The 72,089-nt window shown below is 41.5% G+C and overlaps 1 protein-coding gene and 1 long non-coding RNA gene across 2 annotated transcripts; one reads left to right on the top strand and one right to left on the bottom strand.

The window, feature by feature from the left end:
- Positions 1-26,915: 26,915 nt before the first annotated feature.
- Positions 26,916-30,211, bottom strand: LOC131190324 (uncharacterized). Its single transcript, XR_009153290.1, has 3 exons — positions 30,136-30,211; positions 29,923-29,984; positions 26,916-28,146 (listed from the first exon to the last, which is right to left on the bottom strand). It is a non-coding gene; the product is annotated as an uncharacterized LOC131190324 (long non-coding RNA).
- A 7,604-nt stretch (positions 30,212-37,815) lies between these two features.
- Positions 37,816-41,466, top strand: IRF2BPL (interferon regulatory factor 2 binding protein like). The gene has a single exon (XM_058162423.1). The coding sequence runs from the start codon at positions 38,528-38,530 to the stop codon at positions 40,679-40,681; it is 2,154 nt and encodes a 717-aa protein (XP_058018406.1). The 5' UTR covers positions 37,816-38,527; the 3' UTR covers positions 40,682-41,466.
- The last annotated feature ends 30,623 nt before the right edge of the window (positions 41,467-72,089 follow it).

Raw genomic sequence — 72,089 nt, 5'->3', positions numbered from 1 at the left:
AAACATCACGTGACAAAAGTAAACTTGTTTGTTCATTAAACAATGATAAACCAGAACTACAATTTTAATTAATTGTTAAGATTCTTACACACAGAGAAATGATCGGCTACATAAATGCAGTCATTCATTTATACAGTCATTCTGTCAAAAAAGAAATGACACAATAAACCTCTGCGGATATAAAACTTTGCAAACCAGACCTGGGACTTGATAGAATAAAACAACCAGGGGTCAAATCTAAAAATTTTCCCTACCGGTTCTGTGGGCGTGGCTTTATTGGTGGGCATGGCTTGGTGGTCAGATGACTGGGTGGGCATGGCCAATAACAATAAATAATAAAAATAATAAACAAAGTATAAAAAACCAATAAGAGGTACCAAAAACCAACTTTCACACTTTACACACACACAACACAACACAACTGACTCACACACAATGTAAAAGCAGCTGCACTTCACACTTCACATAGCCACAAAAAGCTCAAAAACCAACTTTCACACTTTACACACACACAACACAACTGACACACACACACACACACACAATATCACACACAGCTTTCTGAGATTTTGTGTGTTTGTGTAGTTAGAGTGAAACACTACAGAAACACACCAAATCTCAGAAAGCTGCACCAATATTTTATTTTATTATTAAGATTTGTGGACTTCAATTCCCAGAGTTCCTCAGCCAGCAAAGCCAGCCAGCATTAATCACTCAGTGATGAAATAGATTAGCTAAGTTAGATTAGTTCTGTCTGGTGCTGAAAATGAAACTGGGGCTTTCTGGCTGGGAAAAAAGCCATGAGGTCGATCAGTAATCAGGTAAGTGTCTTAGACTCTCTTAAAAGGAGGTTTTCTACATGTTTTCTACAGAAAACATGTTTTTTAAGGTTCTGCTGATGAGGAACTCAGGTGAGATCCCCAGAGTAGCCTTTAATTTTTTTTTAAGTTTAAAGGCTCTGCCAATCTCAGCTGAGGGGCGGGATCCTCAAAGGCTTTTTTTTTAGTTTTAAAGGCATGTTTCGGCTGAAGCAAAACCTTCTTTTAAAAGTAAAAAAAACCCCTCTGCTGATGGTGGGGCTCAGCAGAGGCAGGGTGGGCGGGGCCAGGGATTTTTGCTACCGGTCCTCCGAACCAGCAGCCACCATCGCTACCAGATTGCGCGAGCTGGTCCGATCCAGGAGCATTTCACCCCTGAAAACAACTGACTACTTACAAAACAGATTTGTAATTGTGCCCTTTCCTAAATGTTCAGTTTGTTAAACTTCAATATTTACTAAAAAAAAATGTACTGAGATAAAATAATATTGATTGCCATATTCATTCTTTGATTCATGAGTAACAATTGTAAATGCATTTAGCTTCTGTGTGTAGGTATGTGTGAAATAATTATATTTTCTACTGGATTGCACTATTTATTGTAAATGTAATCAATTGACCAGAAATGAATAAACAAAGGGGTATAAGTGGAGAATCTTCTGAAACAAGAACAAGATATAATGTATTTTTCGGAGTATAAGATGCACTTCCTTCCCCTAAAACTGGGTGGAAATGTCTGTGTGTCTTATACACTGAATGTTGCTAAAGCTCCACCCACCCACTGGCCCCCATCCTTTGGCCGTTTTTGGCCTCTACATGCTCCATTTTAGATCCTAGCTGTGAGAATCACCACAGTACATTGCCGCCAATCGCCACCTCTGCGCATTGAGTTTTTGGGTTCCGCATGTTGCATTTTTAGGCTCCGCATGTTGTATTTTCAGCCTCCACACACTCCATTTTAGACCCATTCCAAGCTACGGGGATTGCTACAGCACATCGCCACCAATCGCCACCTCCATGTGGAAGCCAAAAATGGGATATGCGGAGGCTGAAAATGCAAAACATGGAGGCGGCGATCAACCGTGATGTGCTGTGGTGATCCCAGCAGCCTGGAAGGGGTCTAAAACAGAGCGTGCAGAGGCCAAAATGTGACACATGGAGGCCAAAAACACAACGCACAAAGACCAAAAACACAATGCGCGGAGGCCAAAAATGCAACGCATGGAGGTGGCAATGGGCTGTGGCGATCCCTGTAGCCTGGAACAGCTGATTGGTGGTATTCCAGGAGGCCAATCCAACCACGAATCAGCTGCTTGTGCTGAATCAGGCTGTAATAACGTGCTGAAGCTGATGAGGCTGTTTGCTGAAAGGACGCTAGCCAGATGAATACCGATGGATGCTGGTAGGCAGAGGCAGAATTTTTTTCTTGTTTTCCTTCCCAAAACCTAATATGCATCTTATACTCCGAAAAATGCTGTATACTTTTTAAAAAATCCAAGAAACTAACAGATGGGTCTCAAATAAAATCTGTGTGTCAGAACTAGTGATTCTAAACATAGTAAATACAATTCATTGTTTGCTTCATAAATATTAGACAACTATGAACCACTGCCCAATCTCCCTTTCAGGGGAAGGGCTGTGGAAAAACGGATAGCTCTTCAGATAAGAGAAGTGGTTTATCTGGATTCTTTTCAGTCTGGATTCTGACCATGGGGCAGAAACTGCATTAGTCACACTGCTGGATAATCTGAAGTGGGACCTGAATGGGAGGGAAAATATGCTTTTGCTATATCATTGAACCTGATGTCTGTCTGGGTCACCTGCATGGGTTGGGAATCCACAGCACTGTTTTACAGTGGTTCCACTTCTTAGATAATTTCAATTGGTGCAGAGAGGGAGAAGATCTGCTTGTTGGCCACTCAGTGTATGGTGTTATAAGGTTCTCCTATATGTCTCTTGCTGTTTATCATTTACATCACATTACGTCACTGGGAATGTCATTTATAGCTTTGTGTTTTGTTGACACATACCTTGGCTTTTGAAATCTCAGTACAAGTTCGACATAACATTTGGTATTCTGTATTCCTAGCTATGTTTCACAGCTGAATACAACTGCAGCACAAATCTAGACTTCCATCATTCTTGGAAGACAGTGGACCATCATGGGCAAAGGACATCTCCAAAGTTCAATGTTCTGCAAAGACCCACTCCCCAGAATAAATCTTTGATATCCGTAGCCAGTCGTTATGCTGAAATATCTCTGTTAATTTATTCAAAGAGGGGTTTTTTTCTCATTCATTTTTTAAAAGTCAAATGTAAATATAAGAAAAAGACTGTTCAACGGACAATGAAAATGAAGAAATGCCAATTGATGCTTGATGGCAGAAAAAATGGGATGTAAATAAAATAAAAGATTGTTTTATAAAATATGTGAGGAGAGAACATTTGGGAAAATATCACAGAAAGCAGAAGCAGCCAGGTAAGTCATGAGAAATAAAACTATCAATCTGAAATCAGCTTTGATTAGATCAGCTGACGGCTAAAAAAATAATGTGCAAAACTCCCGTTTCAAGTGCTTTCTGTGAGCAAAATCCAAAGTGATCAAATAGTCCTTAGTCTCTTCATAGTTGCTGTCCTCATGTCCTGCTTACATGTAAACCTACATCTAATTTTTGAAAAGGGGATATTGGCCTTTGTAGGTTTTTGGTTTGACACAGAAAAGACTTCCTTTCTTCAGGGAATGCACTTGCTGGAACTGCTTCTTTTCTACAATAAGAAAAGCAAAATAAGCTTATAAAATAAAATAGATTTACCTTCCTACGTGCATAGTTCACCATCTTTATTTCTCCTTCTCTTAAATCAGTACACACATAATGACAGGCTGCATGTAATCTGTGCAGCTCCTAAATTATTTGCTAAATTAGTTAATGTTTTAGAAACACCCTGGAATGGATGTTGGGTTGGATACTGAAGTTTCGCTGGGGATTTCAGATAGGGTCCCTGTCTTTTTCATACTACTTAATTGCTGCTTCTATGATAGACATCAACAAAAGCAAGCCCATGGATGAGAAGAATTCCATTATTTTTTAATGTTTCTTATATACAAGGCTGTCTCTTCTTAACACTTCATGGTTGATCATGGGCCATTTATTCTAAAAAGCTTGATCTCACTCTTCATTTGAATGACCGAAAGCACAGCAACCTAAACAATGGTTAATGGGATTTATGATGAGTGGATAGTAGAACTGTCAATCAAAACAGAATAATGTACCTTCTCCCCAGTTCATATTCTGGAAAGGGGAGGAAATTGAGAAAAAAAATGGATTTGAGAGCTGTGGCTGGATGGATCTGGATCTGATTCTGACAGAAATCAAAGAAAGCCTTTATCTCTCAGAATTACAGGTTTATGAGCATATATTTAATACAAGAGAGCTCAAGGATTAACAGACTATAAATACTTTGCAATATTAAGGGAACTTGTTTATAACACATTTTAAATTATTGAATAAAAGCCAGTATGTTTCCTTATTTAAAAGTGCACAAAATGACTTTTGCTGCTCTATACCTTCCACCCAGTCACATTATTATGTACACCAGGGGTGGGGAGCGATGGCCCTTTTATGACTTGTGAACTTCATCCTGAGCCAGCCATCATTTTCCCGCCTCTGACACAAAGGAGAAAAAAATAATAATTTCTAAACCGGAAAAAGGGTTGGTGCTAGCAGCAAAGCCAATAATTTCCAGAGATATCCCTGGGGTCCTGAGAGTATGCTTTAATTTTGAAGGAAAAAAAGACGATAAGAAAATGGTGCCTTCAGCAGAGAGAGTAAGCAACACATAAATCCCAAAATGACAGTGTACCATTCCGAATACAACTCAGCAGATTTTATTTATTTTTTTTGGTCATGCAACTGATAGATGGGACCAGAGGATGTCTTCCTTTTGCTCTCCAGGACCACTAAGCACTCTTTCTATCCGGAAAAACAGAAAAGAACATCTTGCAATTGTTCTTCTTTTCTTCTTTTCAAATGGGTAGTTTTATTTATTTGTATTCTTGCTCCACAAAAGATTCCAGGTGGCTTGCACCCATAAGACATTAAAACCATACAATGAAACAACCCCTATAAATAACATAACAACCAGTTTGATCAATCACCAGCCAAACGCCCCTGCCTCACATAACAGGAGCAGGGTAATTACTGCCTTGTTGAGGGGAATATATTGATCTTGGGCAGGCAAGCTGTTCCACAGCTGAGAAGCTCTCCATATGAATGCCATCCCATTTATATCCCGTGGCAGACCACAAGAAATGTTCCTGGAAGAAATGAAGACCGAAATTTAAAGGTCTTAATAGGTGCATCCAGTATCTTAAACTGGGCCCTGGAAACCCTCCAATTCCTTGGCTAGCACAACAATGATGAGGGGGTCCTTGGTGCTCTCTGAGCTTGCTTGTTTTCTTGCAGATCTTTCATTACTCAAACTAGGTAACATCATCAGCACTGATGACGTTATTTAGTTTGGGTAATGAAATGGCACCAAGGACCCTCATTTCAACCCTGAGCTACAAAAATTCTCCCTTATTAGTAAAACAATGATGATTGGGTAGTGGAACTCACAGTCCAAAAATGTCTGGAAGACATCTGGTTGGAAAAAGTTGTCATAATACTGAAAAGCAACAGGTTAGGGCACAATGTAGATAAAATTAGTGGACGTCAGGCTCAGGGCTGTGGATTTTATTTCTCTCCCCCTCCCCAACAATAATGTAATGTCATAATGTTCATGAGCAATTTCTAATGGATGCTGAATACAACTTGACTTCCTTATTTTACCTATAAAAAGATTTTCTTGAAATAAAGGAATTTTATTTTCAAAATTTGTCTTTGCCTTTATAGCCCTCTTTCAAGTACAGACAGCTCACATTACCTGAAAAACAGGCTTTGTTACCTTTCATTTAAACCATGGAGAAAGAATGCTAGAAACTACTGCTTTCAATTGTACACAGGTAATCCTTGATTTTCAACCATTAATTTAGTGGTTGTTCAAAGTTACAATGGCCCTGAAAAGTGTGACTTACAACCAGTCCTCATACTTATGATCATCATAGCACCCTATGGGCATGTACCAAACTTTAGGTACTTGGCAAGTGGCAGATATTTATGATGGTTACAGAATCCTAGGTTCACATGATCACCATTTGCTCAGTTGGTTTCCAACAAGCAAAGTCAGTGGGAGAAGCTGGATTCACTTAACACCCATTTAACACCTATGACAAAAAAGGACATAAAATCGGTTGCTATACTTAACAATTGCCTTGCTTAGCAATGGAAATTCTGGTCTCAATTCTGGTTGTAAGTCAAGGACTATAGGTTCACATTTCAAAGCAAACATAATGGTTAGTATTCTTGTATTGTCATTTTAAGTTTTTTTCTTAATTGGCTTTACTAATTAATTGCTCAGGGGCATTTATTTGCTTTGTATTTGTTTTCATACCTGCATATCTAGCGGTGTCAACAGTAATGGACTAAATAAAATAATGGTGTATATAAGGTAAGTTCCTATGGCCCTTAATAAATGCCACTGCCTCTGGTCACCAATTATAGGGGACTAGATATGGATTATGACTAAAATATGCAAGATGCAGTAATTTTTAAAAGACACAGGACAGCGGGAGAAAATAAAACATTATTTCTAATTGGTCAGTGTGTTTCAAAATGTCTTTTTGCTTGTTAGTATGATGACTTTCTTTTGACAAATGAAGGTCCTTGCTCTGTTCAAACAAAATTCAAAGGCAGCAGACAGCAGAATGAACAAGATAAGGATATGAATAAGCTCCAACTTTCTCTGAACAGATTACACACAGGAAGTTTTCCAGCATATGTAGAAAACATGATCTTATGCATCTTGCTCCTAATTTTATTTATTTTTATTATTCCAATGGAATAATTCTTTGTTTATTCTTCCTTATATATTGTGCCCTTCATCTAAGGTTCTTCATTAGGCTGGTATGTGACATGCCTCCACAGGGTGTTTTTCCCTTATTAAGTCTAAGTGGTAACAGCAAAGGTAATCTAAAAATATGTTTCAAATTGCGTATCAGTACAGTAACAGGCACACACTTCAGCTTGAAAAAATTGCTTTTATGAGGCTTGCCTGTACTACTTTCCAAGGGTGATATTTTAATATAGCAGGAATTTAATAGTACTGCGTAAAATTATTTCTTTCTATTCTGCTTAGAAACCGGGAAGAGTAAGAGCAAGAGAAATTCCCCATGCTACAATATAAATTCATATTTTATGACATACATTTTAGTCTTAGTCAAGGATTGTGTATAACTTTTTTTTAGACAGACACAAGGTATATGGTAGGTTACCAGACTTAGCTTTGCCTAAATCACCTGCAGCATTTCTTGCTGATAATAAGAACAGTAGCAATCTGTTAGGGCACATTTAAGACAGTATACTGATTTAATAATTATAATTAATTTAGAATTTAAGAACACACTCGTCACTAGATTCCCATGTATATGATTCAGCTTTATAGCTGGGAGCAATGGAAGCCTTCCTAGGAAAACAACTTTCTTTCTGATACTCCAGTGCTCAATGTGGAAAATGACAGGAATATTCAGTACAGGTTAATCTGATCTCATAGTGATTTTTTCTTAGCTGTGTAAACTAGCAGGGACTGGCATGAGCTGCCTTATGCATGCTTAAAGGACACCAAAGTGGAAAAGCTAATCTATGTACATATGCTTTAAAATAGCCTTTTCTATTTCTGCATTAGAATCATGTGGCTACTATCTTCAAACTATGCATTTTGTTTTAGTTTAATAAAATAATTATATCCAGAGTGTTCTTGCAAAATGATTTTATGCAATAAATATGTACTTCTTATTAGTCATCTGTTCCACACTGTCCACAGGTGGCCCTTACTTTGTCTGGCTATTACAAACCCCAACCATTCATTTATATGTAGGAAAATAGGCTCAGAAAATGGCTTCTGTCTAGGAAAACAATGTGGTTTTTATGAATATTTCTGGATTTCTTTTGACTACTTCCTATGCTCCCTATGTTTTTATTTAATTCTGCACATCTCTCACTAAATGAAAGCTATTCCCAAACTTCTATTCTTTCCTTTTCTAAATATTTAAAAAGGTTTTAGTTTTTGGTGGTTATACATACTTCTTGGGGGGGGGAAATCTCCTTCTGGCTTCCAGGGAAATAACAATGGCCTGAAGACAGCTCAGTAACAATGGAGCCACTGACCATGACAGAATGAGAATCTGGTGAATGGATTAGAACCTTGGAATTTTTCTCTGGAGCAAGGAGAAGACTAGGATTGCCCACAAGCACTCCATTCAGTGGTTCCCTGCAAGGAGATTGAAAGACAGCAGTCTCTGGCAGGTTTTAGAGTACTAGGAGAGAGGGAAAGCTGTGTCTGCCCATATGATGGTTTGAAGCTATAATGGACAGTGGTTTCGCATACTTTCTTAATCACATCTGCAAGTTGTTCGTTAATGGATTTTTGGGTATAAGAACCTGTGGAAAGGCAGATTTTATTACACCAGTTGAATTTTCTTCTATCCTTGATAAAAGAAGTTTCATGCAAGTTTAAGGACTTAAAAACAATTTTTTCCAAAAGTATTTTTTTTAAAAAAATATTAAAAAAACAGCAAAAGTTATAACATCAATTTTGCATCATGGACAGCGGTCCCTAATCTTTTGATACCAGGCACTAGTTTTGTGGAAGACAATTATTCCATAGACCAGGAGTGGGGGGAATGTTTTGGTTTCAGTTGCTTGCACACCGTAGACCTCCAGCTGTGCACTCTGGCTGCTAACAAACCATGGACCAGTACCGGTCCATGGTCCAGGGCAGGGGTGGGTTCTACTTACCTTTACCACCTGTTCGCATCATGCCCATGCTCTTCTGCGCATATGCAGAAGAGTTTTGATAACATTTGGGTCAGTGGGTGGAGCCTCCTGCTGGTTTTACTACCAGTTCTATAGAACCGGTCTGAACCGGGGGCAACCCACCACTGGTCCAGGGGTTGGGGACCCTTTGATTAGAGGATGCAGAGCAGATCCTTGTGGCACCCAACTCATACCACTTTTAAATATAATGAGGAATCACTGATGAGCTCTCTCAAAGTATTATTTTGAGTCAGCTGTTTTTAGAATTTACCCCACACATGACAATGCATTTTCCTACACGAATGCAAACACACTTATGAGCTTAGCACTGAAAGATTCAGGGATGAGTAGCAGAACTTATCTATATATCCCTGAGTATGTACTTTCTCCCCATCCTGACTCAGCAGGAAAGAATATTACTCTGAAGAAAGAATACTGCTCCCTCCCCACAATTCATCTTACCATACTCCCAGAACAAGATCAACAGAGTTGCTGCTTTCAAATATCACACAGTTTTCAAAGCGCTAATTGACAGATCCCTTTGTGATGTGCTCTGGAACCTTTTCAGGTATTAAAGTCAGGCTGACTGGTAATTATCTGGATCTTTCTGTTTCACTTTTAGCAGATAAGAATGATATCTGCTCTTCTACAGTCATCTGGCGCTCCACTATTTCTCCAGGAATTAACCAGAGATATTTCAAAACACCTTTGGAAAGGTTAACAGCTAGGTTCCTTCAGTATCCTAAAATGCAATTAATCTTCTTGTGGATTCATTCATTCAACTCATCAAAATAAATAACTATTCCTTGACCATATTTCCATCAGTCTCAGGCTTTCGTCTTATTCTTTCATCCTGTTCGGTTACAGTTTCCTGGTGGAATACACACATTACAAGCTTGATGGACATTACCTTACAGATGACCCCCACCCTGTTAAAGACCTTGGAGTTCTCATGTCAAATGATCTAAGTGCCAAAGCCCACTGCAACTACATCGCAAAAAAGGCTTTAAGAGTTGTAAACCTAATCTTGCGTAGCTTCTTCTCCAAAAACACTACACTACTAACCAGAGCATATAAAACATTTGCTAGACCAATTCTTGAATACAGCTCGACTGTCTGGAACCCATACCACATTTCAGACATCAGTACAATTGAACATGTCCAGAAATATTTTACAAGAAGAGTTCTCCACTCCTCTGAATACAACAAAATACCTTATGCCACCAGACTTGAAATCCTGGGCTTAGAAAATTTAGAACTACGCCACCTTCGACATGACCTGATCATAGATAAAATCATCTATTACAATGTCCTTCCTGTCAAAGACTACTTCAGCTTCAATTGCAACAATACACGAGCACACAATAGATTTAAGCTTAATGTTAACCGCTCCAATCTTGATTGCAGAAAATATGACTTCAGTAATAGAGTTGTTAATGCTTGGAGTTAACTACCTGACTCTGTGGTCTCTTCCCAAAATCAACCAAAAACTGTCTACTATTGATCTCACCCAGTGGTGGGATTCAGCCAGTTCGCACCACTTCGGGAGAACCGGTTGTTAACTTTCTGAGCAGTTTGTCAAACTGGTTGTTGGAAGAAATCATTAGGGCAGAGAACCGGTTGTTAAATTACTTGAATCCCACCACTGATCTCACCCCATTTCTAAGAGGTCTGTAAGGGGCATGCATAAGAGCACAAGCGTGCCTACCGTTCCTGTCCTATTGTTTCCTTTTGTTATATCCAATTAATATAGTTATTACATACCCATACTTATATATATGCTTATATATTGTATAGTTATTACAAAAATAAATAAAAAAAAATAAAAAAAATCTGTCAAAATAAGAGCTGAGTGGTTCTGCATGTTCTTTGTTATCTAGCATTCTCTATTGAGCAGCTTTATACTTATTCTTTTCTTTTTATTCTGAATATATCTACTAAATAATTGCTTTTTATTATTCTTAGGATTTTTGATAAATTCAACTCATTCTAAGTTTTTGTTTTCTTGACACTAACACAATCATTCCGGGCTATCTGTCTGTACTTTTCCTTGAGCCATGTGACTTGACTCTCTTTCCATTTCCTGCATGTGTCCTTTGTTGTTGTCCTATTCAGGACAACTATTTACTAATCTTTATATAAATAAATGTCCATGACCCTTATATTACTGTGATATTTACAAATATTCCTGTGATTTGTGTATATAAGGAAAAAATCACTTTACACCTCAGTAATTCTAGATCTAATTTAATAAAATGAAATGACATAAATCAGATGTCAAAACAAACTACTAAAATCACTCCAGAATATATCAGTAAATCCTGATTTGTGTTTTAACCAGCCGTGTCCTGAAATATCTTCTAAAATAAATATTTTTATAGACTTCCCCAATTTCTATGCTCCAAATGTTTTGAATCATTGATCCCATTAGCCATAGCATAGCCATCATCCTCTCAAATTGGCAACAGGTTTTGGGATATTGATGTGCCCACATGCTGTAATTCTGTCTCAGATAGAAAGGGATTACTTAAGTCAATATAAAAATGTTCCCTGAAGATAAAATATAAAATAAAATCAAAAGCCATCAGTGGCTTTTGAATATCTCTGCTAGTGGATAGCCCATCTAACCTTGCTTCTACAATATAAACATTTTAAAGATAGTTGTGTGTTAATAATCACTGATGAAGCTTCCTTCCATGAGCTTGGAACAGAGACATTTTTTTTGTCCTTGCCATTTAGAAAGTTATGCTAGCCTGCTAAATGGAACCAAATAATGTAGCAAAAAGTTGTCAGGAAAATGTCAAGGTTGCATTGTTCCAAGGAGAGGAGACACAGCAGAGATTCCCTTTGTGGCACTGAATCCAGATGGCCTTGCAAAATCCCTAGATACATTACAGGTTTATATTATGTTATGTCGGCTTACAACAATTCATTTAGTGACTGTTTGAAGTTACAATGGCACTAAAAAAGGTGATTTATGACTGTTTTTCACAGTTACAACCATTGAGCATCTCCATGATCATGTGATCAAAATTCATATGCTTGGCAACTGTCTTGACAGTTGCAGTGTCCCAGGCTCATGTGAACATCTTTTACGACCTCCTGACAGGCAAACTCAATAGGGAAGCCAGATTTACTTAACAACCGTGTTACTATCTTAACAATTGCAATGATTCACTTAAAACTTGTGGCAACAAAGGTCGTAACATGGGGCAGAATTCACTTAACAACTGTCTCACTTAGCAGCAGAAATTTTGCGCTCAGTTGTGATTGTAAGTCAAGGACTGTATAGGAATGAAGGCCAAACAAAACAGATGAGAGAAAGAAGACAGAATTATGGGAGTTGAAGTCCAAATGTCTTTTTTTTTTTTTTATAAAAAGTTTTATTTTTACAATCATATCAAATAATTCATCCAATGTACAGTTATATACAATTAGTCGGGCTTGCCCAGTCACCCCCCCCCCTTTTTAACACTCTTCCCTCTTCTACCTTCTTCTACTTTCCAGACCTTCCTCTCCTTCTCTTATCTACATCCTCTCCTCCCTCCACCCTACACCTTCCTTCTCCCTCTTCTACCCCTCTTCCTTCCTCTTCTCCTCTTTCCTACCTCCTACTCTCTCTTTTCTCCCTCCCCACCGTTCTAAAATGGTAACTGGGCAGACCCGACCCTGCATTAATTATATTTATACATCTTCAATAATCCCTGTACATTAACCATCACTCCATCTCTACCAAACCCCCAATTCCCTCCCCTTACCCCCACCCCCACCCCGACTTCCCAGAACAAAATGCAGGGTATCAAAACTAACAATCATAATCTAAAATAATTCCTAAATTATAATCTCTAGTCACACCACACTTAGTCACACTCTCAATTCCCCTCTCCTTCAAAAATATATCTAATACAAAATATTTCCTAAATTTACTCATATGCTATTCGATATTTTTTTATCTGATACTTATTTTGAATATAATCAATCCACATTTTCCATTCTAAAATATATTTTTCTAGTGTATAGTCTTTCAAGTAAGCGGAGATTTTTGTCATCTCTGCCAGATTTGATACTTTGAGTGTCCATTCTTCAATTGTAGGTAATTCTTCTTTCTTCCAATACTGAGCAATCAAAAGTCTTGCGGCTGTTATTAAGTTCAAAATCAATTTAGTCTCTATAGCTGTACAGTCCATAATAATTCCTAGTAGAAAGAACTGCGGAGTAAACTTAATCTTCTTTTTCAAAATATTCTGCATGATCCACCATACTTTAATCCAAAATGCTTTAACTTTTTTACAAGTCCACCATATATGGTAATAAGTGGCATCTTCACAATCGCATCTCCAACATTTAGCCTGTACATTAGGATACATACATGACAACTTTTTGGGGTCTAAATGCCATCTATAAAACATCTTATAAAAATTTTCTCTCATATTTTGCGCTTGTGTAAATTTAACATTCCTCACCCAAATTCTTTCCCAAGTTTCCAACATTATTGGTTGCTGAAAATTTTGTGCCCACTTAATCATACAATCCTTAACTAGTTCGGACTCTGAGTCTATTTCTACTAATACATTATACAACCTCTTAATATGCTGTTGGCCTTGATCTCTCATTTGTTTTAACAAATTATCCTCAGTTTGCTTAACACCTATTTTTTGATCTAAGTCCAAATGTCTTAAAGTAGCTAAGTTTGAGAAACACTGCTGAAGAGTGTGCTGGTTAGAAAATCAAGATGGATAGGTATGAAAATAATCCCAGCATAGCAGAGGTAGGCTTCCCACTCAAATATTAGTTCTACAAATTACAAACTATTCAGTTGTTCACAAGTTTAAGAATATTTCTGCCTTTCCTTTTCAAAACAAATCCAAAATCTGTAGGTGATACATCCCAGATTATCTAAGAAATAGATCTAATGACTTCTGGGTTCTTTTTTCATTTCTGCATAATTCTTGTTGTTTCACTTATATGTGTGTTCTTTTAGAATGAAACAAAATCATTTTAAAGCTACCGGTACATATTTTTCTGCTCTGAATAACAGCTGGAATAGAAAGCAAATGGCCCCTTGGGAAATGCCCCAATCATGTGAGATATTATATACAGACAATTTTGGTTTTTAACCTTTATTTTTTCCTCTCCCCCTTTTCTGACCTATAAAATAATATTTACTGTATTTTTCACACTATAAGACACACTTTCCCTCCCCCAAAATGTAGGTGGAAATGTCTGTGTGTCTTATAGAGCAAATATTGTGGCGGTAGGAGAGGGGGGTTGGTGCGAACGCCGCCTGTCACTGCTGCTGCCGTCCAGCTGGGGAATGCTGGAGCCTTCGCTGTGAGCAGCTGATTGGTGGTTCAGCCTCCCAGAATACCGCTAATCAGCTGTTCTAGGTGGCGGGGATTGCTTCCACCACTGATTGCCACCTTTCTCCACTGCCATCACCACCATTTGCCATCATTCGGCAGCAGCAGCAGCAATCCCAGCCACCTACAACAGCTAATTAGCAGTATTCCAGGAGGCCAATCCAACTGCCAATCACCTGCTTGCCAGCAAAAACTCCAGTGTTTCCTGGCAGTGGCAGCAGCTCAGCTCAGCTGACTGGTGATGGGCACAACAGAGTGGAGCCCTGACGAGCCATGTGCTGAGGCTGCGATAACATGCTGAAGCTGACCAGGATGTTTGCTGTTTGCTGCAAGGATGCTAGCCAGATGAATACCAGATGGATGCTGGGAAGCAGAGGCAGATTTTTGCTTTTTCTTGTTTTCCTCCTCTAAGGCTAATGAGTGTCTTATGGTCCAGTGCATCTTATAGTGCAAAAAATAAGGTAAATAAATAGTTCAAAGTCTGCATTTATCGTCTTACCTCTCTTTCTAGGTGAATAGACCAAAACCTTGGTCTATTCAAGTTCACCTTAGCAAATGTCTAAAAGAAACCTTGCACAAACAGTTACATTAATACTGTCTAAAATGGGGTGTTTCTTCACCCCCCCTACCCACAACTTTGGAAGAGTTTTTGAATAATCAGGAAATTCCAGGGAGACAGATTATAAAGAGCAGGCCAGAATTGTCATGGCAACCATAGGCAGGGATCCAGAAATCAGGTAACAAAATTACAGTTAAATACAAGCAGCTTCACAAAATCTGAATTGATTGGGAGGGATGTGTATATGTTTTTTTCTTTTTTCAAAAGAAACCAAAAAGTATGCAATTATGAGGAAATGTCTCTTTTGATTCAGCTTCTTGGCCTGAAGAGGAAAGCTTTGAAAGTGAATCTTTCTTTTAGAGCATTGAAATTGTTTTCTCAATTATTGTAGCTAGTATTAATCTTCATATATCCATGTCTCCAATGAAAACTGTAGCAATTTTATGCTCTCGAACATTATCATTTTGCCCTTAAAATTGATTTCAGGAACATTACTCCATGGCAAACTGTGTGTAAACTTTCAGCTTCCTCCTCTTCCTCTTCTCTATTCTATTTTTGAAGAAGTTCCTTACAAGTAATGGACTTGAAAAAGAAGATAGTTGTATGTTCTACACAGCTACCGGTAACAAATTAATATAGTAGACAGTTACTGAATGTTCAATGCTTGGATGCATTCTGCACACAAATGTCATCTTATGTGGGGTCCTTGGTGCTCTTTTAGCTTGGTAGGTTTTTTGTTTTTTTGTTTTTTTGCTTACGTTTCATTACCAAACTAGATAACATCATCAGTGGTAGATAGGAGTAGGGTTTGCTCTTATAGTAGTGGCTTGCTCTGTCAATGTTGGTGACAGAGTTCTTGGTGGTTCCTTGATTTGGCTGTTGTTTACTGTTAGCTTGTTTCCTTGATTGGGGTTTATTTGATTGTTGGTCTAGTGTTAATCTTGGTATCAATCTCTGCTTATGTGGTTGCCATATTCATGCAAGATTTTATTCAAGTGTATTTTGTGCTTGGAAATCAGATCCCTCCAAAACCAAATTGAGTGTACAGTATTAAACAGTGATGAAGAGCTAGAGAAAATATACTTCTGCTCATCTTCACTGCAACAAGGGCACAGTAGAGATTTTGCTTTTGGTTAATCAAAAATAGCCACTCCACCTGTTCTGAATATACATTTGGATTACGATCTTCAGAATTCTGTCATTTTAGTTGGCCTGGTTGCCCAGAAATTTGGGGAGTTTATAGTCCCAACATACCTGGAGAGAAATCAGGTAGAGAAAGGAAGGTTGAAAGGGGTAATTTCATAGAGACTATTTGAAAAGACACTAACAATGCAGTTGTATCAGAGTTGAGCCCATTTGAGATAAATCTATTTTATTTCTGTTCTTAAATTATAAAAAATTATAAACAGAATAATTTTATGCCAAAATGTATCTTAAACTGTATCTCCAGCAATGTTAGAACAGAAGCAAATTTACACGGTCCAAGGAACCAAAGTTCAGCAGGGTTTATTAAATTCCATGAATTAATTAGAGGAGAGGAGAGTCTTGTTTGCTTCTGTATATATCAGCACTTACTAATGGCAGATCTAGAATTGTATTTAAACTGTTATAATCTTTTGACTTCCTATTTATGGCCTCTGTGGACATGGACTCTGACATATGCATATAGGGTAGTATTCTTATTTTATAGGATGCAAGGAGGCTGTTTGCAACTGCTGACATGGATAGGATATTTCTTAATATTGCCTTTCTTCCTGCCTGCTGCTGTTACACCCTCTTTCTTCTCAAGAGACTTGTGCAAGGCCTTGCCCAATTCACTAACACTTGAACTTGCTGCTTCAGGCAAGAAAAGGAAACTGGTACTTTTGATTTTTCTTGATTTTAAATTGTGTTCCATAGAACTCAGGCCAGGATATTCCCCAAATACAAAAATTTGTAGAAATTTAATTAAGTGAAAGGTGCTCTGGATTATTTGAGATTTATTCTTAGGTAAACATATACAAAAATTATTCTTTTCCTGTTAACATATTCCTTGCTATGATTTGTGACCAGAGAATTGGGAAATCTGCTGCATTTCTGAATAGGATATTCCAATAATATGCTGGTTCAGTACAATAATTTTTAATTATTCAGTCTATATCTATCTATCTATCTACCTATCTATCTATCTATCTATCTATCTATCTATCTATATCTATATCTATATCTATATCTATATCTATATCTATATATCTCCATTGGGTTTTAAGAAGCTGCATGAATGATTTTTGATCGTCCCAAAAACCATAGATTACATTTTTAAAAAGCAATCACAGAAAAAAAACAACTCTAACATTTACCCATCCTTTCTTTCAGTTTGTAAAATTAGGAATGTCTCCTTTTCTTTCCAGGCAATGATTTTATTCCAGATTCCACAATTACAGCATGTTCTAGTAGTATTGAAAAACGTTATCTAGTTTGGATAATGAAATGTCTGCAAGAAAACAAGTAAGCTCAAGGGAACACCAAGGACTCCTCAGTATTGAAAAAATATCTAGGCTCCTCCCAGTGAAAGCATATTCATTTAGAAATTCACATAATAAAGAATAGCAATGTAATAGTAATTCAAATAGTAATGATGAGTGAAGTGTGGGAAGCACAATGTTCTGCTGAATTATCCACACATAATTCCTGGGAAACAAAGAAGACAAAACATGCATATTCCAGATGGTTATAAACCAAGCATATAAAGAAAACAGGGTTTATTTTTACATTACATATACATCTTATACTTACATCCATATACATATACAAGTAGACTATTTCTAGGGCTGGGGGAGGATTGTAAAGTATGATTGAGAGCCCCTATGGTCTAGAGGTAAAAGCACCAGACTAGAAAGCAAGAGATTGTGAGTTCAAGCCATGAAAGCCAGCTGTGACTTTGAGTCAGTTACTCTCTCAGCCCAAATCCCCCCCAAGGTTGCTGTTGTGGACGGAAAAAGGAGGGAGATATGTTGGATATATTTGCCACTTTCAATTATTTGTAAAAATAATAAAGGCAAGATACAAACAAATAAGTAATTATTAGGGCTCCAAATAGTGGCCTCCCCAGCAATGCCTGTTTTTGTGATGTATGATAAAAACCTAACTCAAATATTACTGTTTACATCAAAGGGACTATTCTTGCTTGTCATTTACTTCAATACCACACAACTCTGCCAGCCCTTTGATTATAGTCACTGGCCTTATCTTCCCCCTCAGGATGGAACTTGAAATAGCCTTTTTGCTCTTGAAAACAACTCTTTTTTTTCTAGGATTATACTAACAAATCTTGCTGGACCAACAGGATGGCAGGAGAAAAAAATGCTTTGTCACCACCTAGGGGAACATATTGAAGTGTGTTTTGGGTATGTGGGAAGTTTGGTTGGCTCTCTTCCCTCTCTGACCAATTTTTGATTGAAAAGTACAGGTGGTCCTCGACTTATGACCATAGTTGAGGCCAAAATTTTGGTTGCTAAATGAGACATTTGTTGAGTTTTGCCCCATTTTGCAACCTTTCTTGCCATAGTAGTTAAGCGAATCACTGCAGTTGTTATGTTAATGGTTGTTAAGTGAATCTGGCTTCCCCACTGACTTTGTCAGGTCACAGAAGGTGATCACATGACCTTGGGACATTGCAACTGTCATAAATGAGTCAGTTGCCAAGCTTCTGAATTTTGATCATGTGACCATGAGGATGCTGCAACGGTTGTGTGAAAGACAGTCATAAATCACTTTTTTCAGTGCCATTGTAACTTTGGTTATTAAATGAACTGTGGTAAATTGAGGACTGTACTGTACTGCCACAGGAGTGCAGGGCATTGGGCTGAAGAAGAGTTTCTCAACCTTAGTAACTTTTAAGACTTGTGGATTTCAACTCCCAGAATTCCTCAGCCAATATGCTAGGTGGGAAATTCTAGGAGGGACAAGAACAAAGATAATGATTGAATAAATAAGAACCCAACTTATAATGGTAGGAGTGTCTTCTTATTATATTACAGAGCTTTCGACTACTGGGGATGCTCCAGACCTGGGATTCTAACTGATTTACAGTCAGACTTTCAAAAGTCATTAGGATTGATTTTCCCAATGCTTGCAAGCTCTCCACGTGCTCAGAGAAGCCAGTCAGTAAAGTGAAATCAGATGCAGCAAGAAGGGGTTGTGTTGGCCCGAATGAGGCAAGAGGGGGAACTCCCCTCCCCTCCTCCTTCCTCCTTTGCACCAGACAAGGACAAAAAACAACAAAAAAACCTGAGCCAAGGCCTTCCCTTCCCTTCCCTTCCCTTGCAGCCAATACTGGAGGGGGAGATTTGCTGAAGACATTCCTCTGGCTCTTTCCCAGTCGCTTCATTATTATCATTCAAGGGTTAACTTTATAAAAACAGATTTTTTATTTTACCACCGGAGGAAGAAAGGGGGAGGGAGGGGAATGTGTGTGTGTGTGTGAGAGGGAGAGGGAGAGAGAGAGGGAGAGAGAGAGGAGGAAAAAAAATCCAGCACAGCGGCGAGGCTGCAGATCACAAGGCCATGCTGATAGCCTCCGTCGCCATGGCAACAGCAGCGGCATTTATCAGTTCCTTATGAGAACAGGCACAGCAAATCTGCATCGCACATGGCAGCCTTCCAGCCTTTCAAATGAAAAAGCCCTTTGGACGGCGGCCAAGTGGGGAAGGCGCGGAGCTGTCAGGCCTACTTAATGCCGGAGCTTTGGGCGGGGGAGCCCTCGGCTTCCCAGAGTCCTTTGCTTCCGCGACGGGCAGCCTGCCAAGTCCCGAGCGGAAGCTAAAGAAGAAGAGAAGCCAACGACCCCCCCGCTTGCTATTAATTACTGTACCCTGAAAATTCTCCGCGCGCACAAATGCAGGCGCCACCTCAATCCTGCGCTGCTGGTAGAGATTTGCCCGGGCGGGGGAAATAATGCCTGGGAAGGGTCATTTACCAATAATTCCAATCAGTTGCTCCTCTGCAGAGTATACACTTTTATAATAGAGAAATTGGTATGGAGCACACGAAATACATCAGATGTAAAGGGATGCATAGCAAACCAGTACATTAGATGCAAAGGGATATATGCCAAATTAATGTCTATTGACGTTCAGCAATATCCTTTGCTTGTTCTGGCTGGTGGTGTGTTTGTTGAATTGCAGATGGGGCTTTGGCCCCAGTTCAAAGGGGTTAAACCTATTTTATTCAGTTCAAAGTTAGAAATTTGTACAGATGAGAAAGGGCAAAAGCAGCTATTTTCATGTGTTGTCTTGCTCTTCTCGGGATGCATGGTATGTGTGAATTGCTATTCTTTGGGGTTGCAATATAATGTTTTTATGTAGTTTTGTGTAAAGTTGAGCTAAACTTGTGAAGCAATCTTTAAAAATTCACCACCACCACAGATTCCTTTGGTTTCATTTATATTACTTTTTTCAGCTGCATTCCCTGCACTCCCACTATGCTTGACTGTCTGCCTGAGTTCTGTAAAATATTAGATAATACACTTGGTGACTGAACAGGATAATAATAAAATAGAAATTATCCTCAAAAAGGACATTAAGTCTCTGCTTGTCTAAAAATGGCAGGATATTAGAATTAGGGGGCATCTGGGATCATCAACATTGTACAAATATATGCCCTGTGCTACAGATGCAATAGTGGCAAATGTTAAAGAATTTATTGACAAATTGTAGGTGGTGCTAAATGCAGCATCTAAAAGGCCACGGTACTATAGTTGTGCAGTACTTAAGATTCAAAGGCAGAAAAATGGATTGGAGCCCATGACAAGCACTCAAATAGCACTTTTCTACAACCACGGACAATCAAAGAAGGGATAAGGAGAGGAATATAACAAAACATGTTACTATGTTAAGATTTAATTCTGCCACTGAAACACAAGCAATGAAAACATGCTGTGAGATAGTGATACTGATGTTGTCATTTAAGTGTTGTTAGATGTGGATACCTGTGTCTGCAACTCTTTAAAACCACGTATCTTTCACTGAGATTGTGTGGCTGTCCCTACATATTCACTCACACTCTTACAACATGATTGTGGCAACAGATACATTTGATAACAGATACAATAGAATTGTGGATATGACTGAACTATGTGACCATATGTACATATTTTGCCTTTGAATACAAACTACTGCTAATAGGTGATTTTTCCTCAAAAAGTTGGAGCAAGGGAAGAACTAATTGTAGAGAGGATATATTCAGGAATTCAGTTACAACAAAGAATAGACCAGCTATCCAACAGGAAAGCACAAGATGCAGATATAGTAAGTATTAACTTTAAAAGTATTTTAAAGTGAAGAGACAAAGAGCTATTAGCTCTATGTCAACAAACAAAAAACAATACTATAAGCCTACAACTTAAAATTCTGGTGTATATACCAAGGTAAAAAAAAGAAATACCAAGAAATTGAACAGTTTACTAAATGACACTGGTATAATTAATTACATTGATGCTTCATAAGGAGAGTTTTCTATAAGATTTTGCAAAGAAGAATAGTAATAGAAATCCCAAGAAAACAGGCAGGTTTTGAAAAGACAAAGGAACATGGAAACAGATATCAAATATAAGATGCATCTGGACAGAGAGCAAGATAAAGTCATTTACTTTTGTTTTATTGACTACAGAAGGGGTGTCAAACTCAGGGCCAGGTTTAGTGAAGGGGGAAAAAGTCCCAATAAGTCACGAGTTTGACGCCCCTGGACTACAACAAGGCTTTTGGTTATGAAGGTTATGCCTTAATACAGACTCTACTAAAGTTGATGGATATACTACAGCACCTGATTATTATTCTGAGGAATCTTTATAATGAACAAGTACTGTCAGAAATAAGTCCAAGAGTAGTTCAGAATCATGAAAGATGGGTGAAGAATACATAAAATTCCTGTATCTGTTAACTTCTTCAGCAATAATAAAAGAAAAGTTCTGAGATGACAACTGGAATCAAAATTGGTGGTTGAAGCAGTGTTATAGATAACTCCACTTTATTAGCTATAAGTAAAAATAGTGTTAGAAGAGCCTATTATTAAAAATGGAAAGAGAAAAACTTGTTTAATGTAACTATGATGAAAACAGGTAATGTCAATCAGCATGTATAATAAACCCACAGTTAACAGTGTGAATGTGGTAGATGGTTTTGATTTTGGGGGACTAAGAAGCAAAAGAAGATTAGTATGCTGAGTTATTAAGAGGCTAAAACAAATTTATGACAACATGATATTTCTATGAGAAAGATCAGAATAGTGAAAACGGCTTTCTAGTGACATTTAATGAAATTTTAATTACAGATTGGAAATTTATTAAGAATACTATGAACTGCAAGAAGAACTGACCAATTAATGTTGGACCAGATAAACACTATGATCAGGTGATGATCAGCAAGCCAAAGCTCACATATGTGGGCATGTAATGTGAGATAACAATGGATTAGAAAGAATGAATGTTTGGCAAGACTGAGGGAAGCAGAAAAACAGTGAATAAAGTAGATAGATGGTATCGGGGAGATCCACTGGCATGTTCTTAAAAAAGCCATACACTGCCACTAGTTTAAAATATCCTATACAATTGGCAGGAGTTGGGACTAACTTGGTTACAGTTAACCAAACATTAATAAGATCTATTCCAATCTGAACTACAGTAAATTGTAATGATTCAATGATTTCGCGGTTACTTTTCAGCAATAGTTTGGAAGTGGGTGGTTATGGTCTTTTTCTGGGATGTTTTTGATTTTGCTGTATTTTCTGGAAATCTGCCTTTCAAGTCCTAACTCTGTCCAATTTACCCATACTTTTCGGAGTATAAGACATGTTGGTGCATCTTATATACCGAATACAGCCATTTTTGGCCTCCCGAAACTCCTCCCAACGGGTCCCATTTTCATGAAAAACACGCCTGTTTTTCACCTCTCAACCTTCCTGCGCATCACATTTTTGCCCTTCCCAGTCCCCAGGAGCACTCTGCAGACTTCCCAAACCCTCTGCGCGGGTCCATTTTTCACTTCCCAAACCCCCATGTTGCATTTTTGCCATCCCCAGCCCCCAGGAGCACCCTGCAAGCCTCCAAACCCTCTGTGCACCCTGTTTTTCACTCCCAAATCCCCCATGCACCTCATTTTTACCCTCCCCAGCCCCCAGAAACACTCTTCAGGCCTCATTTGCACATCCTGTTTTTGCGAAAAACGGGCCCGTTTTTCGCAAAAATGGGGCACACAGAGGATTTGGGAGGCCTGCAGAGTGCTCCCGGGGGGCCAGGGAAGACAAAAACTTTTTTCCCCTTGTTTTCCTCTTCAAAATCTTAGTGGGTCTTATACTCTGGTGCATCTTATAGTGCGAAAAATATGGTAGCTTAGCCCAGATAAGTTAAGGCCATATCTACTCAGACTAAAGTCTATAAAATATTTAAAAAGGTGATGCACTAAAGGAGAAAATCATAATTGATAGTTACTAAAATACCTAACAGTGGTATGCAAGTAATAATTTATAAAAAATATTTCTCACATAACAAAAGTATAGCATGACTTTCTAAAAGGTAAATGAATGTGCATCAAGTAAAACTCTGGAAAGCTTGCTTTATAATTTGGATGTTGCAATAATGTGGTCAGATGCTATATTAAGCTGGAATTAAACCTCCATGAAGGAATGGATGAGATCTTAGAGGACAAAGCCCTTTACTTATTTTTAAGCATAATTGCTTGTCTAATTCAAAGTACCTCCTGCCAGGTATTTCTCTTGTTTCCCTAAGATATCTCTTAAAAGGGGAGCTATGTAAGTGATGGAGCAAAAATATATGAGCAAGAGATATTCTTCCATGTTTTATGGTACTCTGATGGAAATTCCTGGATAGTATGATATACACGCATAGAACCCTAGGTTTTCATTAATGAAAAACAGAATGTTGCCTTTTAAAAAAATGAAGACAAAACAAGATTTATCAAGTAGATGTCACTTATCAATGTTCTTCTGGGTAGGGTATACAGTATACAGCATAGCAGGAGGAAGTAGGGAGTTTGGTACAAGACAAAAACAGGGCACTTTGGCTACTTGAGTGAAATGTAGAGTTCTTCTGTCATAACTAGGACCAGCCTTCCATCCTTTATAAGGTAGATAAAATGAGGACCCAGATTGTTGGGGGCAATAAGTTGACTTTGTATATAATATACAAATGGATGAAGATTATTGCTTAACATAGTGTAAGCCACCCTGAGTCTTCGGAGAAGGGCGGGATATAAATGCAAATTAAAAAAAAACATGCAGGACGAGCTCATGTGATTAAGTGCAGAGCTAAAAACAAATCCAGGTTCAGGTCCACCATCGCTTATGGCCAATAACACTGGGTTGTAGATAAAGGAAAAAAATAGAGGAGGAGGTGTTAGGAATGGTATTGTGAGCTTCTGGAAGAAACAAGACAGGCAGCCTGTTGACTGTTTTTTAGGCAGGACAGGGAAGAAAACTGCTAGGAACTGAATAAATTGGAGCCAGGTTTGCTTGTGGATTATTGTATTTGTAGCAAAGTCTGATCAGGACTTGATTTACACCCACACGCACACTCCGCCTCCTCATTCTCCTGCATTTTGCTGACATTGTGAGAATCTGCTGAACAGGCTGGTGATCGATGCCGCAGTGGGGGAGGGTCGAGAGGCTCTGGGTGGTTTTCTTCTCAATGAAGTGTTTTCCTGGGAACTTTATCCCGTTTGGCATTACTGAAAGGACAAGGACTTCTGCTGGCAACAGAAACAAATTGGCATAACTCTCTGCCCCCCCCTCCCCGTTTGTGTTTTAATCTTTTCTGAGATGCAAACATGAGGGGAGGTAGAAGAAAAAAGGGGTCCATTTTCTTGCAGTGCGATTCAGAAGCGCTTAGCACCAGGAGAATGCAAATCGGGGCTTGGAAGGAGTTCAGGAAAGAAACGCTTGGCATTCATTCAGAAGTGGAGCTTTGGTTGTGTCCCAGCCCCATTAATGTCAACAGTCTCTTTCCAGTCCACCTCTCAAAGAGCTGTTGTCATTACTCTCTGCTAAAGAATGCATTCCTGCACACAAATACTACAAACAGCTTTCATCTATATCTCTCCCTTCCAAACAAAGGCTCAAATCCGGCAGAAACTTGGCAAAATTAAAAGGGGCCAGTCATTTTCATTTTCCAGTACCACCTTTTAGATCAGTTTCTATACAACTAGGTTTATTGGGAACTCTCTCCTACTAAGCTGTGCCTCAGATTCGATTTAGATTAACGTTCCTTCACCGGCTCTCGCTCTCTCCCTTTTTTTTTTTACAACCACACCAAATCCTGAAATAAAGCACAGACACTATGCCAAGTGTTTCAGAATACAGTATTTCAGAGATGGAAGGGAAATAAAATGGAAGTGTTGAAGGAGTCCAACTGATAAAGGATTTGTGGAGTTTCAAGCTTTCTCTGATACTCCCTTTTATCTTCTCTGCATTATGCTTAAATTTTCCTTGTTGGTAACCTACTATCATCTACCACCTTCTTGTTCCAAGTTAGTATACCGCAGTCAAGCCCTGTAGTCAAGATGTCTCTAGGCAGACATCTGCCCCCATGCTGTATATGCCATTTTTACAGTGGCACCTATATGTTCCCAGTTGGACAGGGCAAAGCATGTACAAGGTTTTAATGTTACAGATTTATTATGGCCTAAGCTTTGAGGGAAGAAAAACTTCTGGAAAAAAAATGTTCATGTTTTTAGCATAGCTCAGCCCTTCACTATTTTCTCCTTACACCAGAAAACTGGCATCTTAGCATCCCCGATTGCAGTGATGCTGGCCTTACGTTTTCCCATCCCGCATTTTAAACAATCTCATGCTTAATCTTTCCAGTTCTAGAAAACGACCAGTTTTTCTTGCTTCATCTGTCACAGAGTTAAAGTATGCAACTATTTCATTTTTGCTAAGAGTTTGTGGAAGGTTCATCCATACAACCAGCTTGGATCAGATTCCAAGGAGAAGGGCAGAAATCAGTGCCATTGGCTATTTGTTACTCAGTATGCTGACAATACTTTCCCTCCGCCTCCTCTCCAAATGAGGACCGTATGTGTTGCTAGTATCAAGGGCACAAAGAGCCTAGACCAATATTCCTATTGTGATGTTATTTGCATCAAGTCATATTTAAGGTCTTTAGTAAGGAAGGGCTCTGATGTGTGCAAGTGAAGCACTGAAGACTTCAGATTCCACCAAATTGTCAATGTTAATATATGATGGAAGGCAGAAATGGTAAAATACCAGAGATGTGCTCATGTTGTCCATAATTTAATAAATTTTAATTCAATCAAATTTTATTCCCTCACCAGTTTTCCTCTGTTTTCCCAAGGATGCCTCAAGCAAGGAAAAAGGATGCAGAACTTTGAATTATAATCTCTAAACTTGCCAGATCCAGCTGTGGTTGGATCAGTCTTGATCAAATTGTAACAGTTCGCTAGTCAGCAGAATGTGGTGAATTTCCTGGACTGAAAAAGGACCTCAACCCATTTTCTGAGGTGTGAGGCCCATTTCATGTCTCAATGAATCACATTCAAGGCCAATGGTTTTAACTGTTGCTACAGCATAAGGCATGCAAAATGTTGGGAGTTAGGAGGAAAGGGCACTTTTTCCTATCTCGAATCTGCCTCTCACCCCTGCTTCCTGTTGGGAGTCAGAGCCCCCCCTCCCCAAGTTTATTGGCCTTCCTTCTAAACCTGGTAGGATGAATAAGGCCGTGGATAGCTCAGGCTGGTAAAAGCCTGTTATTAAGAACACAAAGCCTGCAATTACTGCAGGTTCAAGCCCGGCCCAGGGTTGACTCAGCCTTCCATCCTTTATAAGGTAGGTAAAATGAGGACCCAGATTGTTGGGGGGGCAATAAGTTGACTTTGTAAAAATATACAAATAGAATGAGACTATTGCCTTATACACTGTAAGCCGCCCTGAGTCTTCGGAGAAGGGCGGGGTATAAATGTAAACAAAAAAATAAAAAAAAAAAAAAATAAACCATCAATTGTAGTAGAAATATGTGTACTTATGCACAGAAAGAATCTCCAGTAGTCTGAAAAAATAGATTAAATTGCTATACTTTGATTGATTTCCTAAAAATATTCTATTTGCCTTTCTTGCCTCCACCTGCTTTTAAAAATAGCCCTTTTCAGAATCTTTTCAGTTTCCACCTCAAAAAAGAAGAGATGAGTCAGGAAAAGGGGTTTTAAATCAATATTTTATTAATCAGAAGCGGAGGCCAACAGCTGAGATCCCCCCCTTTCCTCTGGCACCTCCTTTTGATAAACAATCTGTGTACAGGCAGAATTGAGGATGGGAGGAGCAGAGAAGAGAGAGGGCAGCTGGCTAGCTGCTGGTAACCAAGCTAATAATGTTTAGCGGATTCTGCACCATCACGAGAGTTACAGAGCATCCCATGGTGGGAATAGCCTTGGGGAAGAAAAATTACTGATTGTGTTGATTTAGTCATGTTGATTGTTTATGTTCCCAAGAGGAGAGAGAGCTCAACAAGGTCTTTAGGGGCAGGGGGAGGGGGGAGAACACAGCAGAGAAATAGAGGGAAAGATAGCACATCAAGGCCAGGCACTGTACAAGGCTAGCAGCTCTTTTCTTTATATATAAGCCTGATGCAGAGAATATAGGAACATCAATTAAGATGCAAGCAAAAAACAACAACCACCAATTCCAAGTATGTGGACTTCTAAGCTAAACTGTTAATTTCAAATACAATTTATGGCTGATCTGTGCATTAGAGATTAATAAATGGTGGCATCGCCTCAACACGCTGTTTGGAAAATCGACACCATCAAAGCAAAAGGACTTTGTTACCAGCAAACATGTTCAATGACATCATCCAAGTTGGATTTGCTGGTCAAGCCCATGTGTGTGGTTGAACTGTTTGGCTTTGTTTAAGGTAAAAAAATGACTTTGGTGCTTTGTAAACACCCAATTTTTAAAGTGACAACAAGCATAGAATGACTGGAAATTCAACAGGAACGAAGAAACTAATTAAGAATTGTCCAAACTCTTAATTTGATAAAAACAAATTGGTTCTATTCTCAGTTTAAAGATTTTCCCTCATGTAAAAGTCTATTCCTAAGTTTGGAAACACATTCATGTTGTCTTCTTGGCAACAGTGGAAAGTAGTTTTTGCCTTTTCCTCCCTATTCCTTAGCCTCCTAGCTTAGCTAAATCACCCTTTTTATATGTGTGTGTTGTAACTACATGACATGATAAATTTATATAAAAGGTGAAAACATAATAAGTAGAAGCATAGAGGTCACTATCCATGTTGTCACCATCCTCCATTGGATTAAATTAATTTGCTGAAAAGCGTAGTATCAGTCCTAAATCAAGTTGTTTTAGGAAGGGAATCTGGCAGCTGAAATGCAGGTACGCCTTGTCAGCAGGAGAGAGAAAGGCGACCCTTGTTTTTTCTGGTGAAAGCATCAATGCTCCTTGTGAAGTGGCTGCAGTCCTCCTCATCCTATTGATGCCTACCGAACCAAAAAGACAACCATCAGCTGTTATTGTGGGGAAACCAGGGTCCTATTATACCATACATTGTACATCTACGCTCATTAGTGCTAGGCTTGTTCCACAACAGGAATCATTTGCTAGGTTCCTGCAGCTCTCTCTCAATTGTGTCCACTAGCAAGAAAGCAGGCTTTTGTTTTCACATCTTTTTTTTTTTTTTTTGCTGCATAGACTAGGTGATGATGAGTAGCTTCCCCTCCTTTAATGGTTGGACAGGACAAAGATCAGCTGGGGAAAAAAAACTTTAAGGAAATTGATGAGTCCACATTTCTATTTTTTTCCTGTTGGTGAAGTAACCTGTGGAAAGGGACTGCCTGAATTTGCAATGCAGAGAATGGAAAAGTCTCAGTTGGTCATTTCGTTCCTTCCATTGGGGAGCGGGGAGCGGGGGATATCCATTGCTTGTGATGAGGTTGTTAGGCTGCTTTTTAGAAGCAATAAATCAGAAGGGGTTAACATAATTGCAAAAAATTAAAACAACCCTGTTGCAAATCTGGATTGATCATTACAATCCTACTTGCTCCCGCTGCAAAGGATTTTTATACTTTCCCATTTCTTTACTAATTTCCTAGGATGGGATCTTGCAGAGCTGAGAGGATATGTGTCCCTTTAGTAAATGAATTGCTTCCAGAACCAAAAGTTGAAAATACTTTTTTTCCTTGCTTCAGATAAGACTATAACTGTTCATGGAGGCTCCATCAAATGTTCCAAAAACTTTACCTCTTTCCATCCCCTCTTCCTCTATCACCCTTATCAGATGCCACCTTAAGGGACAAAGGTGAAATCCAATAAACTTGTTCCGTGACCCATCTTGGTAAAACACACAGGTAAAAGTTATGCATTTCAAAAGCCAGCCTTGAGCTGGAATGTAAATGACAGCAAGTAGAAATAGGGTAGCTGGGAAAATAAAAGGTAGCAATAGGATAGCTGAGGAGTCAAAAGCCTCTCCTTTCCCTGACCTCATCAAGATTGGCAAAACTCTTGTTTTTTGAAGACTAAAAGGAAAATTTACACAACATTTTCCTGGAAAAAATAAACTTATACTGCTGAATCCATCTTCTTGGCAACATTTTCGGAAGTGGCTTGCCAGTGCCTCCTTCCTAGCATTGAGAGAGGATGGACTGACCCAGTGAATGAGTCATCCAGCTGACTTTCATATAGCTAAGGCAAGACTTGAACTCACAATCTCCATTACTTTCTAACCTGGTACCTTAACTACCAGACCAAACTAGTGCTCTAAAAAAAACAAACCTTGCCTTCTTTTCCTTTGTTCCAGGAAAAAGAACAGATTTAGTACTCACATGTAACAATAGCTTGTCACCCCTTTTTCTAATATCAAGGAGTTCCAAATGTACATATGTTATTAGATCTTAAATTATTTTAAGCAGAAACATGTCAAACTTTATATCCTTGGTCCTTTGGCTAGAACCAGAATGCAAAAGAGAGAGAAATCATTCAGATCCTCTCTCTCTCTCTCTTTCACACACACACACACACACACCATTACACACTATACAACCTTTCCATTTCCTATCAATATCCCATTTACATAATCATCAATGGTCCTTCCCACAAATAAAGCATATAATCTTAAAACTCAAGCATGGGGGGGGGAGAGAGAGAAAAAGGTCACCTACAAACATTGAGAATAACAGGAGGAAATGACTTCAATCAGCCCCACATTCCAGAACTCAACCTTACAAGGAGGATGGGAAAGGAGAGAGGGGGGCACATACCTGTAGCCTTTTCCCCATATATCCCCAATCCTTTTCAAGCCTCACCTCAGTTCTGGGATAATCTACAAGAGAAAATGAGCAGGTACAGAGAAATGCACATTGAAAAGAATGCCTCAGCCCTCTACTCCCAACCGCTTTAGGACAGATCCTTTGAGATCAAATTGATCGGGATCAATCTTTCAGGGAAGATGGCTTATAGCAGTGTTTGCGAACCTTTTCGGCACCGTGTGCTAAAACGGGAGCATGCGCGTATGCTGGAAACCAGAAGAGCAGCCAGCCAGTGCGCATGCATGCAGCAGGAAGATAAATCTTCTGGTTTCCTGTGCGCGCATGTGCGCCAGCCACCTGGTCTTCCGGTTTCTGGGGCGCATGCATGCATGAAGACCAGCTGGTGGGTGCGCATGCACTCACCGGAAACCGGAAGATCATCTTCCCGGCATGCACATGTGCACCAGGCAGCTGCTCTTCCAGTTTCTGGCGCTCCCATGCATGTGAAGACCAGCTGGCCGGCACACAGACTACATTTCCCACCAGGACACCATACTGTTCTGGGTATTTAACAACTTCCCCCTTGAGGATACCAAGGAAACTTTCAAAGTGACCTTTTCCATTTTCCTATCTTTTGTGACGTGTGTCCCTGGCTCTTTTGGGTGCAACTTGCTGTACCCAAAAGAGCCCCCTTAGTGAGGTACGCACTTTCTTCTTTCTTTCCCTTTTCCTCTTAAAACCTGCCAACAATTCTAGACTTTCTTGCCTGGGAGGACACTTAACTCTCCATGAAGAGTAAGGGCCCCTCCTCTCTATTTCAAGGACTTCATTTAGGAACTAGGCTGGTAACTTGCCCAGACATGCAGACACACACTCACTCCCTGGGCACAAATACAGAATTTGGAGATACTTGCCAAGCTTCTCTTTTCAAACAGCTGTCTGGATCAAAAGATCCCTTTACTACCTTTGCCAAGCGGGGCAGATTCTGGGAAGCAACACCTTCAGACAAAAATGGGTCTGAGCCGGCTAGGTGATTACTTACCAGACTGAGTCGACTGGCTTTGGTTAGCCTTGTGTCCTATCTCAGGGTGCCAATTGTAGAACAATAATTTGGGGTGTCCACAACCCAAGTTAAAGCAAGAACAAGTAAAAGAAAAATGAAATCCAGACACACTGTGCAAAAGGAGATTTTATTCTCAAGAACAAAAGGCCCTGTTCTTGAAGGTAGTCTACAAAGAAAATGGGGTGCAGGGACTTGGCTTTATAGGGGGACTGGTCCTTTGTGTGAATTCAGGGTGTGGTTTGTGTATGTATTGATTTCAAGGTGTCCCTTCTATGCAGTTCGGGATGCTCCTGCTTTGATCCTGAGGTATGTGTGAAATCAGAAAGGAAGATTGCCCTGGCCTTCTGATATGCAGATTCCACCTCTGGCCTCTGTCTTTATCCTGAGGGAATTCCTGCCAGCCAGTGAGGTGCTACAAAAGTGGGTGGGGAGGACACAGATCAGAGGCCTTTTAACCTGGGGAAAGGGGGAGGGGGGGGGCTAAATGTAAAAATGGAGAGAGTGTTACTGTTGATGACAATGGGAGAGATTTATCTGGCTTTCTCACTTGAGAGATAATGAGAATCTGGCGGCAGCAAGTACAGCATTCAGAGGTAAACCAATTGCTTAGTCTTTTCTGTTCACTTATTCTAAGAAAGGACAAGAAGGGACATAGATTAGATGGGAAAACCAGGCAGCAGAAACCAGGGGAGGAAAGTGCTGATTTTTTGGAAATCCTTACTGAGAAAATGTCACCTGAGAGAATAGAGTGAAAAAAGCACTGGAGTCATTTAAAACTGGAGAAAAGGGGGAAGGTGGATCGCAGACATATTTTGTTTTTTTAATGAGATTTTACATCTCAACAGGATACAGTTCCTGGCTTTATTTTCAAAGTGGAACAAAATGAGGGCTGTACAGAAAAGAGTTTCTCAATTGCAGCAAAAGTAAAATACAAAAGAGCCTAGTGCTGCGCTCTGAATAACATTGGTGTCTTGACAGGCATCTTCTGGCAGCCTAGAGACAAATTTTTACTTGACACAAATCAGGAACTCATTTGCAAACATTTGTGGAATGCAAGAACATAGTTCCTCCACTCTCCTCTTTCTTTTCCCCCAAAGCAAACCAGCTGCGCTGGCAGAGGCTAGATTTACAGCCACAGCCCAACGTTGTAAGAAATTGCTTGCCTATGATCTGCCTTCATAAAAGCAATATCTGACCCACTCCCCACTTCCTTCCCTCAAGCATTTCACAGAAGCACAGACTGAATCAGGGGCCACCCTCTAAAGGCTTGCTGACTTGCTTTCCAAACCAAGCCCAATCCAGATAGGGTGCAAGGTGGTTTGGTGCCAACGAAAATCATAGTTCCTTATGTCATTTTAAAGCTCAAGTTTCCTCCAACAGGCCTCTTCTAAATGTCTTAAACAACCACCTTCATAATATTTAGCCAGCATGTCAGGGAATGATAATCTGAGGGAGGCCGTTCAATACAAGCTAATGTGTTGTGACTTACATTGCTGTGGGATTTAAGTTACTGTTTAAAGCATTACTTATTTTGGCACCTACAGAAATATGCCTAGAGCAGTGGATATTCCAGGCCAAAAATGGGCTCGGATGAGAATTGCCTAAGGCAGATAGCCAAGGTGAGACTGAGTGTGATCTCTATAGCTATTCAGATCCAGTGGAGATTTGAAACACAGCTCTATAGATATTCAGCGACAATAGGCTGCTTGAGTTTGGCAATAACTTAAAACCTTTTTTTTTTAAATTCTGAAATTTACGGTAATGCGGAAAGTCTGCTGGCCAGTTTCCTATGCAAGACTGCTAGCAAAGCCCTTCCTCCACACATGTATTTTTCTAGGCATACCGTAGTTTAATACTGTATTGCGTTTGTCTGATGACTCCTTAATGACACATCGTGCTTCCTATTTCTGACATTCCCTAATTGCATTGGAAAGATGGCAGTTGGTTTAGATTGAGGCCAGTGATATATTTTTTTCTACTTTCAGTTCAGGCTTTTTTCCCCTTAAATCATCAGCATCAGTTTGAGAAGGAGGTCTCTAGATCTAATTATTGCCCCAGCCTCCCCTTTTACCACACGAACAATCTGGTGGAAATGCTGCTTCGGCTGACCACAGAAGTAGCTTCCCCTGACCTGACCTGATTATTTGATTTTTATAAATCACTCAAGCTGGCAAACAGACCTGGTATTTTTTCTTCCTATTTTCTCCACAACACAACAACCCTGTGACGTGGGTTGGGCTGAGAGAGAATGAACAGCCCAAAGTCACCCAGTTGGCTTTCATGCCTAAGGTGGGACTAGAATATTTAGAACAAAAACTCCCAAGACTCCAATGATGGGATTTTTATCTGAAACATTTGAAGAGGGCCAGGACAGACTGGGAAACTGTCCAGAAAGAGAGTACTCTGGAGTTGCTGCTTTGCCCCTTCTTTCTATTTCCTTTGTTCCTTCCCTCCTTCTCACTATGGCCAGCTGGCCAAGAGGCCTCCTTCCTTCTCTCACATCCTGCCTGGCTTGTTTGCTTGCTCCTCTCATTGTTTATCTGTTGTAACAGTAGTGGGTTTCAATTTTGTTTGCTACCGGTTCTCTCGTGTGCTTCTGTGCATGTGCAGAAGCTTATGGGCGGGTGGGCGGAGCTTTCCACTGCTGTCGCTACCAGTTCAACCCGGTTCGGGTTGAACTGGTAGCAACCCACCACTGTGTTGTAAGAACATTGACAGAGTTGAGTAGATAAATTGTTCAGTTCTTTCTAACTTCTTTTAAAATGGGATTTCTGGGTTCTCCTACAAGTCTCCTTTGTTTTTGAGGAATCAGTTTGCTGCTGACAAAACTGATTCTGCCCCTTCATTTAAGGAAAGGTGCTTGGAGAAATGTGGCCTGGCATTTTTGTCCCTTAGCAGATGGGCACCCTTTTGTCTTTGCTACTCATGCTTATTGAGAAAAGAGTGTTTGTTTTGTTTGGGATGGCTGATTGACATTTAATTTCAATTTGCTTCCTATTCATTTATTTTGATTGGTTTATTGATTAATCATTGAAGTGTAGGGTCAGAAATTGTCTTGCAAGACACATATTTTCTGGCTTGACCTGTCCCTTAATTCCCATAGATATCAATGATCCTTCTGAGGAGCTTTGTCAGCAAGCACCAAGGCTGTGAGAGAAACTTCCTTTTCCTGAGAGGAAAGCCTTCAAAGCTTGTTGGCATTGTCCCCAAGTTGAAAGATCTTTTAGCAAGAGCTTCAGGTATCTGCAAGTACAAAAAACAGGGAAGTCAAATCTAGGGTCCGGAACTAACTCTTTCTTGCCGCTGAATCAAAAGTGAAAATCTAATAATTTCATACAGGTGAGTTAATAAAACTGCTGTAAAATGAGGCACCAATTAACTTAATAGACTGGGCAATGTTTGTGTAACTGAACTGTACTATAGGTAGTCCTCAGCTTATGACCACAATTCAGCCACAAAATTTATGTTACTAACTGAAACAGTTGTTTCACAGTTGCTTCAGTTAGTAACATAAATTTTGTGGCTGAATTGTGGTCATAAGTTGAGGACTACCTATAGTTCAGTTCAATCAGTGAATTTTGCCCCATTTTATGACCTTTCTTGCCACAATCGTTAAGTTGTTAAGTTAGTAACATGGCTTTTAAGTGAATCTGGCTTTTCCATTGACTTTGCTTGTCAGAAAGTTCCAGAAGTGATCACATGATCACTGCGACCGTCATAAATATGAGTCAGTTATCAAACAACTGAATTTTGATCACGTGACCACAGGGATGCTACAGCAGTGTGAAAGGGTGAAAAATAGTCACAATAGTCATTGTTTTCAGTGCCATTGTAACTTTGGTCACTAAATGAACTGTTGTAAATTGAAGGGCCACCCGTATATAATAATCTACCACATTTTAACCCAAGTAAATCATGGGTTCGTTTATGATTTAGTTTGTCTTGCAAATCTAGACCCTTGTGTTAACTAAACAAACCATGGGCAAGTTAAATATGGATTAGCACCTCGTGAACACAGACAACCAGAAATGGAGACTTTTGAAACCAGTGGGTGTTTTGACTGGGCGGGGGGAGGGGAGAACCCAATCCAGAACGAGCGTGCCTGTTGCTATGGAAGTAGTCCTTCCAAAGTGTTCTGCCAGGATACTGGCAGCCTCCTTCTGCACTTCCACCTTAAGCTATTCAGCAGTCACTTGAAAGGCTCTGAGGCCTTCTCAGGACAGTTAGCCAAGGTCATTCTCTGAGGATCAAGGCAAGATTCTTTCTGACCTTCTTCCTCAATGCAATGGTCCTAGGAAGTCCAGCTTTTCAGAATTTGTCAGCTTATCAACTTATCAGCTTATCCAATTTATCCGCTGGACTAGTTAGGCAATCTCCCATTCCAACTCCTCCCTCTTATTTAAATCTTACGCTATGTTGACATAATGTTCCAAAGCATGTTTTTTGAACCAGGATTTGGGGATTTAGCCACAACTGGTTGACAGGAGATACAGGTAGTCCTCGACTTACAACAGTTCATATAATGACTGTTTGAAGTTACAATGGCACTGAAAAAAATGACTTGTGACCGTTTTTCATACTTATGACTGTTGCAGTATCCCTGTGGTCATGTGATCAAAATTCAGACACTTAGCAACTGACTCATAATTATGACGGCTGCAGTGTCCCGGAATCATGTGATTCTCTTTGACCTTCTGACAAGCAAGATTCACTTAACAACCATATTACTAACTTAATAAATGCAATGATTCACTTAACTGTGGCAAAAAAGTTGTAAAATGGGGCAAACTCCACTTAATGTTTCACTTAGCAACATAAATTTTGGGCTCAATTACGGTTATAACTCAAGGACTACCTATACTAGGTCATAAACATTGTGTCAATCCAACCCTGACTTGCCTGCAGAAACCTCACTGGTTGGATTCACACTAATACGCAATGCAATCTGCTACTGAGCCTTGGGAAGCCAGAAATTCGGTTAATTTAATAAACCCTGTTTGAGTATAGGGTGTTGGTATGGCTTGCACAATCCTCATGTCTGATGCCTGGAGCAAATCAGATTAGGACTGCAATCTTGGGCATGTACCATGGAATTAAAAGGGGTTTTCCTGTGAAAAAAGGTTTTTTAAAACTAAAAGTTTAATTCAACCTCCTGCAGACTATGCTGCAATTCCTATAATCCTTAGCCTTTTGTCTTCCAGCTGTGTTTATGCCAGCCTTTGGATATTCATTTGGCGACTTTTGGTTTTGCATTACTGCATTAAACTGAAATTCCTACGGTAGATACATCAGGAAGGTCTAAATGCTCCTATCCTAGGAGATGCCATCTGACAATACCCGTGAAATGTATTTTTCAAGGCTGGTGCTGGCTGAGATGTTGATTTTGGATTTACATAGGGGTACCAAGGTGCACTCCAAGTGGAACGAGTGCCCTTTTCTGAATTCGTTTTCCCTCTTGCCTGGCATCGAAGGAAAGCGCTGAGCAAATATTATTGCAAGGCATGAGTTGTGCAGCCCAACCCATCCATAATATGCTACAATTTCTCCGCGGGCAGCACCGTTTCCTCCCTCTGGGGAATGTTGACTCACCCCGGACAGTTCATTACTCGGCAAGCGTTGGAGCAAGCCGGTGACGCAACCTGGATCAGCCTGCCCAGGGACACCTCACAAGCTGGTCTCTTTGCAACCCGAGCGCACTGCCAGCTAGGCAGCAAATCGGGCTTTGGAGGCAGGGGGAGGGAAGGACGGCAGGGCTATGAAGCCGGATTCCAAGCCATCGGCCCCTCTTCCCATGATCCAGGGGAGCTAAACTTTCAGACGGCTGCAAAGGACCCCCTCCGAATGATGCTGGGGCATAGCTGTATTTATCTTGGGGACAGAAAGAGCAGAGCAGTTACTTCAAAGCAAAAAAGGCAGCCTGCTTACTGACTTGCAGTTGAGGGTTTGGGGGAGGTGGTGCCAACAGATCCCTCAAGGACAAGTTCTTTGCAGCCTTAGATCCTGAATGAAATTCATTTAACTCCCACGATGCTCAGTAGACACCTACGCAGGACCCTAACCTTTTACCATAAGCAAATGCAACTTTTGCAAAAATATGAAGAGGTTGCGACCTAAAAGGTTTGTAAGTATTGCAAATAAATGGTCTCGCAAAATCCCACCCTGTCGTTAATATAGTTTGGGGCTCCAAAGAGATGTTTGCAAAAAAAAAAAAAAAAAGCCCCATGTTTAACAGCTCTGTCATTGCTAGCGATTAAAAAGATCGCTGCTGCGGTTCTGTAAAACGGAAAGTGGGGGAAATTTTACACCAAATCATCTCTCTCCCGCCCCTTTACACACACAAACCCGATACGTTTGTAAGCAGAAAACTCGGCCAGGAACGCGCAATCATCTTCCGCATGTGCTTTTCTGGCTGCCTGCTTGCTTTGGGGAAAACTGCCATGAAGGAGAGGGGGAGGGAGAAACCCAGCGTTTAAATTTCCAAACATAGCCTCCAGTCTGCATGTCAGAGAGAGGGGAGGGGGGTTATGTTTGTGTGTGAGTGTAAGTGAGTGGGGGGAGTGTGTGTGTGTGTGTGTGTGTGTGTGAGAGAGAGAGAGTGAGAGAGAGAGAATCTCCTTGGTTTCCATGAAGCAGTTCGCCTTGCTTCAGCTGTTGTACACATGGGGGGGGAGGGGAAGGAGGAAATGGGCAGAGTGCCGAGCCTGCGCAGTAGCCGTGGAACAAGTGGGCTCTCCCCTCCTTCCACCCAGAGGAAGGAGGAAGGGTGGGGGGGGGGAGAAGAAGCTGGTGAGTCGGTCACTCAGTCAGTGCGAGAAAGGGGAACAAGCAAAAGCAGGGGAGGGGGGGAGGGAGAGCGCGCGCGAGCAAGAGCCCCGCCGTGACGTGAGCGCTCCACCCAGGTGGCATCTGAACTGAGTAGCGAGAAGCGGATGGAGCGCCGTGCGAGGAGGGGCAGAGCGGCGCTTGGAAGACTCGGCAGCAGCCGTCCAGAGTGACTCTCGGGCTTTCCCCACGTCTCATGCCGAGGGGCTCTCGAGGATGTGAGTCGACCCGGCTGCTTGTCAGGATGCCGCCACCGCCGCCAACCTGAGGCGCACCCACTTCCCGGAGCGGTCTGAGCGCCCGCGCGCTGTTGTGTGGGGTCTCCCCTCACCCTCTGTCCTTCTACCCGCCTCTCCACACCGTTGGGAAAGTGGTCCGATTGGGTCAAGCAGCAGGTAGCAGCTTCCTATTCAGCCCCCCGCCTTCCTCCTCCTCCTCCTCCTCCGTGCCTTTCCCCTCACCACCTCTCCGTCCCGCATCCTACACCGCGAGAGGAGGAGGAGGACGAGAGGCGAAGGGAGGGGGAAGAACAGCCGCTGCTTACAGGCGCCGTCGGAAGAAGTGCCGAGGAGTGGATGAAGAAGCGACCGTTCCCCGGCCCTCGCTCGAGGACCCTCGGAAGAGCTTCCCACCTGGCCAGGTAAAAGGCAAGCAAAGAAGAAGGAAGCCCCCTCAGGGTGGCAGGAGGAGGCAGCGACCGAGGTCAGAGAAGAGCCCCTTCGCCGGGCAGCCATGTCGGCGGCGCAGGTGTCGTCCTCGCGGCGGCAGTCCTGCTACCTGTGCGACCTGCCTCGCATGCCCTGGGCCATGATTTGGGATTTCAGCGAGCCCGTCTGCCGAGGCTGCGTCAACTACGAGGGAGCCGACCGCATCGAGTTTGTCATCGAGACCGCTCGGCAGCTCAAGCGGGCTCACGGTTGCTTCCAGGACGGCCGCTCGCCAGGACCGCCGCCTCCGGTGGGAGTCAAAGCCATCGCGCTGTCGGCCAAAGAAGCGGCGGCGGCGGCAGCGGCAGCGGCGGCGGCTGCAGTTCAGGGGCTTAACCATGTGGACGCCGCCTCCTCGAAAGCACCCTCGGGCCTAGAGCGCTACGGGCTTAGCGAGCAACGAGGCCGCTTTGAGTACCCGCCGCCGCCACCTCCAGGCAGCCTGAGTGGAAGCCATGCGGGCCGCCTCCCCAACGGCCTGGGCGGACCCAATGGTTTCCCCAAAGCGCCGGATGACGGGCCGCCGGAGCTGAATCGTCAGAGCCCGAACTCTTCTTCCTCCTCATCCTCCAGGCGAGGAGCTCACGGCGGGCTGGTGAGTGGTCTCCCTTCTGGCAGCAGCGGGGCCCAGCTCAACGTGCCACCCAACCTCTTGCCCCAGACGCTGCTCAATGGGCCGGCCACTTCTGGGGTGGCACTGCCCCCTCCGCGAGGCCCCCCGGCTTCCTCCTCCTCTTCCTCCTCCTCAACTTCTTCCTCAGGGGACCCGTGTGGGAAGAGGCCGGGCTCTGTGTCAAGCAGCGGGGATCAAGAGCGGGAGCTAAAGGAGAAGCAGCGCAATGCTGAGGCACTGGCAGAGCTGAGTGAAAGCCTCCGCAACCGTGCAGAGGAGTGGGCCAGCAAGCCAAAGCTGGTACGCGAAACATTGCTGACCTTGGCTGGTTGCACACCCTATGAAGTGCGATTCAAGAAGGACCATGCACTGCTGGGCCGCATCTTTGCCTTTGATGCTGTCTCTAAGCCTGGACTGGACTATGAGCTAAAGCTGTTCATCGAATATCCTAGTGGTTCTGGCACCGTGTTTTCCAGTGCCTCAGGTGTGGCCAAGCAAATGTACCAAGACTGCATGAAAGACTTTGGCCGTGGCCTCTCCTCAGGCTTCAAGTACCTCGAATATGAGAAGAAGCACGGCTCAGGGGATTGGCGTCTCTTGGGTGACCTCCTGCCTGAGTCAGTGCGCTTCTTCAAAGAGATGGTGGGTGCTGATATGCTACCCCAGCCCTACCTTGATGCTTCCTGCCCGATGCTGCCCACTACTCTTATCACATTACCCCGGGTCCCTACCTCGTCCTCTAGTGCGGGGTCAGGTGGGCCAGCCTCTAGCCGTGGGCCTGGTGGGGGAAGTAGCAGTGCAGGCAGCAGTGGTGGCATGCGCAAGAGGAAGGCCTCTCCAGAGCCATCGGACTCTGCATCGGAGGGTAGCCTCAAGTTGAGCGATGAGCAGCAGCGACAGCAATGGATGGCTAGCCAGAGTGAGGCACTCAAGCTTACCATGACTGCAGGTGGCTTTGGTGGAGTGCCACCCCCTCCACCACCCTTGGGACCTCATTCCAACCGGACCACCCCACCTGAATCAGCCCCACAGAATGGACAGTCGCCCATGGCTGCACTCATGTCAGTGGCTGATACTCTGGGCAATGCCCATTCACCCAAGGATGGCAGTTCTGTGCACTCGACCACCTCAACCCGGAGAAACAGCAGCAGCCCAGTGTCCCCTGCCTCTGTGCCAGGCCAACGTCGCCTGGCTTCCCGCAATGGGGATCTGAACTTGCAAGTAGCCCCTGCACCCCCCAACACCCACCCTGGCATGGACCAAGTGCACCCCCAAAACATTCCAGACTCGCCCATGGCCAATAGCGGACCCCTGTGCTGCACCATTTGCCATGAACGCTTGGAAGACACACACTTTGTGCAATGCCCTTCGGTGCCCAGTCACAAGTTCTGCTTCCCTTGTTCTCGGGAGAGTATCAAGGCTCAGGGGGCAACTGGTGAAGTCTATTGCCCCAGTGGAGAGAAATGCCCTTTAGTAGGTTCCAACGTACCTTGGGCATTTATGCAGGGGGAAATTGCGACCATTTTAGCTGGGGATGTGAAAGTGAAAAAGGAGAGAGACCCTTGAAATCAAAACAGCAAATCCAATGCTGTTCAGTCATCTGAAGATGTAGAATTGTGAATATTCAAAACACATGGGACAATACTACAAAAAGTTTAGTCTTATGTATAGATCTTATTTTCGTCGTATGTTTCTATATTTTGAAACAAAGGTATGTACCCTTCTTCATTTGAAGGATAGAGCTGTTCTTTTTTGTTTTGTTTTGTTAAAACAGAATATAATATTGTTTGGTCACCATATAATACCTGTTTCTCATTTCCTTGACAGTGTGTTGGCTAGGTACATGGTTAAATAACCTTTAGCAATTACCTGCTGCTGGTGTGTATTTTTGTAAATGTATGCACTTCTCTAAAAGAAAAAGAAAATATCCCTTTTCCTTGGCAGGGCCAGTGTCATGCCTAAAAAAATGCTACAAAAATGGTGACAGCTTATGTTTTACAGCCCCAGAATGTTAGTATTTCACTTTTTCTCCCCCCCCCACCCCGTTTTTATTTTTATTTCTTTTTATTCTTTTGCAACATTGTAGGGTAATATAGGAGAGACTTTTTTGTTGCAACTTTGTAAAAAGTTTCTTTTTTTTCTATTGATCTGAGAAATTTAAATCATGTTTTTGTTTTGTTAATTGTTTTTGTTTTGGCTTTATGATGCACGGAAGCTTTTTAACACTAGAGCAAAATTGCTGTAAATGGAAAACATGCTCTGTTTGTCCTTTATACATTTCTGTAGTTAACAGAACACTGTAATGTGCCTTGGAGCTTAGTAAATTGTAATAAATTCAATTGATATTAATAGTTCCTGAGTAAGGATTATTTTTTTGCTCAGTGCATAAACAACAGAAAGGACAAAATGTGCTGACCTTTTTGAATACCCTTAATTCTGCCACAGGTCTTTTACTTATTCTGTACCATTTGTACACACACCACAAGAGAGAATGATACTATTGAGCTTATCTAGACACTGGCACTGTGCCTACTTACATTTCACCTTTTAATATTACAGGACAGCTGCTGACTAAGCATTTTCTTGTTCTCTCTCTCTCTCCCCCCCCCTCCCTGTCATTTCCCCTTTTAATTCTACAGCTGTAAGGATTTTGTTATAAAGAGGGTTTTAAAAAAAGAGATGCACAGGGAGATAACATCCTCCCTGGGTTTATTCAGAAACAGTCCCAAATGTATGGAGTAGGATTTATTTTCATTTGCTGTTTAAGTCTGCAGTCATGATTCTCTGGAGTAAAGCCCATGACATAAATTAGAGATTACTTCTGAAGAAACAGGCACTAAATTGGATTGCAATTTGTTAAGGTCTTTTTCATACAAAAAACATGTAATTGAAGACTATGAATATTTGTTTGACGCTAAATCTATGTTCGGTTCTGCATTATGTCCTAGTGAACATAAAGTTCTGCATTATGTCCTAGTGAACATAAAGATTACATTGTGTAAGGGAGCATCCAATGACTTTTGCAATTAATAACAACCAAATCTTATTTGGGGAGGGAGATTAGAGAGGGTCCGATTAAAGCAGCATGTGTTTTAATACACAACTTTTCATCTTAAAAAGATTGATTTCCTTACACATGCAGGTATATGGTTGCCTCCTCCACCCCCTAAAGTAGTTACTAATCACAGAGTGATTAGACTGAACTGTATTCCTCCTGGCAGTGGTTGGATGCAACTATTCTTTTTATTACATTTACAGAAGTGACATTTGCATTTTCATGAGATCTGGGTGTGGTAAAATGCCTGCTAGTTGATCAGATCAAGAGGGAGAATCAACACACAGGCCCCTCTGGCTGGAAATGCAAACAAACAGCACATTGTTGATGTTTCAATGCTTTTGTAGTATGAATGAAGAGGTGGCCCCAGTCCATTGTACTACAGGTTACCAGCAGCCAGTAGCATTTACACATTTGGCCCATTGAAAAACAGATGGGAGGAGGCATTTTAAAACAGCCCTTTTGGCCTTTGGGCTTGTATTTGGTGTGAGTACTACAGTTTCTATTCAGGATGGGAGTATAAATAAAGCTACCTTTTTTAGGGTTGTGCTAATCTGGATTTCAACAGCTGAGTATCTTCACTATTTTGAGATTTGCTTGTCAGTACCTGCAGTTTGGAATGAATACATGTACAATACACATTTTTTGTTTTTAAAATAAAGTTCTTTAAGATGGCATCAGTCCATACTGATTCTATTTTATTGGAATTTACAGAATAAGAGAGTAGCCCTAGAGGCAATACAAGCAATGTAATAATGCTACCCTGAATTTGCCTTTTAGGAATAAACTCCCGTTGATGTTATTTCTCAGCAAATGTGCATCAGACGTTAAGCTTTATGCTTGTATTGTGAAGGTAGATAATGGATCAGACAATTTTCAAAATCCCTTTCAATTCTCACTGTTCATTACTTTATGGATATCTCGCAAGAAATAGTTTTGATGGGAATATATAGTTAAATGCATTATAGCAAATGCTCTACTAAAATCCTTAATTTGCAGATTTCCCTATTTAAAAAATATTTTTCAAAATAATTGGTTTATCCCTCCATCTTGCTTCTGTTGACAAGGAAATTGTCAAGAGACTGGGCATATGTGAGAAAGAAGATTGCAATGCATTGTTATCACTGTCACAAATTAAAATTAACTATAACTTAGACAGCATTTGTTGTATGAAGGTTTTCTGTAACCATGTGACTTTCCATTTCCTCTAGTCCATTAAGGAGCTAGTCACAATGAATGAACCTTTTAAATGATTGCTGAAGCTTTTTAAACATTACATACAGATGACAACATTAATATGACCTATTCTCTGCTCCATTCTTTCTATGAAATTCTGTTATTTGCTCTCTAGTGTTTTCTTCCCATTTTGGAAGTTTTTTTAAAAGACCAAAATTATTTTTTAACATTTTATCTCTTGCTCCAAGCTAAAATGCTTTAGGATTTTTGACATAAAAAATATACATGTACACTAGGAAAACATTTTAAAAAGTGGCAGAAATTCCTGAGCTAGGGAGTTCCTGAAAAACCCAACTCTGCAGTAAAGAGGGAAGGGCTAATGCCCCCTTCTGCAGGAGGTGGTGGTTCAGGAGGTGTGGCCTTAGTGATTCTCCCTAAAGCAAAAAGTAAAACAAAGCAACCCCCTGAGTGAAACATGTTTAGTTGCAGATGAAGTTCTATAAACATTAGCTTGCCCCATGATTTCCAAAATTTGTGTTCCATCATAACCCAAAAATTCTTTACTTTTAAGGTTTCTTCTTCTGCCTTTTGTTTTAAAAAGAAAATTGCATGGAAATAGCAATTAGCAAGAGTCCTGACTCCTTGGTTCACAAGATAGATGTTTATATTAGGCCCCGGTGAACTTTTTCTCTATGCCACAGTGACACATCCTGTTGCTTTGAATTAGAAGACTAGCTTTGTCGCTATTATGCTGACTGTCAAAGTTTCAACAGCAACACAGCTTCCTCTTTGGCTCTGAGCCACAATTCTCCCATTGCAGCCTGAAACTTAAAGCTACATCTCTCCAACCAAATAAGTAGTGATTGCCTTTCATTATCTTGTTATCCAAGTCATCAAGACAGGCTATAGGTTCATGGAAAAGCATTACAATGTTGAAGGCAGTTTGGTCTAGTAGTGGATAAAGGCACCAGGTTAAAAACCAGGAGACTTGAGTTCTAGTCCAATTTTAGGCACAAAAGCCTGCTGGGTGACTTTGGGCCAGATGGGTGACCCCAAAGCACGTCACAGGTTTGTTGTGAGGATTATGTATGTTCACCCCCTTGAGTTATTTATTAAATTAATAAAGGCAGAATAAAAAATGTTAAAGTTCTGTGGGAGAAAGACAGGAATCCTCTAAATGCTAAGTTGTATTATGGTAAGTTAAAAGAAGTTCCCTCCTATCTTCCCTTCCTCCCTAGCCAAGCCTAGTGGATGGGATGAGAAGTGAAGAGAAGGGAGGGGGTCACAGCTGATTTGCTTTTGTTGCAGGTCTGCTTTTCAAGAAGGCTTTGGATAAATATCCATCACGGGATGGTTCCTTAATTTGACTTCTAGATTGGACATCCTTCACAACGCACTAGGTCGGTTCATATCTGTTTGTAACCAAGCCCAAAAAGAATTCCAAACCACATCCCCCCCCCCACATCCAATAAAAAGAGGGAGGGAGAGATTACGTGTTTGTAACTAGATGGGTCAAGACCAATCTTACCGATTGCACGGGCTGCCCTCCTCTCCGTGCGCGACGCAAGGATATTAGGATGCAGATTCACCTTCTACATCTGCACACACACCCCTTTGGCTCTTAGGAGCCCCTGGGGAGCCTTCGCATCTTCTCACTCAGGCACTCAACCAAAAAGCAGTAAGCGCAGATGCCAAAAAAAAAAAAAAAGAAAGTAGGCGGAAAGCAAACCGAAACAGCTACTAGAGTCCCCGAGGGCACATTTTCAGAAAGGATAAAATTGTATTTCATAGAAGGGGTAGAGCTGTGATTGATGGTTGTACTCTTGCACAACTCGGTGTTTTCCAGAGCTCTCGGCGGGTGCAGTTGCGCGAGCCAAACTAAAACGCGCATGCCCCCGATTGAGGCGTTCCCAAATGGGCGATGCAGCAGCCGTGCCGCTCATTTGCATGCCCATTGCGACCTTTCGGAGGAAGCTGGCGCCGTATCAAAAAAGCCGCCCCTTTATCCAAATTGCGCATTCCTTCCTCCCGCAGTAGCTACACCTAGTTTCCCCAAACACGCTCGCTCTTGTCCTCCATTTTGGAAGAGCCCGACTGCCGGGGGGAAAAAAAGAAAGATGCTCTTTATAAAAACCAAATTCAATCTGGATGGGATTTCTGTCTTCCGCCTCCCCCTCCCTTAGCAAGAGCGGTGAGGTCGTGTCCCAGCTGCTCGCCATCCCTCCCAGACCCGCTAAAACGCCCGGAGCTGGTTAAGGTCGCTTTGTTTTCAAGCTCCAAAAGCAAAGGGAGTCTCCTTTGCTCCGACGTTGCTTTGACAAACGAAGCAGGAGGAGAAGGAAGCAGGCGGGCGGGTGGGGAAAAAAAAACAGGGAGGCAAATCCCAGCCCGCTTAGTTCTGATTTTAGCTGCTTTTGCAACCACCGAGCTTGCGAGGGGCGGCGTGGGACACCTCGGCCTCCGGACCCAAGGAATTAACGCCGCTAGACGGGGCCCCTGGACCAGACAGGCACGTGATCCCCGACACCCCCCCCCCGGCCTCCAGCCACCCACGGGAGGGTTCGGAATGGGGACACGCAGAGCGTCTGCGCGGCTTGTTGGAGCCCAGCGGAATTCCACGCTGTGACCCTGTCCCCGCAAGGCTTCTGTCGGTGGAAGGGGAAAGGCCGATGGCACACAGCCACTCTATTGTTCAAGACTAAGCTTGGTTTGCAAAAAAAAAAAAAAAGGAGGGGGCAGAATAGTAGCCGCGTCAGGATTAATTTTGGATCCGTTTCTGCCTTTCCCGTAGTTAGTGTCCTAGGCTCAGCTGCAGATGGAGGCGGGTAGGCGACAGTTGTATCCAATATATCGGAAAGAGAATTATTATTTTTTTCCTCCCGTGGTGTGGGAGGGGGAAGAGGGAAAGAAGGTTTGGAAAATTAACAGCCTGGCCCTGCCTTTGCAAGGGAGCAAACGTAAGAAGCACACTGTAGTGGAAGCAGATGCGGTTAAGGGAGAAGGCCCTTGATCTGGGTAAGTTCTCCGTGCTGCAGAGCGTGAGCCCTTAATTCCTGCTCTACTGACTTGCATCGGGGCAAAGCAGGGCCGAAGAAGCCGCATATTTGACAAAAGACCACCCACTTGAGGCTGGAACATTCTGAGGTGGCTCAGTTCTCTTGGCTGACTTGACCAACCTTTCATGTTTAGCCAGGCAGGAGGAGAGACGATGAATTTTGTGTATTCATGAAGCCTTTCTCCTGTGGGCCTTAATAGATCCCAGCTGCAAAATCTGGTTGATCCAAGTTTGTGCATCTCATTGATACCATCTAGTGCAGGGGTCTCCAACCTTGGCAACTTTAAGACTTGCAGACTTCAGCTCCCAGAATTCCTAAGCCAGCTTTGCTGGCTGAGGGATTTTGGGAGTTGAAGTCCCCAAGTCTTAAAGTTGCCAAGGTTGGAGACCCCTGATCTAGTGGTTGTATGGATTTTTGCAGCTTTGATCTACTCCAAACAGACAACCTGCCTTTTCCCCAAATATACTTGGGTTCATTTGGTCTGGATTTTGATGGTGTGCAAAACTTTGTGGCTTGTACTAGTAAGTCAGCCGTTGAGGCCTCCTACTGAAGTCATTTGTATAGAAACCGGAGACCGGCATCATTCTCAAGAGGAAGGCATCACAGCTCAGAACTTAGTTCTCCTGAGTGATCATATGACAAATCTCCCCACCAAAAATGGAGAACGAAACTGGTTAAGCCTCACAATCTTATGCACATTTACTCAGGAATAAGTCCCATTGTATTTGGTGGAAATCACTTCTGGGTAAGCATGGAATTAGTTTGTAGCACAGTCTGAAAAAAAATGAACATAAACACATTCTTAAGTGTTTATGTTGAACATAATGAACATAATTTACTTGGACTTCAGTAAAGCATTTGATAAAGTAGACCATAACCTACTACTAGATAAAGTAGAAAAATGTGGGTTAGACAGCACCACCACCAGATGGATTCGTAACTGGCTGACCAACCGCACTCAACGTGTAGTCCTCAACGGAACTACATCCACATGGAGGGAAGTATGCAGTGGAGTACCCCAAGGCTCTGTTTTAGGCCCAGTACTCTTCAACATCTTCATCAATGACTTGGACGAGGGGATAGATGGGGAACTCATCAAATTTGCAGATGACACCAAGCTGGCAGGAATAGCCAACACTCCAGAAGATAGGCTCAAGTTACAGAAAGATCTTGACAGACTTGAACATTGGGCGCTATCTAACAAAATGAAATTCAACAGTGAAAAAGTAAGGTTCTACATTTAGGCCAAAAACAAAATGCACCAGTACCGTATATGTGGTACCTTGCTCAATAGTAGTACCTGTGAGAGGGATCTTGGAGTCCTAGTGGATAACCATCTAGATATGAGCCAGCAGTGTGCAGCAGCTGTTAAAAAGCCAACACAGTTCTGGGCTGCATAAACAGAGGATAGAATCAAGATCACGTGAAGTGCTAGTACCACTTTATAATGCCTTGGTAAGGCCACACTTGGAATATTGCATCCAGTTTTGGTCGCCACGATGTAAAAAAGATGTTGAGACTCTAGAAAGAGTGCAGAGAAGAGCAACAAAGATGATTAGGGGACTGGAGGATAAAACATATGAAGAACGGTTGCAGGAACTGGGTATGTCTAGTTTAACAAAAGAAGGACTAGGGAGACATGATAGCAGTGTTCCAATATCTCAGGGGCTGCCACAGAGAAGTGGGAGTCGGGCTGTTCTCCAGAGCACCTGAGGGTAGAACAAGAAGCAATGGGTGGAAACTGATCAAGGAAAGAAGCAACTTAGAACTAAGGAGAAATTTCCTGACAGTTAGAACAATTAATAAGTGGAACAACTTGCCTTCAGAAGTTGTGAATGCTCCAACACTGGAAATTTTTAAGAAAATGTTGGATAACCATCTGACTGAGATGGTGTAGGGTTTCCTGCCTGGGCAGGGGGTTGGACTAGAAGGCCTCCAAGGTCCCTTCCAACTCTGATGTTATGTTATGTTATGTTATAAACACATTCTTAAGTGTGTATGTACGTATCTTGGGGGGGAGGGCTTTCCGTGGATCCAACCTCATCTAAAGTCATGATTTGTGAAATCATAGTCTGTTGAATAAATCAAAATTGATTGGACTCACAGATAGTGCTAAGTATACATTAGAATCTGAAAACCATAGTAGCTGGGTTATACAACATGCTAAGTCAAATCTAAACATTTCATAACAGCTTAGGGTAATATGCCTATAGAATACAGGCATTATGTATGTAGCCCCATTTCCTGGGTTTGCATAACACCCTAAACCAAAAGAAAATTACCCCAGCTGGAATTATGCATTGTGTTTGATTCAACTGTGACTGGTTCATTGTGTAGTTAGTGCCTTCCCATTTTTAAAATAAGCCTTTTATTTAAGACATGAAAATCGGTAGTTATGAAAACCATGCTTATTTGAAGTCATAGCTCACTTTATAAAGTACTTCCTAATATGTGTGTTTCTGGAATTATTTCTAGCATTTGTGGGGGTATGGAATTTTGGCCATTTTCTTTACAGGCTCACAGTCTTGTAACCACCATACCAAAAAGAGGGAAAACAAAAGTAAAGATGTGTAGGGCAAAGCTAGATTATCTTTGTTGTACAGGACTCATCTTGGCAGGCATTCTGCCCTTCCTTGTGGGGGGGGGGGGAGGTTTAAAAAAATTAAGGTGGTCGTATTCGCATGCCTTCTTGTTCCAGTTGACTAAAGGGTGGTGACTACCATCTGGAGCATTTTACCCAGCCTTCCATTTAGTTCTGAAATCTCAAGTAAGGGCTGCCAAGTGTTTTGTCTGGCAAGACATCACTCCTTTAACATCCCATTGTTAGATGAACAGACCAGTAGAATCTTTGTTTCCTTATTTGCATGGACATTGGTGAAAACAGGTGAGGAACCATCACACTGCATAGGTAAGGGCTTTCTAAGGCCTTTTTTAACTAAATGTAGCTGTATCACTTCCATCTAAGAAGAAAACTGCACCAGTAGATGTTGGAATTTTGTGGCATAACCTTCTCACAGCTATTTCTGATCATGACAAATACAGGATTAGGATATGCTTCTTTATGACTTCCATTCCCAGAGCTGGATAAATTTTACATTTAGTTAAAGGCTTTGTTGAGATGTATGAAATCTGGTTTTAAGAAAATATATTTTAGATTGCAGTCCAGTTTACTGTTTAGGTTAGGAAAGTATATGTAACTGAGGTTAGGGTACACAATTCAGAAACCCATAGATTAGTTTTTCAACAGCCTCTGGATTGAATCTATGTTTTGCTACTGATTTTTTTTTGCTTCAGATGTTCCTTTTCATTTTAAGGTTCTCTGATTTTTTTTTAAAGTTAGGTAAATATTTTGCGATCTTTGAAACAAAAGAATTATAAATGTATGGAAATAAACAGGTGCCTTTTGAAATACTTCAGACATGAAAAAGTCAAAATATTTGATTCCAGATTTTCTGTGACGCGATTCCGATAATGTGCTGCCTGCAAAGTATGTGAAGAACACAGCTGGGAAGAACTTACTCTGCATTTCAAGAATTCAGTGACTCATTTTGGTTCTTCGGGTGCTGGCTATGTTGACACAACATGACACACCTTTTTTAACTGATGGTAGCATTTTATAATTGGAGCCCAGTGGATAGGCAACCTACTAAGATCAATTGGATATTATATTCTTGCAATATTAATTGGTAAGATTATCTGTGTTGAACGGAAGTGTGAAAAAGGGTTTCTTTAGGTGAAATCTAAAACCTAGAAAAGGATGTTAGTTCCATTGTTATTTCCATCCCACCCCACTTTTTGTGGACTTTAGAAGAGCCGAACATCTATTAACATAAAGCCACCAGTTTTTATACTTGCATTTTTTAATGTAAAAAAAGAATATGTTTTACAGGTTAGGGCTTGAAAATACCTCATAGTAAAAGCTCTGTCATTTTTGAAAATCTCTTCTGTCTGTTCTACTACATTTTTTGAGAAAAGAGGTGCAATTCACTATGTTGTTTGGACAAGTTCAAGGAGCAGGTGTGATATCTAGATGCCTTATAAGCTATACACCAATTCATTTTTGCATGTCTTACTATGTGCATCATGGCACAATTTCTGCATCTTTTTGAATTAGGTCAAAGAAATATTCAATTAATAACAAGTGTTTTCTCAGGTCTATGGCAAAGGTTAACCATTAACAGTAAAGAGTTGGAAGGGACCTTGGAGGTCATCTAGTCCAATCTCTTGCTAGGGGATCCGTGCTAGTGATCCGTGCTAGGGATTCGAACCGCCAAACGGCCAACCTTTCTGATTGACAAGCTCAGTGTCTTAGCCACTGAGCCACCTGGTCAGACTTAGAGGTTGTTCATTGTATGTACAGAATCCTTTTATTTCCATTCTAATTTTGAGAGGGCATTTGTTCTGTTTTGGCCAAATTTCTTAAGCTTTCCGCTTTAGTCATGAAATGTGATATTTCCATTTTCATCCCATGATTGGATGGCTTAATTATACATCTGTGAAATACACTGAGTCATGAACCACTGAAAGCCCTAGGCTGCTTTTTAATGCTATTTCCAAAACAAAATAAAGATGTGAAGAAAAATCTCTCCGACCTTGCATCAGAAGTAGGTGATCTAGATTTGAGGGTGATACACAGCTTCAAACCTGATTTTATTTGGGTATCAATCTAAATTCAGAATGCTTCTGCAAGAGACCCCTAATTAGAAACATTTTTCACCACATGCTACATGAAAAGAAAGAAAAAAGGTGTTGGGGGAAAAAAAGAGGACTTAGAAAGAGTGGCAACTCTTCCAACTGTCTATTTTGACCAGATCTATTCTTGATGTAGGCCCTGGTCCCATCAATATCCTTGCAGAGATAGTAATATCGAGGGGTGAAATCCAGCAGGTTCTGGAGAACCGGTAGGGGAAATTTTGAGTAGCTTGGAGAACCGGCAAATACAACCTCTGGCTGGCCCCAGAGTGGGGTGGGAATGGAGATTTTGCAATAGCGTTCCTCCAGGAGTGGAGGGAATGGGGATTTTGCAGTATTCTTTCCCTGGAGTGAGGTGGGAATGGAGATTTTGCAGTATCCTTCCCCTGCCATGCCTACCAAGCCACGCCTACAGAACCGGTAGTAAAAAAATTTGGATTTCACCACTGGTAATATCGACCAGTTTGGCTTAACTTAAACAGTAGGCAGTTGTGAGTAGTTCTGGATTGTGAGAGATCATCAAGGGAGTCTGAGGTTGTTGGTGCAACTGGGAAGCTGAAAAAACATATTGGAAGAAGACAATGGGTATCCCAGTTCCATATTGTGGCCAAGAAAACAGTTTCAAATCCTTGCATCCAAAGGCTCCCCTTGAATCTCTGCTTGATTCAATTTTTACGTGCCTTTACGTGCATATATGTCCAGCCTTTGTGGATGATGCCTAAGGGAATGTGCCATCTACATAGAACAGCTGGGTCATGCTTGTTTTATGGCAGTGATGGTTAATTTCCATTAAGATCTGAAGTTTAGGGGAACAGATCCTGTGTGCCCATATTAATCAGCTTCGGTAATGATAGCTCCTTGTTGAAAAGAGATGCATAGGCAATGGATTTGGATCTCCCGCCTCTATTTTTCAGCCAGTTATATTCTGAAAGCTCAAAGAAAAAAATACAGGTAGTCCTCGACTTAACAACAGTTCATTTAATGACCACTCAAAGTTACAACAGCACTGAAAAAAAGTGACTTATGACCATTTTTCACACTTATGACTGTTGTAGCATCCCCATGCTCACATGATTTAGATTTAGACGTTTGACAACTGACTCACATTAACAACCATGGTACTAATATAACAACTGCAGCAATTCACTTAACAAATGTGGCAAGAAAAGTCATAAAATAGGGCAAAACTCAACAAATTTATCACTTAACAACATACATTTTGGGCTCAACTGTGGTCGTAAGTTGAGGACTACCTGTAATGTGTGTGAGAAGGTGTTGCATACTGTTAAGTTTTAGTAAGTGAAGTAAATCCTTAGTATTCTTTAATTCTAAACTTTTTATCAGGATCCAAATGTGAGATGTGTATAGAAGACAAGGGGGACACATTGCTGTCCCAACTTCTCCACTCATTCAAGTTCCACAACCGGAACTGGGAACTCTGAAAGAAAACTATAGCAATGTGTGGCTGAATGAGTGTACTACTTGTAGCCCATGATAAAACTGAGCGTCCAATTATCAAATCATGAAAAATTGGAAGGTCAGCAGGTAAAGGAGTCAATAATGGAACAGTTGAATGACTGAGGGTTTTATGCAGATGTACCAAAAGGCAGGCCCACTAGAAAGTTTATTAGATCAATTATATTAAATGTTCAAATTGGTTGTTGATATTTTCTTCTGAAACTGTCATTCATTTTCCACGTGGCCTTTGAACATTCCTAGGCACAGTAGCACTTTCTCTGAAAAAGTGCAATTAATAAAACGTAATTGGTCTATGAAACCTTATATTTCATTCACTCTGTATGACCAATTTATAACATACCATATCCACCTCTGAAGGCTGAAAGCGACCCCCCTGCTATAGGAAAAGGCCACTCTGTTGTTAGTTGTGAAGTCGTGTCCGACCCATCACGACCTCATGGACAACGTACCTCCAGGCCTTCCTATCCTCTACTGTCCTCTGGAGTCCATTTAAGCCCATGATTACTGCTTCAGTGACTCCATCCAGCCACCTCATTTTCTGTCGTCCCATTCTTCTTTCGCCCTCAATCTTTCCCAGCATTAGGCTTTTCTCCAGTGAGTCCTTCCTTCTCATTAGATGGCCAAAGTATTTGAATTTCATCTTCAGGATCTGGCCGCCTAAAGATCAGTCAGGGTTGATCTCCTCTAGGACTGACTGGTTTGATCGCCTTGCAATTAAAGGGACTCGGAGTCTTCTCCAGTACCAGAGTTCAAAGGCCTCAATTCTTTGGCGCTCAGCCTTTCTTATGGTCCAACTTTCACAGCCATACATTGCAACTGGGAAAACCATAGCCTTGACTATATGCACTCTTGTTGGAAGGGTGATGTCTCTGCTTTTTAGAATGCTGTCTAGATTTGTCATAGCTTTCCTCCCCAAGAGCAAGGGTCTTTTAATTTCTTGGTTGCAGTCCCCATTTGCGGTGATCTTGGAGCCCAGGAAAATAAAATCTGTCACTGCCTCCATTTCTTCCCCATCTGTCTGCCAGGAATTGAGAGGGCCCTATTTTGCTCATCAAAATCGAGATTTGAAACCCACATTCCAATGAATTTGTAAAAAGGGGCAGGTTCAGGAATGAATGAACCTGTGATTGCTACTTTCATATTTTTCAATATGGAAGTTGGAGCTGGAATGTTAGATCTGTTCATACGTTCCAAGTCTAGAAAAATAGTTTTAAGGTCAGACTAAATTATAATATTAATTGGTTTTGACTTGTGTCACAATACTCATTATTTCTCTCTCATACTGGCATCTTCAGTATATGTTGGACATCTGCATCATGTTACCATTATCTGCGTTTGAATACATCAAAATTACAACTAGATATGGGAAGAGGAATATTTCAGAAAACACTAAAAAAAAACCAACCCAGATATGTAGGCTCACATGTTAGAAAGATTTGTAGTTCCTGGAAGTGTGGAATGTACTAAAAATAGCTGTGGATTTGTGAAAGTGGGGAGAATGGAAAAGAAAGCCCACAGTTACAAACATGTCTAACTAGGCTGGGAGAAAAGAAGAAAAGGCATAGATGTACTATATGTTTTCTCTGCATAGTGGCCTTCCCCATAAGGTGAACTAGGAATGATGGGCAACGATGGCAGGAAGATCAAAGAAATTTGCAGTAACACTAGCAACAGCACTTAGACTTATATACCACTTTACAGTGCTTTACAGCCCTCTCTAAGTGGTTTACAGAGTTGTCATATTGCCCCCAACAATCTAGGTCCTCATTTTACTGACCTGGGAAGGATGGAAGGCTGAGTCAACCTTGAGCTGGTGAGACTTGAACTGTCAATCTGCTGGCAGCCGGCAGCCAGCAGAAGTAGCCTGCAGTACTGCATTCTAACCACTGCGTCACCACGGCTCTTAGCTTTTCAGGGTAGCATCTTTTGTTAAAAGATTAAGCTTTGGTGAAAGAAAAGCAAAAGCAAAATAAGAAGAGTGTTGACGCCTTTGAAATTTGGTATTAGAGAAAACTGAATATACCATGAACAGAGTGTTTTTATTCAAGGCACAAATGACCAGACTCAAAATTATCCTACTCCGGACATATTATGCAGAGATCCATCTCTCTAGGAAAGGTGGAAGGAAAAAGAAGAAAACCAGCAGCAAATTGAATGGATTCAGTTATATTGGCAATGAGTACCTTCCTGGGAGGCTTGAAAAACCAGTTTAGGATACATCATCATGAAAAATCTATGACGGGGGGGTTAGGAGTCAAAAACAACTAGATGGCATCTAATCAAACTTTTGTAAACTGGAGTTTTACTTCATCAGATGCAATGCAATGAAAATACGCTACCAGATTTTTGGTTCTTGGTATGGTAGATCATACCGTAGATTATAGTTAATCTAGATTGCAGAAAATATGACTTCTGTAACAGAATCATCAGTGCTTGGAATACTTTACCTGACTGTGGTCTATTCTCATAATCCTAAAAGCTTTAACCAAAAACTTTCTACTATTGACCTCACCCCATTCCTAAGAGGACCATAAGGGGCGTGCATAAGCGCACAAACGTTCCTACCATTCCTGTCCTATTGTTTTTTTTCTTTTCTTCTTCCTATATATATATATATATGTGTGTGTGTGTGTTTTCTGAGGTTTTCGCGGGTGTTTGTATGTAGATCTTTGGTTATTCGGGTTTTCTCCCGCGTAAAATTGGAAGTGTCTTGGCGACGTTTCGACGAAGTCTCATTCGTCATCTTCAGGCTTCAGCTTCGTGCTTCTGGGAGCAATGCTTTGTCGAAACGTCACCAAGACACTTCCAATTTTACGCGGGAGAAAACCCGAATAACCAAAGATCTATCTATCTATCTATCTATCTATCTATCTATCTATCTATCTATCTATCTATCTATCTATCTATCTATCTATCTATCTATATATATATATATATATATATGCTTATACCTCCTATATTTACTCATATATGTGTTTATTTACTATATAATCTTTTGTATGATACCTACATATATTGTTGTGACAAAATAAATAAATAAAAATAAATAAAAATAGTATAGTATAGCCTTTATTGTCATTGTACATCATGTATACAATGAAATTGGTTTTAGCCTCACTGGTGCAATCCATGACAAAAAATACAAACAACGTAAATAGTATAAAAAATAATCCCTATGCAAGTAATTAGGGGGGGAAAAGAAAAAGAAAGAAAAAGAAAAACTAGTCATACGTTTCTGCGTGTGCGTGGAGTGATTGTGGTTGTGTTTTAGAGTCTGACAGCCCAAGGATAGAAACTATTTTTAAACCTATTTGTTCGTCTGGCTATGCTTCAATGTCTTCTGCCCGATGATATAGATGAATACACATAGAAACATAAAAAGATGTTACTTCACGTGGAGATGGTGGCTTTGCTATTGAAGCATTTTAAAGCTCTTGAGAGAACCAGCCACTTCAGTCTCAGCAATTGGGACTGGAATTTCTGCTGCTAAGTGATGTGGTCACAAAGCATGTGACTATCGCTTAGCAACAGAATTTCCAGTACATCCCACGGGTTGTAAAACAAGGATGTCACATGGCATCATTTGCAACCTCCTGCCTGCTTCCCCATGGACTGTTTGTAGGAAGCTGGCAAGGACAGTCACAAATGGTAACCACATGACTACAGGATGTAGCAGTGGATGGAACTTCGAAGGCAGTGGATGGAACTTCGAAGACCATTCATTCAATGCCCTCGCAAATTCAAACAGTCACTAAACAAGTGATTGTTAAGTGAGGACTACCTATAATAGATGATGGCCTTATTTATTGATTTATATCCCACCTATATTACTTTTATAAACTCAAGTCAGTGAACATACCTAATAATGCTTCCCCTTTTTATTTTCCCCACAACAATAACCCTGTGAGGTGGGTTCAGCGGAGAGGGAGTAAGAAATTATATCGTAATGTGGTATGGCTTAAGGTCTTGCCAAAATGAATTTATTCAATTTCCAATATGTTCATTTAAAGTTGCAGATGTTTTTAGAAATGAGAATTAGAATGAATGAATGGAATGAATGAATGAATGAAGTAGAACAGAGAAATGAATGAATTCTCTTTAGATTTCCCTGAATTAAAATTTAAATGGATGAGAAACTGTAGCATAATCTACTCTTCAGGCATGGCCTACCCACTACAGAGATCCAGGGATGCCTTTAGTGTTCTGAGAATGCAGGATCATCTATTCAGAAGAAGTCTTTTTCCTGGACTCATCCCACTTTGTGGAACATGGGAACTCCAGTATGTTCCATAAAGTGGGATAGGTCCAGGAAAGAGACTCAGCAGCATCAGAATATTTTCTAATGTGATGGCTACTTAAATTATTTATTTTTAGATTAAATTTTAATTTTAGATTTAAATAAATATTATTTAATTTAATTAATTAATCTCTCTGAGGGAGATGGGTGATTTAGAAATAGGAAATAAAATTTAAAGTTAATAATATGACCTCAGATATTTAATAATTCCCTTTTCTGTCACTTTAAAAATTACAGTTTAGTGGCAAAATTAAACTGGGTGGCTTGCCTCTAAACCCAGAGCTTTGGGGTTTTATGCCATCAGCACTCCCAGTAAAACCATGTCTGGTAAAAGGTTTTGACAAGTGGTGAAATCAATTTTTTTTTACTACTGGTTCTGTGAGTGTGGCTTGGTGGGCATGGCAGGGGAAGGATACTGCAAAATCTCCATATCCACCCCACTCCAGGGGAAGGAAACTGCAAAATCCCCATTCCCTCCCCACTCCTGGGGGAAGGATATTACAAAATCTCCATTCCCACTCCACTCTGGGGCTAGCCAGAGGTGGTATTTGCCGGTTCTCTGAACTACTCAAAATTTCCGCTACCGGTTCTCCAGAACCTGTCAGAACCTGCTGGATTTTACCCTTGTTTTTGGCCCTGAGGGCGACACAGATGGCTCTTTCTCAGCTCTAGATTTTTCTCTTTGTACATAAGCAGGCCTTTCATTCTCCTGTGTACCATCTAATATCCCACACTGATATAATGCCATACATGGGTCTTCCACTTAGGCCCAGGAAGAGAGTAGGAAGAGGAATAACTCTGGGGGCCCCTTCCAACTTGAGATCTTGCTATTTGTTGACAGAAGGTGTCATATAACAGCTTCCGTCTGGTACCTTAAGAGCAGGGAAGATAATCCTCCCCACTCCCTCTGCTTGGTAGAAAAGCTCATTCTTGATGTTTGAAATGTTGATGGTTCCCAGAGTGCTAGAGTTAGAATCTACCATGTCTCTGCTTGTTAAGGAGAGAAACCTGCTTGGTTTTTTGAGTTTCAGAGTTGACTTCATGCTGCATTGGAGGATGGGCAGGATAGGAGGAAGAAAGAAAGAGAGAATCAGCAATGTCAGGCTTGAATATTTCAAGCAGGGCAGAGATGATGGGAAGAATGTTGGAGGCCTGACTTTTGGTTGACCCTCTGCCAGGCTACTTCAGAGGCAGGCTGATACATTGCCAGCTGGCTAGAGAAAGGACCTCTGGCCTTTAAGAGAAGCTTGATAAGCAGGCATCAGGAGATGAAGTTATTTGTGTACTGGTGGTAAACACTCCCTGGCAGATCAAACTGGTATCAAGGGTTAGCTATAAGGGTTGATTTAAAAGCTGGCAGGTAGAAAAAGGATGCCACTTGGATGACATGCCTCTAAATGGAATAACCACCCTGATGCCTTTGCATTTGAAGAAGTGGCTTCTGCATTTCATGCTACATCATCAGATTAATTAGAGATGGCTGAGTTATTCAATACAAGGATTACTTGTATGCAAGAATACATAGGATCAGGTGGCATAGCAACTTTTATTTGGAAAGACTTTTAACTTGGTTTTTTTTCATAAATATAAAAATTCAGCATTGAGGTATTAGTAAAATTCCCCAGGTTAGTTTTAAGGTTTTTGTAAGCTCAAAGATAATATACTGTTTGTAGAATAATTTCAGATCCACATTCCTACTTTATCCCATATTGGCTTTCGCAAACTACTAGGATGGATTTTAAAATAATTTCTTATGTACACTTGTTGGCTCCATTTATTTAATTGTGACCACCAGGACTAGGAATATACTCTTTTATAAAATAAAAGCTGAGCATTATTGGAATGTTACAGTGTACATGCCAACTGTTGAACTGGCTTTTGTAGGTATTCTTTGAAATGCTATACAGAGCATTAGTACAGAGGAGGCAACCTCTGACCCCTGGGCTGCAGGTAAATCCAAATTCCTTTTTAATGTGGCCTAGGATTATCTTATTATTTAATGTGCTCTAATGACCCTCAATTTGGTTTCAAAATTTTTTGATGAAATTCATGAGGCAATTAGCAACTCGTAGTGTTAATGCTTACTTATCGCATTCAGAAAGGCATTCCCAGCTATTTGTGAGCTTTGGGTTGGCTGCTGCAGGAAACAACGCTGGATCATTGGTTTATTCCAACGTATTGTGGCTTTTATTCCCCTTCGCTAAACCACAGGCCACGAGTTTGACACTCCTGGCCTAGTCCAACTGTGTTTTCTTAGTATTATCTCCTATAAGACTGCTCTGTTTTGGGGACAAAGTTTCTAAAAATGGGTGGCATGTTTTCCCATTGCTTTGAGATGGGAATTACTGTTTATAAGTGGAAGACCTCAAGACGGCTAAATCTTAAAGCAAGGGGAAAGCGCTTAAGATAAGCAGTAGGAGGAAAAGGAGAAGAAATGCTGGCATAAGAGCTGGACCTGAAAGAGGAGTACTTACCTCCTTGACATAACAAGCTGACGTTCAGATCTCTGTTTAAATTTCAGGAGCAGATGAGACAGGACTTTTCTTTGTCATTTGGCAATCACTGAGTTTGAAGATGTCTGTGGATTCTGAGCTAGGCACATTTTCCACATGTTGGGTGAGATCATAGCCATGCAGACTTTCAGACTCCCTGATCATCTGTAAGCCTGTTATTGTATAAACAACCCAGGAGTATGAATGAATCAGTTATAAATGGCATCTTGTTGAATGACTAAGTAATGGATGGCTGAAGCATGCCAGGCCAGAATTGCTTAGAGCTGCATCCCACATCCATTATTTTGCTAGGAAATCCTTGCTTGGTTATGACATCAGAGTGACAGACATACACAGTAAGGTTTTCACACGATAATTCCTTGTTCCCAGAAGCCCATTCTCAGTGTGAAAAAAGATACCCATGCCTTGTGATTCAACGGATTGCGGCTTTTTCAGAATTGCTGATTAATCAAAAGCAGAAATGACTGTTCTGCAAACCACCAATGTTTAGCTACTCTCCCTTCTTAAAATCTGAGCACCAAAGATGTTTGTTTGTTTCTAAGCCTTACTGTATATGCTGCTTTCATTGCATGACCCTGAGTGGTTTCCAAAATCCAGTGCCATCCAAGGTCAGTGTACCAAAGACAACAAAAATACAGACAAGTATTTTAATAAATTGTCACTAACTCAGCATACCTAACACATTGCATTACTCTCTCTTACCAATCCCCTCCATCCTTATAATATGGTATATTCCATCCTTCAGTTCCAAAGGCTCTGCAGAAAAGTGGTGTTTTAACTGTTTTCCAGCTGTTCTAGAGAAGTATGGCCAACAGAGGATGTACCTTTTCTGGTCCTGTTACATCTCCCAGTCGGGAAGGACACCTAGCAGCTCTCTCAGGCTGATTTTATCTGAATTAGGAGGTTTTACAATCCTTGGATCCCAATCCGTATAGGGCATTATAAGTGGCAAGCATCATATTGGATTGAACCCAGAGGCAAACCAACAATCAATGCAGTTCCTGCAAGGAAGGCATTACATGATAATAACGAGTCTTGCCTGCTACTAAATAAGCTGCTGCATTGAATGGTTTTTCAGTGGCAGCTTCATGCATAAACATTATCCTGTCCTTCTATCCACCTTCCAAAACTAGCAGGAAAGAAGTGTGCTATGATTATTTAGTGGCACAGAAGGTTGGGAGATTTGAGGAGGTAACATAGTTGTGTGTCTGTCCATCCTGCCTATATTTTGAGTCTATATTTCTTGTGTATTTATATATCACATACAATCTGCATGAGGGAACACCTTTCAGTGGAACTGGGCTTTTTGGGGGGGTTTTGTTTTATAAAAACATGAAGAAAAATGTTTTGATACAATTTTGGTTGCTACTTCCTATCCTTGCAGTTTATAACATAGCTATTTTCTTTGTCCTTTTAAAATGCTGCTTATTCTTATTATGTAAAATGTTTTTTTATCTGATTAAAGAAGAAACAAACAGAAATGCATTTTTCTTCTTTATGGAGAAAAAAAAAACACCTGCCAAGACAAAAGTGGGATTTCCACTTGGCTAGGTACAAACCTTCATGTTTAGATTTCATTGTCTAGATCCTATCTGTAACTTGCAGGTTTGCTTGTTTATTTTAACGGTGTCCTCCTAGATCCAGCTTTCCCGACATTTTCCAGTAAATCTTGAATTGGTTAGGGAATGTGTTCTCTGTAGGGAATATTTAAACTGTGTCTCCTCCCCCACCCCCGTGACATTATTCCATCTTTCTTATTTATTTTTATTATGCAATTAGGTATCAGATCATAAGTGCATCACTAAATCCTGAGTGTAAGCCTCCCCCCCCACTCCATTTTGCGTTAGGTCTTCAATTCCCTGTACGCCCTGAGAGCCTGTGACATACCTGCCTCCTTTTAATTGCATACCTCTTTCTTTTGCAGAAAGCTTTGCATGCATGGCTGAACCCTTCTATCTCAGGTTAACATAATTCTAAGCAAAAGGTTTAGGAAAATTCACAACAGAAACCAATGCTATGGGGCTAGGTTCTAGGGGGATGATGAATGGGGATGATGGGAGCTGTAGTCAGCCCATTCAAAAGACATTTGATTGGGGTGGGGGGCTGTTATACTGAAAGAGTCTGTGCAGCACAAGGAAGCTTTATGAGCTCATGTGTCCCTGGTGTGCAGACAGGAAGACTGCTGACAGGCAAGTTTTAGCTTTACATTACAGCAAATGTCAGAAATGTTTGCATTACAAAGCTGTTATTTTGGACGTTTACAAACCAGTCGGGGTAAATGTTATTCTTCACTGGTATGAAGGAAACTAGAATGAATGACAGTGATTTAGTGTGGACAGTGGATTGAACTTCCTTTGGTTTACTGATAAACGATATATCAGAATTCCCTCGTATTTTTCATTAGCCTCCTAAGATCTTAAAAATTAACCATACGTTTCATATTCTAAGATTTATTATTATTGCTTCCCTCCCCTGCTCTCATTATGTGACAGCACTTTTGTGCCTTTTCATCATTTGTTCCTTTCCATTTTGGTCCATTACAATTTCCCTTGGTTTTGGAGATTTGATTGTGATTTGATTGCAGACTTGTGTTCTCCAGTACAGAAGAAGGATACAGACAACCTGAATGGCTTGTCTAATACATCATGTACTTGCACAGGTTTTTTTTTTATTACTAAACAGAAGATTTACTTGAGACATGGAAGACATTAAGTCACAGAAGGTTCTGGAAAAGAAGGGGTTCATCTGGAAGTGATAGGGAAGCTGGCCATCCAGATGTTGCTGTACTTTGGTTCCTGTCATCCCTGACCATTGTCCAAATTGCTAGGACTAACAGGAATTGGAGGCAAGCAAGCATCTGGAGGGTCATAGATTCCCTGACTCAATCCTTAAGGGAAAATCTAATTTGCAAGTGGGACATGGTGTTAAAGCTTCTTATACTAAATTTGCCAATGCAAGAAATTGACCAGTTATGAAAGATGTATAAGTAGTCTTTGACTTACTTGACTGTTACTTTAGCAGCTATTTGAAGTTACAACAGCATTGAAATGATTTATGACCCGTCCTCACACTTATGACTGTTGCAGCATCCTCAAGGTCACATGACCAAAATTTGGATGCTTGGGAAACAGCATGCATTTATAATGGCTGCAGCATCCCAAGGTCATTTGATACCATTTGCCACTTTCCCAGCCAGTATTCTGACAAACAAAAGTCAAAGGGATAAACTGGATTTGCTTTAATGATCATGTGTTTTACTTAACGACAGTTATTCACTTAACAACTTATACAAATTAAATTATTATTATTATTATTATTATTATTATTATTATTATTATTATTATTATCTACAGCAAAAAAGGTCGTAAAAGTGGGTACGATTCACTTAACAGTCGTCTTGCTTGTCTGTGTCTGGTCCTGTTCTACTTGTTTAATTTTACCTGTGCGTCCCAATTTTGTATTGATGTGCTCTACGTTAGTTTTGCCAGAGTAACATGAATTGCTTTAAATAGTAACAGGGCTTTAGTGTCAAGCTATTGCATGACTTGCAAAAGAAGTGAGTTAAAACTTTCAAACAGGAGGCAGCATCAAGTTACTTCTGCAACGCAACTTTCACGCTACTGGAAAATCTGTAGAGAATGAAAAGGTTTTGGACTAGGAAATGCTAAAGAAATCAGTCAGCCTAATTAACACCTCCTCTGAAAAAGGGTTTTGTTTTTTGTGCAAATGCCAGCCTTGAGAAATTGTGCTACATTTCTTTCTCAGCAATCGGCCTCCCCAAAGCTATTTGTATAGAGACCCATCTTGTCCTCTACGCCTCCCCCCCCAGGATAGAGGAGAGGCCCCTCCCCTTTAATGCAATTTCTGCAGGATAAAGAACGCTTTGTTGAAGGGCTGTCCTCTTAGCCAGATATAGCAGACTAAAAACATGCTAATGAAAGCACATGTCAAACAGAAGAGAAACATTTCAAGCCTGGTGCCAGTTCAAGATTGACAGTGTTTTCTGTGATCAGGAGACCCTTATCACATCCCATATGGGTTACTCTACTCAATTCACTTTTTCGCTTAATCTAACCTACCTCGGGAATAAAATAGGATGAAGAAGAAGAGCAAGGTATGAATTTAATAAAGAGTAACTGGGATAAATACTAGGGAGCTCTTCCATACTAAAACAAAATATTTTTTCTGTTTGTATGTCTAAAATATCCCAATCTCTTCTGCTTGGTACTCAAATATATTTCTCTCCCCTCCCCCTCCCCTCCCCCTCCCTCCTTCCCTGTGTATGTGTGTTGTGCGTGCGTGTGCGCACACAGAGGCACACACAGAGCGAGAGAGTCTATATTTTTCTTTTTAAACTTGGAGACATACAACCTGTGCTCGCTAATCCAGACAGCCAAGGATACATTTGAAAATTGGTTAAGATTACTATCTGAGCCAAGGAAATCTCAGTAGGAAATGAATTTGAGGAATGAATGCTGACCAGGTTTTATTGACAAAGAAAAAAAAAGGTACATGGATGGTCTTAGTCTCGAGTGATTAATATAGAAACTAAAAGGTGGTAATGCAAGAAGCCAGCCATAAAATACTCCCATCACAGCGTCACCATCATGGAGATTTAGACGGCAGGTTTATAGCAAAGACCTTTGGGATGTTTCTCTGTGGAGCAAAGCCAAATGAGAATGAATGCCTCCACTACTACAACCCTAGGGCCATGGGTCTTGCTTCATAGGCCAGGCTGGAGGGGGAAAGGTAAGAGCAGCAAGAAATTAGAAAAGGAATGCATTCAGAATGGTCACGCTTTCTAATTTCATCATTCACATTTTTGAATTAGAAGCACTGAAGCAAAAATTAAATTTACTTTTTGGATGTGGATTTTTAACGTGTTTTGGAACTAAAACCTCAATTTCTGAGGGACTTAGATTTTTTTAAAATTCTGTGCTCAGTTCCCTGACTCAGATACAAGGCGTTATTTAGGATGCTTCACCAGGAGACTGAAGGCTTTCCCCAGCGATCTTCTGCCCCTGTGGGGTCCCGCTATTTTTCTACAAATGAGAACAACCACCAAATCCAATTGGCTCTCTTCCCTTTGTGTTGAATGCAAGAATCAGGAAAGGAGCCGCGTTCACTGTAGATTCAGGAACACTTTATTCCAGCTTTTAAAATAATTGGTTTAAATGTTTGCATGTAAAACTAAACACAATGGCTGTGCAATTAATAAGTTTAACACTTTTGGTCAGTTCATTTACTCTCTTCTCTCCCCCGCCCACTCCGTCCCCTTGGGTTTGTGAATTTGCTCAACGAAAGATTTCCATTTTGAACTACGGTGGCTTTATGCGTTTAATTTTGTTTTACATGAGCTGAGATTTGCGATGACTCGATGATTGCCTGCGTGTAACATTTTGACCCTCGCTGGCCGAATACTCTGAAGAGGCGCATTAAAATTGGAAACAATTGGAGTGTAAAGTGAATATGGCCCCAGGAGGTGGGGGGCATGATGTCATCACAAAGGGCCCCTGAAGGCTTGAAGAAATGTTATGATTTAAATCTTGAGTTAAGTCTTGGGGGGGGGGAAGGCTCTGTTTCTGTAGTCCGTGGGCACAAAAAGATATTTAAAGGGGTTCCCCGATGAAGGAAAGGTTGAGAGCCACTGGTATGTTGCTATAGGCACTTATACATGTGGGAGAAGTAGAGAAATGGTAAGGGGGCTGTGTGTGTAAAAAATGATGACATTTGCTCCATAAATTAGCTTTACTGTATCTCTGTAATGAAAAGAGGGGACTGAGACAAGGAAGGGTGAAAAACATCCAGACTAATTTATTTTTATTTATTTATTTTTCGTATTTTTATACCGCCCTATCTCCCTAGGGACTCAGGGCGGTTAACAACCAGATAAAAATATACATATAAATACAAATAAAAACATCCATTAAAAAACTTATTATAATTGGCCAAATAATTAAAATGATGATAATAAAAATAATAAAATCCCCATTAAAACCAATTCGAATTTAAAATCTAGTCCAGTCCTGCCCAGATAAATAGATAGATGTGTCTTAAGCCTTACTAATGATAAGAAGTGTAATTTTGGAAGGAGGCAAAAGCAATGCATGCCTTGGCAAAAAATATGTGAAAGGTAAGAGGCTAAAAGGAAACAAGCCATACAATGCGGTGAGGTCGACCTGTACTAAGTCCTTGAACTAATGTGATGATCACCATATATCAAAAGGCAGGGAGGTTTAGCTGCATGTTGTAACAAGGGCACCAGATCCAGTGTACTGCAAAATGTTGGTCTAGGACCAGGGTGTCAAACTCAAGGCCCGCAGGCTGGATTTCGCCCACAGGGTGCTTAGATCTGGACTGCGGGGCAGCCCTGGAAACAGTGAATGACTGACCCTTGGTGCCTCTGCCAATGAAAATGGAGGTTGGGAAGGCCATGTGTGGCCCTCCCAGATTTTGTTTTCAGCCACGTGGCCTCCTGCAGGCTCAGTTTTTGCTGGTAGAGGGCTGCAGGAGGCTGTCGTGGCCGAAAACAGAGCCTTGTTGAGGGATGTCGAGCTGGCCATGCCCACCCAGCCCCCCAAGGTCAAACACAACCCTGATGTGACCCTCAATGAAATTGAGTTTGACACCTCTGGTTTAGGATCAGGGAGACCCCTTATCACATCCCATATGGGTTACTCTACTCAATTCACTTTTTCGCTTAATCTAACCTACCTCGGGAATAAAATAGGATGAAGAAGAAGAGCAAGGTATGAATTTAATAAAGAGTAACTGGGATAAATACTAGGGAGCTCTTCCATACTAAAACAAAATATTTTTTCTGTTTGTATGTCTAAAATATCCCAATCTCTTCTGCTTGGTACTCAAATATATTTCTCTCCCCTCCCCCTCCCCTCCCCCTCCCTCCTTCCCTGTGTATGTGTGTTGTGCGTGCGTGTGCGCACACACAGGCACACACAGAGCGAGAGAGTATATTTTTCTTTTTAAACTTGGAGACATACAACCTGTGCTCGCTAATCCAGACAGCCAAAGATACATTTGAAAATTGGTTAAGATTACTATCTGAGCCAAGGAAATCTCAGTAGGAAATGAATTTGAGGAATGAATGCTGACCAGGTTTTATTGACAAAGAAAAAAAAAGGTACATGGATGGTCTTAGTCTCGAGTGATTAATATAGAAACTAAAAGGTGGTAATGCAAGAAGCCAGCCATAAAATACTCCCATCACAGCGTCACCATCATGGAGATTTAGACGGCAGGTTTATAGCAAAGACCTTTGGGATGTTTCTCTGTGGAGCAAAGCCAAATGAGAATGAATGCCTCCACTACTACAACCCTAGGGCCATGGGTCTTGCTTCATAGGCCAGGCTGGAGGGGGAAAGGTAAGAGCAGCAAGAAATTAGAAAAGGGAATGCATTCAGAATGGTCACGCTTTCTAATTTCATCATTCACATTTTTGAATTAGAAGCACTGAAGCAAAAATTAAATTTACTTTTTGGATGTGGATTTTTAACGTGTTTTGGAACTAAAACCTCAATTTCTGAGGGACTTAGATTTTTTTTTTAAAATTCAGTGCTACAGGGTAGGCAGTGAATTCTCGTAAGCTGTCAAACCTCAGGAAAGCTCCCCATTGCATCAATCAAATGCTATTGAATACAAAATGCCATTGTATAGTAACTATCACATAAGAATTAAAAACCTATTTTGCCTGAGGATTCATTGGGTACTTTTAAATCAAAGTTGTTACTCTCTATTCTAATATACAACATACTTTCCAGACCAGGGCAAAAGTTGTGGCTAGCATGGAATCTGCTTTACATAGGGAAAAACTCAAGTTTGTTGAATTATGAAAAATCGACAGAAAATCCACGAATGTAGCCATTCCTATCTCTACCCCTTACCACTGCCCTGGGATGATAGAGTATGCTTAGACGGTAAGGGATGCTTATTTCTTGTTGAATGGTTGAGGATGAAAACAGAAAAATGAAGTAGTTAGAAAAAAAGTATTTCAGTGAATGAAACCCTTAGCATGAGCACTTCTCTCTGTAACATTTGATGGCAGGTCCAATAAATCTTTCTTTACCTCTATCTGAACATCCCTGGAATTTTCCACATTATCATAGACAATTTAATTAAAAGCAGTTGGGTAACCCAATCAACCTCAATCACTAATGGGGATGGTGGGGGTGGGGAGTCACCCTCTGCAATCCACACACTTCCTACTGAAATCTTGGAAAGTAGTAGTAGAAACAAAAAGCACTTTTATGATGGGATATTCATCTTCTTGTGAGATGGGGTCATAGGTGTCAGATGGGCTTGCTGATCACGTACCTGGCTCCTTGCTGCGTGACAGCTGCCCTGCCCGAGCTCCTGGAGGTGCTGGCTGGGGTGGCAGTTGAGACCCCCAGACTTTTAGTCATGGGGGACTTTAACTTGCCATCTTCCGGCTCGTCATCGACGGCAGCTCGGGAGTTCACGGCTTCCATGACGGCCTTGGACCTGACCCAAGTAGTTGATGGCCCTACTCACATTGGGGGTGGCACTCTGGACCTGATTTTTGTCTCTGGTCAGTGGTCGAGAGATCTGGACTTGAAGGAAATAGTCATTGAACCTTTGTCATGGTCAGATCACTCTCTTCTTCGCCTGGACTTTCTGACCGCCATTCACCACCGCAGGGAGACGGAGCCGACACGTTGGTTCCGTCCCAGGCGCCTGATGGACCCGGAGGGGTTCCGGACGGAGCTTGGGCCATTTCCTGAGGGTCTGGCTCACGGCTCGGCTGAGGAACTTGTTGCGGCCTGGGAACGGGCCGCGGCGGGGGCCTTAGACCGTGTCGTGCCTTTGCGGCCTCTGACCCGGCGCAGGTCCCAACCGGCTCCTTGGTTCTCCGAGGAGCTGAGAGGGATGAAGCGCCGGAGAAGACGCCTAGAGAGTTCCTGGAGGTCCAGCCGTTCGAAGCTGATCGGACACTAGTGAAGTCCTATACTAGGCCTATCTTAGTGGCATTGAGGGAAGCGAGGCATAGCTACGCCTCCTCCCTCATTGCATCGGCAGATAACCGCCCAGCCGCCCTGTTTCGGGTGACTCGCTCCCTCCTACACCAGGGGGAGCGGGATGACCCGCTGCAGGGACGTGCTGAGGAGTTTAACGGTTATCTATACGATAAAATCGTTCAGCTTCGGGATGGTTTGGACCAAAATTGCGTGACGCGGGTGAGACGGCTGAGGGTGGTCTTGGTGACATTTTACGGGATGAGTTTGACCCTGTGGCTCCCGAGGACATGGACAGGTTGTTGGGTAGGTTGAATGCCACCACGTGTTTACTGGACCCGTGCCCCTCCTGGTTGGTGCTGGCCACTCAGGGGGTGACACGAGGCTGGCTCCAGGCAATTACGAGGGGTTCCTTGGTGGAGGAGTCTTCCGGCCGCCTTGAAAGAGGCGGTGGTGAGACCCTCCTCAAGAAGCCTTCCTGACCCGCTGTTTTAGGTAATTATCGTCTGTCTCCAACCTTCGCTGCGGCGAAGGTTGTAGAGAGTATGGTGGCATATCAGTTTCCCTTACACCTGGATGAAACTGTCTATCTAGACCTGCTCCAGTCCGGCTTCCGCCCGGTTACAGCACTGAGACGGCTTTGGTCACAGGATGATCTCTGGAGGGCCAGGGATAGGGGATGTTCCTCTGCCCTGGTCCTATTAGACCTCTCAGCGGCTTTCGATACCATCGACCATGGTATCCTGCTGCGCCGGTTGGGGGGATTGGGAGTGGGAGGCACCGTTTATCGGTGGTTCTCCTCCTATCTCTCCGATCGGTCGCAGACGGTGTTGACAGGGGCAGAGGTCGGCCCGAGGCGCCTCACTTGTGGGTGCCGCAGGGTCGATCCTCTCGCCTTCTGTTCAACATCTATATGAAGCCGCTGGGTGAGATCATCAGTGGCTTCGTGTGAGGTACCAGCTGTACGCTGATGACACCCAGCTGTACTTTTCACACGGGCCACCCCAACGAAGCTATCAAGTGTTGTCCCGGTGTCTGGAGGCCGACGGGTCTGGATGGGGAGAAACAGGCTCAAGCTCAATCCTCCAAGACAGAGTGGCTGTGGATGCCGGCATCCCGGTACAGTCAGCTGAGTCCTCGGCTGACTGTTGGGGCGAGTCATTGGCCCCGATGGAAGGGTGCGCAACTTGGGCGCCCTCCTGGATGAACGGCTGTCTTTTGAAGATCATTTGACGGCCGTCTCCAGGAGAGCTTTTACCAGGTTCGCCTGGTGCGCCAGTTGCGCCTTTCTAGACCGGGATGCCCTATGCACGGTCACCACGCCTCGTGACATCTCGCCTGGATTACTGCAATGCTCTCTACATGGGGCTCCTTGAAGGGCATCCGGAGGCTGCAGTTAGTTCAGAATGCGGCTGCGCGGGTTATAGAGGAGCCCTCGTGGCTCCTGTATGACACCAATCCTGCGCAGACTGCACTGGCTACCTGTGGCCTTCCGGTGCGCTTCAAGGTTTTGGTAACCACCTTCAAAGCGCCCATGGCATAGGGCCGGGTTATTTACGGGACCGCCTACTGCTACCGAATACCTCTCACCGACCCGTGCGCCTCACAGAGAGGGACTCCTCAGGGTGCCGCCAGCTAGGCAGTGTTGTCTGGCGACGCCCAGGAAGGGCCTTCTGTGGGGCTCCCACCCTCTGGAACGAACTCCCCCCAGGACTCCGTCAACTTCCGGACCTCCGAACCTTCCGTCGCGAGCTCAAGACACATCTATTCATCTGTGCAGGACTGGCTTAGATTTTAAATTTATAGGGGTTTTAAATTGGTTTTAATATTTATATTTATATTTTTAATAATCTGGCATTAGAATAAGTTTTTTAATGATTATCTTAACTTGTATATAAATGTTTTATGTGCCTGTGAACCGCCCTGAGTCCTTCGGGAGATAGGGCGGTATACAAATATGAATAATAAATAAATAAATAAATAAATTGGAAAAAACATTATAATAAAGGGTTTAGCACTCTGTTTATGGCGCTGATCTTAAGCAGAGATCCCAGGGATCATTTTTTTTCTTTTCGAAAAGAAAACCCCAAATTTGGCATTCAAAGACATTTATTTATCAAATTTATAGGCTGCACATCTCGCAGCGGGAGGCGACACTGAGCGGCTGTACCTTGAGCTAAGTGTACAGTCTGAGTTCAGAAGCTGCAAGAGTTATTTAGTGCAGAGAATCATTGCTATTCTAATGACTTTTTTCCATTATTTGTGTAGTCAAAGGGAACATTGAGTGATTTGACTGCACGCCATCAAATCAAGTGGACCATGCTGGAGATGCCCAATAGCAATCTGAGTGAATTTAGCATGCATGTGGAATATGTGCTGCAATTCTGCAGTGAGTAACATTCTGAGGCTGTAGTGTAGAATTTGGAACAGAGATCAGCATAGAAGATTGGGACAAATATCATCTGAAGGGTGAGGCAAGTACTAACTCATGTCTTATTTTAAGGCAACTTCCGGGGACCCCAGTGGCATCCTTGCAAAGTTCATTACCGCGGCTCCATTTAATTCCATCCCATCCCAACCCAGCTCAGCATCAGTAGCTAAGCATTTCCCCTTTTTACACAGTCATGTTCTGTGTCCAAATGGAAACCTTAGCAAGCCCATTGCTCACTGAGGATAGTTTGCGTTAGGTCTCCTCAAATTAAGAATTTGCTGAAAATAGCTATCAGTTGTCCATGGGGTCACGATGGGTCGGACACGACTTCGCAACTAACAACAACAACAACAAAAGCTATCAGTACTGCTGGATATTATGGCATTACACATTAGCAACCAAATAATGCAAAACTATTAATGGTTAGGTATGAAATTTGGAAACTAGGTACAGAAAAACATATAGACAAACTAGGTGCCAAAATTTGTATGGCAGAATTTTGGGGGATTTTTGACGGCCAGTTTGTTTCTGTAACAGTCTCTTCCAAATTCAGGCATCTATTGCATGTGAGAGGTACTGTAGGTTCGTTTCCTCACGTACCACCATGAAAATTCATTTGGTGAGTACACATACTTTTCTTTGAAATTAAGTGCTTCCCAAGCTGCCTTAGGTACTTGAAGTGTAACCAAGCAAAGTGGGGTTGCAGGTAAAAGTTGCTGCCTTCAAAGCTGTAGGATATATATTTGGATTCCCTGTGTTGTCATGGCTGGCTATTAAACTCATTTGATTGACACTTACCACATCTGGACTACCAGTACCTGGACATACAGGAGATGGCAGCAGTGAGTTAAAGTGTTCCATATTGCTTTGCCACCATTTAATGGTCCTCCAGAGATTGATGGCCCAGGTAGGCTGTGCCTGTTTGATTGTCCTTCAGAGATGCTTAGATTATAGGTGAAATGGGATGTTAGCTGTCAGGAAAAAGGAGAAAAGCAAAGAGGAGCATTACTTATGCAGCACAGAAAGGATTTTTTTCTTTTTCTTTTGTGGCACTGATCTTCTCTTGCTGCTTTCAGGGTGGTAAGAGAAAATAGCAGGGAAGGGTTAGAGCCATGATTCACAAAGAAATATGGATCTGCAGGACTTGTCTTTCGCAACGATGCTTTAATTTTAGATTGTACTTCAAGGTTATTCTTGTCTTAGGAGGAAAAGAAGAAAATCCCCCTGTTTATAGTTTGATCATTAGATTACTATAGTACTAGATTTATTGTCTATTACAGAGTGC

The sequence above is a fragment of the Ahaetulla prasina genome, chromosome 1, assembly GCF_028640845.1.
Source record: "Ahaetulla prasina isolate Xishuangbanna chromosome 1, ASM2864084v1, whole genome shotgun sequence".
Classification (NCBI taxonomy): Eukaryota; Metazoa; Chordata; class Lepidosauria; order Squamata; family Colubridae; genus Ahaetulla; species Ahaetulla prasina.
The sequence above is the reverse complement of the archived record's forward strand: the minus strand, read 5'-3'. Positions and strand labels throughout refer to the sequence as shown.

Excerpts from the sequence above, each read along its gene's own strand:
- IRF2BPL (XM_058162423.1), top strand. The coding sequence starts at position 38,528 with ATGTCGGCGGCGCAGGTGTCGTCCTCGCGGCGGCAGTCCTGCTACCTG.